This window comes from Osmerus eperlanus, chromosome 12 (assembly GCF_963692335.1).
Source record: "Osmerus eperlanus chromosome 12, fOsmEpe2.1, whole genome shotgun sequence".
NCBI lineage: Eukaryota > Metazoa > Chordata > Actinopteri > Osmeriformes > Osmeridae > Osmerus > Osmerus eperlanus.
In genome coordinates this window covers 2,096,425-2,167,524 of record NC_085029.1, presented here as the reverse complement: position 1 = coordinate 2,167,524, position 71,100 = coordinate 2,096,425, and the positions used below count along the sequence as shown (strand labels likewise).

General features: G+C 42.8%; 6 protein-coding genes and 1 long non-coding RNA gene across 9 annotated transcripts in view; 5 read left to right on the top strand and 2 right to left on the bottom strand.

The window, feature by feature from the left end:
- The window catches only part of LOC134031859 (piggyBac transposable element-derived protein 4-like), a 3,322-nt gene extending 2,903 nt beyond the window's left edge, over positions 1-419 (top strand). The window contains exon 2 of the mRNA XM_062475598.1: positions 1-419. This exon is cut by the window's left edge and continues 2,028 nt beyond it. The gene's annotated coding sequence lies outside the window, so the exon portion shown is untranslated.
- The window catches only part of LOC134031822 (E3 ubiquitin-protein ligase TRIM39-like), an 11,336-nt gene extending 6,079 nt beyond the window's left edge, over positions 1-5,257 (top strand). The window contains exons 1-3 of one of the 2 annotated variants that reach the window (XM_062475548.1): positions 2,339-2,403; positions 3,045-3,178; positions 3,464-5,257. In XM_062475548.1, coding sequence (XP_062331532.1) covers positions 3,510-5,159 — 1,650 coding nt within the window. In that variant the 5' untranslated portion in view covers positions 2,339-2,403; positions 3,045-3,178; positions 3,464-3,509 and the 3' untranslated portion in view covers positions 5,160-5,257. Of the gene's footprint in view, positions 1-2,338; positions 2,404-3,044; positions 3,179-3,463 lie in introns of those variants that run through there. The other variant, XM_062475547.1, reaches the window with a different exon arrangement.
- Positions 1-10,763, bottom strand: part of si:ch73-127m5.1 (neurotrypsin) — a 26,724-nt gene extending 15,961 nt beyond the window's left edge. Inside the window, 2 exon segments of the mRNA XM_062475254.1 lie at positions 7,108-7,150; positions 10,530-10,763. Coding sequence (XP_062331238.1) covers positions 7,108-7,150; positions 10,530-10,601 — 115 coding nt within the window. The 5' untranslated portion in view covers positions 10,602-10,763.
- A 9,301-nt stretch (positions 10,764-20,064) lies between these two features.
- Positions 20,065-23,062, top strand: si:ch73-127m5.2 (uncharacterized protein LOC561202 homolog). Its single transcript, XM_062474492.1, has 5 exons — positions 20,065-20,367; positions 20,887-21,443; positions 21,700-21,900; positions 21,984-22,113; positions 22,191-23,062. The coding sequence occupies exons 2-5, from the start codon at positions 21,092-21,094 to the stop codon at positions 22,642-22,644; spliced, it is 1,137 nt and encodes a 378-aa protein (XP_062330476.1). The 5' UTR covers positions 20,065-20,367; positions 20,887-21,091; the 3' UTR covers positions 22,645-23,062.
- A 2,131-nt stretch (positions 23,063-25,193) lies between these two features.
- si:dkey-21e13.3 (uncharacterized protein LOC100150043 homolog) lies at positions 25,194-29,798 on the top strand. Of its 2 annotated transcripts, none has more exons than XM_062474499.1 (5): positions 25,194-25,543; positions 26,555-26,659; positions 28,581-28,703; positions 28,789-28,908; positions 29,046-29,798. In XM_062474499.1, exons 1-5 carry the CDS (start codon positions 25,498-25,500, stop codon positions 29,516-29,518), a joined length of 867 nt encoding a protein of 288 aa, XP_062330483.1. In that variant the 5' UTR covers positions 25,194-25,497; the 3' UTR covers positions 29,519-29,798. The 2 variants fall into 2 exon arrangements, with proteins under 2 accessions (XP_062330483.1, XP_062330482.1); XM_062474498.1 differs by having other exon boundaries at positions 28,783-28,908.
- A 20,882-nt stretch (positions 29,799-50,680) lies between these two features.
- Positions 50,681-54,022, top strand: LOC134031026 (uncharacterized). Its single transcript, XM_062474497.1, has 8 exons — positions 50,681-50,745; positions 50,985-51,088; positions 51,758-52,432; positions 52,575-52,620; positions 52,975-53,066; positions 53,181-53,291; positions 53,379-53,646; positions 53,779-54,022. Exons 3-8 carry the CDS (start codon positions 52,221-52,223, stop codon positions 53,992-53,994), a joined length of 945 nt encoding a protein of 314 aa, XP_062330481.1. The 5' UTR covers positions 50,681-50,745; positions 50,985-51,088; positions 51,758-52,220; the 3' UTR covers positions 53,995-54,022.
- A 14,669-nt stretch (positions 54,023-68,691) lies between these two features.
- Positions 68,692-69,760, bottom strand: LOC134031029 (uncharacterized). The gene is made up of 3 exons (XR_009931811.1): positions 69,720-69,760; positions 69,205-69,629; positions 68,692-68,945 (listed from the first exon to the last, which is right to left on the bottom strand). It is a non-coding gene; the product is annotated as an uncharacterized LOC134031029 (long non-coding RNA).
- Positions 69,761-71,100: the final 1,340 nt, after the last annotated feature.

The following is a 71,100-nucleotide window of genomic DNA, read 5'->3' as shown; positions in this document are numbered from 1 at the left end:
CCCAAATGTGTGTGCATATTTCCGTGTCTTCCAAAGGCATCACATTTGGTCTGCTATGGCCACCGAGTAAGCCGGTGATGGTCCAATTAGAATTGATGCTTTCAGGCTTCCCCTCTGTTGAAGCCAATCTGGTTAGACCTGTGGGTTCTGTGGGTTCTGTATTTTAGACAATCATCTTTAACTTATTTGAGGCTTTTCTCCCGTGCACTAGGAATGTAGATTTTGTTTACGATACTAGCTCCGGTCAGTTAGGCTCCCAGTTTTATTTACTGTAGCTGCCTTTGCTAATGAATACTCTGAAGGTATGTTTCTGGTATGTTTCATGATTAGTGTTTAGTGATTATCTTACTATTTAGATAATAAACTCTAATTTTGCATACAAAGCTTCTGGTTCTCCTTGTATGTATCTCTCACACTAAAGGCCGAATTATACTACTCCGACTCCGTTACGGACAGACGGACGGAGTCGGACGGATTCGTTGAATTTATAGTACTCCGAAGGCTGTGGGTGCTGAAAACGATTCACCGCCAGAAGAGTAGGTGGCGCTGCACTGCGATGCTAGCTAGGTTATGGAAAAAGTATGAGCAAATTTACAAATTAGCCGTTTCATCAATAAAATAAGCACATTTTCAGCAACTACACTGCCCATTTCTCGTCACATTTTAATTCAGATGCTGATTTACATGTACTGTTTAGCTGAAATATGAATTGTAAAAACTTATAGCAATGGCGGTCAAAGGATTCTGTTCGTCTTGTTGGTCACGGCAACCCCGCCCCTGAAGCAAGCGGTTCTTAATACGGACCAATCACAGCCAAGGGGTATCCGTAAAATGACAGACGGATAGTCAGGAAAATCAGGAGGTGCACGTAGAGCTCTCCGAGGGGCTCGGAGAGGGCAGGACGTTCCACGTCGGAGTGGGCGTTCCCTGTGTCCGTGAAAACGGAGTAGTATAAATTGGCCTTTAGGTGGTGAATACTTTGAGGTAGTTGGATTGACAGGGCTATTAATTGTTCATGTCATGCACGCTTTTGAAGCAGGTCCAACTGAAGGCCTCTGAGTCACTTACAGTAGGGCTGGCCATGCTCTGAAGCTTTACTGTAGCCTCTGGGGGTCAGTTTGCATACTGGGACGGTGGATCAACTCCATATCCATAGTAGAGACGAACAGTTGATGAGTGAATATGCTACATTGAGATCGGTGCCCTGATAAAGCACAGAAACGATTCTCTCCGTCATTAGAGACATATGTTATTGACCGTTTAGTCTTCAATGTTACAGGTAATGGGACCTTTTTAGAGCTGTAGTCAGACGTTAACGTGTACTTCCCTGCCATCAAATCAAACAGGCCTCCATTCAGGGACCAGCCAAGTGTCTCCAGCCTCACAGTGTGTATTTAAAACGGCTTTTCCACCATAGCACTTGTTTTGAGTCTTATATGCACAAAGTTTCAAGAAGGGAAAAAGCACTCTGTGTTTATGATTCAGTTTACTCTGTTTCAATACTCATGGTGGAGCTGAATATGGGATATGATAGCTCAAAGCTGTATTTCAAGGTAATGGCTCCGATTTATAGTCATCCTCAGGCATCTGTATGCAAAACAAAATTCAGGCGGAAAACCAATTTCACTGTGTTCAAACTTCTTTTACTCAAAACCACTAGCACTTACAGGGATTCTGACACTTAAATGTCACCTTTCAAAAGAGACCAAAACCATGCATATACTCCAAATTATTCAAGAACAGCTTTCAATGTACTATTGCCGGCAAAGGTGTGGTTTGAGTGGGCATTTGAGTCTAATTACAAGTTACCTAACAGGTTCACATGCTAAACGGGTGAAACTGTATCAATGAAACATGAGTAAAGGAACATGTATTGATGTGTGGATGAGTGGTCTGTCACAGTATCTTTCAAACCAATATCAGTGGAGGTCCAAATCAACAACTCTAACATACCCTGCCAGTGAGACACGTTTGATAAAGTGAATGATTAATTAATATGTATCCACATCCCAACTTTTAGATTTGTGTTTCCCCCTACTGTGTCCCCTGCTCTAAGTTTGGCTCCCCTATCTGCGGCTGTTCCCACTTCCTCTGGAGATAGGAGCTCACTGGCTGCCTGCTGCTGTTCCCACTTCCTCTTGAGATAGGAGCTCACTGGCTGCCTGCTGCTGTTCCCACTTCCTCTTGAGATAGGAGCTCACTGGCTGCCTGCTGCTGTTCCCACTTCCTCTGGAGATAGGAGCTCACTGGCTGCCTGCTGCTGTTCCCACTTCCTCTGGAGATAGGAGCTCACTGGCTGCCTGCTGCTGTTCCCACTTCCTCTGGAGATAGGAGCTCACTGTTCCCACTTCCTCTGAAGATAGGAGCTCACTGGCTGCCCAAATGTGGCCCTCTGCTGGCTAGGTGTGATGACCTACTTGGCCAGCGTAATCAGAGAACCAGATCTAGGACCTAAAATGTTTGCTGGTTTTTAACCCTCGTGCTGCCTTCGGGTCACATGACCCAAAGGTTCATAACGAACCATCGTTGTGTTTACCCAATTTTACCCAATACAAAAACAAATAAAAATAATTTTCTTTTAACCTTGGCAATGTGGGGGGTCTGAGACAGCCCAACGGTTAAAATAAAATGCTTCACTTTGTTTTTGTATGCGGTAAAGTTGTCGCAATACGACGGTGGGTCACAATGACTGATGGGTCAGAACGACCCGAAGATAACACAAGGGTTAATGAGACTTGATGAAAGTCGTCAGTATCGTGTCATAACCCATGTTTTCTTAACACAGTATTTCCTTTATGTAACCCTTTTTGCTACTAGCAGAATATTCCTCTAAAACATTGCTCCATTCCTAGTGGAGAGGGCAAATGCGTCAACTGTGTATTTACTGCCTGTTTTCCATGGGCCCCAAAAAGGGATCTGAACATGGGAACCACATGAATCAGAATGTTTTCCTCTGCACAGTATCTGTGTTGGACTATGTATCTTCTCTCTATAGGAATTGTCTGACTTAGTCATTTATTAAACTGAATTCTCTTTTCCCTCAGATGATTGTTTCCAGTATATCAAGCATAAACCAGAGCTGATGTCACACCGCTAGTGGAGAGGGACCTTGTTCCTTCTCAACTGTGCCTTGTGTTGTGGGAGGACGCAGAGCCCATGATCGGGACACAAAACAAAGGTAAATGTGCCTTGTTATATTGTCTTTCCATTTCTCCCGAAGATCTTTCCCTCTCTTTCCTAATCTGTCTGTTTCTGTCTGAGGAATCATGACAGTAAAGCAGGATTTATGTAGGATTTAGCTCTCAGGGCCATGACCTCTGTGATACATCCATTTTACACTGCAAAATCAGCAAACACATGTTGGCAAAGGAAAACATGCCGGGCATAAACAGGAGACAATGTATGGTACTGTTATTTCATTTTGTCGGGGAAACTCACCATCACTTCTACATTCTGTTTTCAGATTACACAAGTTGCTTTTATACTCTATTTTCTGAAATCATCCACAAATGGCATCATCCAGCAGTTTCCTGTCTGAGGAGCAGTTCCAGTGCTCTATCTGTCTGGAGGTGTTTACTGAGCCAGTCTCTACTCCGTGTGGACACAACTTCTGCAAGGCGTGTATCGGTAGATACTGGAACAACTCTTGTCACTATAAGTGTCCACTGTGTACAGAGAAATTTGATGCAAAGCCTGAGCTCAAAACCAACACAACACTCAAGGAGATTGCAGATCATTTTCGAGCCATGACGGTAAGAGACAGAGACGCATCCACTGCCAAACCAGGAGAGGTGGTCTGTGATGTCTGCACTGGGAGGAAGCTCAAGGCTGTCAAGTCCTGCCTGGAATGTCTGACCTCCTACTGTGAGACCCACCTGGAGCCTCACCAGATGGCCCCGGCCCTGAGGAGACACAAGCTGCTGGATCCCGTGGAGAGCCTGGAGGACAGGGCATGTGGCCTGCACAACAAGCTCCTGGAGCTGTTCTGTAAGAATGATCAGATCTGGGTGTGTCAGACTTGCATCGCGACAGACCACAAGAATCACCACGTGGTGCCGCTGGAGAAAGAGTGTGGAGAAAGGAATGCTGAGCTGAGGAAGATGATCCAGGAAAGACTCCACAAGGTCCAAGAGATCAAACATTCAGCAGAGCTCAGTCAGAGAAACACAGAGAGAGAGATGGCGGACTGCAACAGGGTCCTGATGGATCTGATGAGTTCCCTTGAAGGTTGCCGGGCTGCACTCACTGAGATGATTGAGATAAAGCAGAAAGCAACGAAGGAACAGGCTGAAGGGTTTATTGAAGAGCTGCAGGAGGAGATCTCTGAGCTGCAAAGACGAGCCAATGAACTGGAGCAGCTCTCACACACCAACCTCCACCTCCTCCAGAGCTCTCCACCCCTCTGCCCCCCCCCACTCAGCAAGGACTGGTCAGATGTCAGCATCCACCTGGGTTTGGGGAAATTCGGGAGAGCTCAAAGGAGCTCTGTTGCTCAACTGGAGGAGGCTGCTAGGAGAGCCTTTTCTGAGCTTGAGGAACTCACCAAGACAAAGGAAGGGATGCCTGACTTGAAGGCATTGCAGCAGCATGCCGTGGATGTGACTCTGGACATTGATACAGCACATCCTATACTCTCCCTGTCCAGGGACAGGAAACAGGTGAAGTATGAAGGCTTGTGGAATTTTATTCCTGACAACCCAAAGCGGTTTCAAAGCTTGTTGGCTGTCCTGGGGCACAAAGGCTTCCACAAAGGGAAGTTCTACTTTGAGGTGAAGGTTACTGACAAGCTTGAATGGTCACTAGGGGTGGCCAGTCGTTCCATCACTAGAAAGAAACCCTCAGCCGGTAGACCTGAGGACGGAGTCTGGGCTCTAACCTTTCAGGTGAACAAGTTTGTAGTGTTGAACCCCCATCCAGAACACATACACCCGAGACAGAAGGTGGAGAAGGTGGGGGTGTTAGTGCATTATGAGGCAGGTCAGGTGTCCTTCTATGATGTGAAAAACAGATGGCTCATCTACTCCTACTCTGGCATGACCTTCACTGACACACTCTACCCATACTTGAATCCATGCGACAATGAGTTTGGCCCCAACACAGAACCCTTGGTCATCTGTCCAGTCGAACACAAACAAATATATTTTAATGATTCTGATTAAGGAGTCAGGTGGCTGAGCGGTTAGAGAATCGGGCTAGTAACCAGAAAGTCGCTGGTTCGATTCCCGGCCGTGCCAAATGCCGTTACATTTACATTTAGTCATTTAGCAGACGCTCTTATCCAGAGCGACTTACAGTAAGTACAGGGACATTCTCCCCGAGGCAAGTAGGGTGAAGTGCCTTGCCCAAGGACACAACGTCATTTTTTTGGCACGGCCGGGGAATCGAACTGGCAACCTTCAGATTACTAGCCCGCTTCCCTCACCGCTCAGCCACCTGACTCCCTGTTGTGTCCTTGGGCAAGGCACTTCACTCTACTTGCCTCGGGGAGAATGTCCCTGTACTTACTGTAAGTCGCTCTGGATAAGAGCGTCTGCTAAATGACTAAATGTAAAATAATTGTTCATAAAACCATATATATTATATATTTACGGTATACAGTTTGATTATAATGTGAGCTTACAGTTTAAGGGAAGTGTAAAAAAGTAATGCAGTGTGGTGAAATACAGTTGAATACAATGTAATTAAATCCAATGTAATGATGTAGAGTTTGGACGATAAGATTCATCAGGTCGATGACTGATGTGTCTGTTTCATATTGTGGCGTTATGACCAAACTGCAGAGGGTCCACTGCAGCTCATATACTTTGACATTTACAGGAAAAAGTTAAATAAACTTAAGCTGATTTGTTGAATAAAATGGTGGACGATTTATTGTAATCTAAAGTAAATCATTGTTTAACTGGTCACCCAGACTTCAGCCACACACATCCAGCACCAGCAGGGTTTGTCTAATCACAAACTAAATCACCAATGAACATACCAATGAATTGTCTCTGATAACAGATATACTGTAATTAAGTGGTTAGAGAAATTGACTGCAGATAAAGAGAGTTCAAATCCCTGCATACTTAATATTTTTTGGGACAAATCTGCTGAATTAATAAAACAAATGATAACATTACTTTTCTTAAACGTTCTCCAGCACAAATCTTTTTTTCCTCGTTTTTTTCATCCAACATTAAAATCTCAGTATTCCAGAAGAAGCGAGTGTTCACGAGTGTTCTCTCAAACGTTTTGACGTCGCCTTTGCTGTCTGTCTCTTAAAGGACAGGAGGGACAGCCCCAGCAGCAGACATTGTATCATCATTAACTTCAAACACCAGCCTAGATTTTCACTCACAAAAATGTAATAGCTGAGACAACCCTCATTGCCACAACAACCTACTCTTCCTATCGCCATGGGAACACAGAGTCTCTCTGCTCCCATAATCCATTTCCCTGCCACAATGAGTATTTGACGCGGTTCACAAGCCATTCTTCATGGGGGGTGGGGGTGTGTGGCAGCTACAGCTAAATACATTCACGAGCACAAACACACACGCACACACACGTTATAGTCATAGTTATCGTTCTTTTATTACATGTTAAATCCAACCAATATTTTATATCTGATCTTTGTCATCCACATTTTAAGTTATACAGCAAATGTGCTATGACAGGCTAGAAATGTGTGTGTGTCTGTATGTATGTATGTATATATGTATGTATGTATGTATGTATGTATGTATGTATTGAGGGGTATTTTTGGCCATACAGGAAGAAAGAAAGATGATGACTTGGCTGGTTCTCAGCAGAGAGAATGATGCGCCCCACCCCCACCAGCACCCCCACCAGACAGGGACAGGGTGGAGAGCAGGGGGAGGCAGTGAGGAGGGGGGATACGAGGAAGACAGCTTGTAGGGGAGAGGAGAAGGGAAGCAGTAGAGGGTGTGAATGGAGAAGGACGACAGATGGATGGAAGGGAGTGACTGAGTGAGGAAAGATTGAGGGATGCAAGGATAGAGAGGAGGGTGTACAGTATGAACAAATGAAAAGATAAATACTGAGAGAGAATGGAAAGACTACTGATTTGGGAAAGAGATTGTACCAGAAATAACGACAGCCTACCTGAGCTCTGCACCTCGTTTACATAGCTGTCATCAGACACCACCTGCAGGATAGGGAGAGAGGTCAGAGACCAGGCCTGAATCACACACACTTTTGGCAAATACACACGTTTCGCAATTATACACCCACATACACACTCAAACAAACAAAGGGCGTGACACCAAACATACACAGCATGCAACTATACACTGCTTCAGATCACTTTTGCTATAAGGAATAATTCTATTTCATTGAACTGAATAGGGAAAAAGATGGCATCGATTGATAGCAGATACAGGCTGAATGGCATACACAGACAGACACTCACACATTGAGAAGTCAACAATTGCACTGAAGACAAGGAACCAGATTATTTCAGATGGCATCTGACAGCACGCTGTGTATTACAGAGTTTCAGTCACATAAATCAGGTCAGGTTACTCCACACTGAACAGTCTGACAAAGGAGAGGACAGGAGAGGACAAGAGACTACAGGAGAGGACAAGAAAGGACAGGAGAGGACAAGAGAAGAGAGGACAAGAGAGGACAAGAGAGGACAAGAAAGGACAGGAGAGGACAAGAGAGGACAGGAGAGGACAAGAGAGGACAGGAGAGGACAAGAGAAGAGAGGACAGGAGAGGACAAGAGAGGACAGGAGAGGACAAGAGAGGACAGGAGAGGACAAGAGAGGACAGGAGAGGACAATAGAGGACAAGAGAGGACAGGAGAGGACAAGAGAGGACAGGAGAGGACAAGAGAGGACAGGAGAGGACAAGAGAGGACAAGAAAGGACAGGAGAGGACCAGAGAGGACAGGAGAGGACAAGAGAAGAGAGGACATGAGAGGACAAGAGAGGACAGGAGAGGACAAGAGAGGACAGGAGAGGACAAGAAAGGACAGGAGAGGACAAGAGAGGACAGGAGAGGACAAGAGAGGACAGGAGAGGACAAGAGAGGACAAGAGAGGACAGGAGAGGACAAGAAAGGACAGGAGAGGACAAGAGAAGAGAGGACATGAGAGGACAAGAGAGGACAGGAGAGGACAAGAGAGGACAGGAGAGGACAAGAGAGGACAAGAAAGGACAGGAGAGGACAAGAGAGGACAGGAGAGGACAAGAGAAGAGAGGACATGAGAGGACAAGAGAGGACAGGAGAGGACAAGAGAGGACAGGAGAGGACAAGAGAGGACAAGAAAGGACAGGAGAGGACAAGAGAGGACAGGAGAGGACAAGAGAGGACATGAGAGGACAAGAGAGGACAGGAGAGGACAAGAGAGGACAAGAAAGGACAGGAGAGGACCAGAGAGGACAGGAGAGGACAAGAGAAGAGAGGACATGAGAGGACAAGAGAGGACAGGAGAGGACAAGAGAGGACAGGAGAGGACAAGAGAGGACAAGAAAGGACAGGAGAGGACAAGAGAGGACAGGAGAGGACAGAGGTTCATAACTAAAACCGGAATTCTTAACCTATGAATTCTTAAGGATTCTTAATTCTTAACATTCTTAATCCTAACCTAAAACAGGTCATTTATTTGCTCTTGCTATGTGAGTGTATGTGCTACACACACCTCTCCCTCATGTCTCACCCAGGCTAATCATATTACCTTGGGAACAGCGATCTCTGATACCTAACATGAGTGCTGATATCTCCACTCATGTCAATCACATGGACTGGTTACAGAACTAATTGAGCGTGACGCTCTGCCAGCTGAGTCCAGCATTGCTGTACCACACAGACACAAACAAAGCTGCACAAAACACACATCTGTGTACTGTTCAGAGTTCACCAGTTCAGTATCGCAAACACAGTCATTTCAACATGGCATCAGCTCTGACACTGGGACCATGGCTCTACCCTGTCTGAGCTCCCTGCTCGGCTCGCTGATGAAGTGATCATTTTCTGACTGCTCCGCTCGGAGTGGTTATTTCTGTTTTTATAGTTCTCTCATCTCACTTCTGTCCTCTCATGCTTCGTCGTTCGTATCCTGTCTCACCTCTCTGGTGTTGTGTTTGAGTGCTATCCTGTCTCACCTCTCTGGTGTTGTGTTTATGAATGCTATGCTGTCTCACCTCTCTGGTGTTGTGTTTGAGTGCTATCCTGTCTCACCTCTCTGGTGTTGTGTTTATGAATGCTATCCTGTCTCACCTCTCTGGTGTTGTGTTTGAGTGCTATCCTGTCTCACCTCTCTGGTGTTGTGTTTGAGTGCTATCCTGTCTCACCTCTCTGGTGTTGTGTTTGAGTGCTATCCTGTCTCACCTCTCTGGTGTTGTGTTTGAGTGCTATCCTGTCTCACCTCTCTGGTGTTGTGTTTGAGTGCTATCCTGTCTCACCTCTCTGGTGTTGTGTTTGAGTGCTATCCTGTCTCACCTCTCTGGTGTTGTGTTTATGAATGCTATCCTGTCTCACCTCTCTGGTGTTGTGTTTGAGTGCTATCCTGTCTCACCTCTCTGGTGTTGTGTTTATGAATGCTATCCTGTCTCACCTCTCTGGTGTTGTGTTTGAGTGCTATCCTGTCTCACCTATCTCCCTCCAGGGCTCCCCTGATCCCATTTATACTGTATCCTCCACAACAGTGGCTGCATCAGTCTACTATACATGCCTTCTGAGACAATTAATGCATGATTATTCCAATCTGCCATGATTACCAAACTTGATTATAATTATTGAAAGTACTGTATTTACAATCATAGGTTATCGTACAATAACTATTGGCCAAAGAACACTAGACGGATGGGAAAACACCCATCTAACATACTGTGTATCTAGCTGTTTTTGTGTTTTAAGTTAATGGAATGTAGGGCAAAATTTTGTAGCCTACACACCCAATCTGCATTCTCATATTCAAGACAATTGATTATTAGTTTAATAATTAAAACACAAACCACATGAGCATATGTTTGAGGGTGCCTGGTTGTTGATGTTAAATTGCTGCGACAAAGGGCAATAGCCCGTGATAGCATTCATTCACGCGCCACCGGGGGCGAACGGGCGAACGACTGGTTCTTCTCATGATAGCCCGCCATAAGGGATACCATGCGCCTGGGTGTGTATGTGCGCGAGTGTTTTAATGCTCAATTAGACAATGGGAGAAATGAAATTGTGCGAAATAAGAAAACCAACAATATAGTAATGGTGATTTACAATATTATTCTTATTCTATACAATGAGTTTACATCAACAATTTAAAGCAAAAAAACGTGTTTTTGAGAGCGTCATGTCAAGACCACGCGCACCCACACTAACGCTCTAACGTAATCCCATCAGAAGGTGGAACATCAAGGTTATGCATTAAGAAAAGGCTGCTTTAGTGGTCCATTAAAGCCCGCCTTATACCCTTGAACTGGACTAACTGACAATCTGCAGCAGACAAGAGCGTGCCCCTTGACAAGGGACGCATTTCTAAAACATGCCAGATATTAAAATAATTGTTCTCCGATAACATACCTCTGCCAACACTGGTAGCCAGAGGCAGCTGACGCAGATAAGAAGCAAGATTTCTCGGCCAGTTACATCCATCCTGCCCGATGTGTCAGTGTCATAGCCTAAAAACCCACCACACCTTTCCCATTTCTGTCACAATTTCCCGGTGAGGTGAACCGTTCTCTGGCCAGCCTGGGAACAGTGGGCGTACAAAGGGGCGTTTAAAGCGCAGAAAATACGCACAGCACACGCGCACAAACTCCTGCCCCCCTCTCTCACACACATACTGTATATAGGCTACACACACACACACACACACACGCACACAGCCATGTGACGGACCCACTTTGGGTGACCAAGCCATATATTCACGCTAAGACTATTAGACTTTGCTAAGGAAAATATACCATGCAGTCTACTTAGCTACTAAAACATCTGGTTGTGAAAACCTCTGTATGCCTGTATGCCAAAATATTGCCTCTCTATGGCGGAGAAAATACCCTTATTTCTGAAATGAAGCCAACTTGCTAGCCAAGCAAAGATTGCGCTCGACTGAGATACCCCAAGCGTGAAACACAGAGGTGGCGCATGTTAGTGAATACATCATTTGTATAGTATTGTACAAAAAAACTTTTAATGATTAAACGGCCACACAGCCGTCCAATGGGTAACGCTCAGGGGATTTGATATTTGCCTCTCCACCTTTGTCTCATAATTGGTAAGTGAATGCCCATATCAATCATTGACAGAAAAGCACGTGTCAAAACATTTATTGACATCGAAAGACAATCTTAAAATGACCGCTGTCGGCCTTCCTCACGGCTGCACGAGAGGAGATTGTTGTGCCACGGTACAGAAGCTCGCCAGTGGCCGTGCACACGGAACACAGACATCCCGCTTCTCGGAGACGGAGGCTGTGACCATTGTGCTTATGGGACATTCATTCATTAATCAGTTTGTTTTTAGTGTACTCCTTATTCAGACTGATCAATTATACAAATCTAACCAGTCGATGACTTTATACACACAAGTAGGCCTAGTGGTGGTAACTTTAAACACACAATCAGGGGCGGACTGGGGGAAAAAAGTGGCCCGGGAGTTACTGTCAGACCGGCCCACTCAATACACGGCGCGTGGCCCATTCAGTACACAGCGAGTTGCCCACTCAATGCATCGCACGTATCGACCAATCAGTGGCCTACTTGGAAAAATACCCATACACTTAACATTATTTTGGATGATTACAAAAAATTACATCATATATATCTTTTCTTACGTTGAACGTCCGAAGTCTATAAGAACATTTCAGAAGACACATTCGAAAAATAGGTACCATGAGTGTCAATACAAATCGCGAGGAGGAGTATAAATCTCAGTCAGGGATTTTAGACGGTCTTAGGGCAAATTATGTGTTCAAGCTGTGTAAAATGGAAAATAGTTCGAGGTGCCGGCGATGTCAGAGGGAGGGCCGGTTGGTGATGGAAGTGGGCCGGTATATTGGACCATCCCAACCCCGTCGGCCCATGGCCAGTCCGCCCCTGCACACAATTAGGACAACTTCATTAAGCTTTATTCCTGGAAGTCCCAGCCGGTACTGGACATAGGATACATCTGCTTTTGTCGAATCTAAAAATACATTTAAGGAGAAGATACCTGACAGTCATGTGTGTCCCAGCAAACAGCAAAGTATGACGGTGTGTTTTCAAGGTTGAGTGATGCAGACATGCTGGTGGTTTCAGTTTGGTGTGTAGGTGGTTGTGTCTCCCCACAGCATGCATTCCTATGTTCGGTTTCAATTTGAGATTTTTAGGCCAGGACATCTCAGAAGTGTATGTACTATATATGCCTGGCTATTCAAGTTTGTTGAAGAATATCACTGCAGCATGGACAAAGACACTGCACTGTGGATAGTCCCTGAAGCCTGTGTGAGCGAGATTGGGAATACTAATCTATAAAAAAAAAAATATATATATATAGTATATTCACAAGCCTCAGGACGAGATATTACTTATAAAATTAGTCATCAAGTTTAATTATTTTCTTCTCCCTTGCCTTTGATGTCAGTGTTCACAGTTAATAGTTTATCTTTAACCTAAATCTATGTACTCCAAACCACTGCCCCCCCCCCCCACCTCCCCTCCCGATAACAGCAGGCCTCCTGGCTCCTCTTTGTGGCTCCAACAGAAGTAAAGGAAAACACATAAAGTGTTAAACCTTGTTCTGTTGCATTGTACAGAAGACAGTCCCACAACTAATCTGCATGCCCCTTGCTCAGCCCCTCCCCCGCCCCCGAACAACCCAACCCCACATGCTTGACTCGTTCTTCCTGCATCCACACTGTATCTTGTCTGGATCAGCAGGCGGCATGACTACATGAGGGCACCATAATGATTTTACAAATGTCCGGTTGTCATGGCAACAGAGGCACTTAAAACGGTGTGAGTGGTTGACAGGGCTTTGTCCAAGCTCTATTGTTCCTTTGAAAACCTACAACAAGACCACAAAAAAATATTCTGTCAAATTTGGATAAATGTGATGAGTGGTATTCAAATACTGAGAATAAATCAGTATTAGCCATTTGGGAGCAAGCCTGGATCACTGAGAAATAGAAAGCTTTGAAGATTAACTCAACTCAGGAGCAGCATGTACATGTGCCAAACATATAAATGCATGCACACACACACACACACACACACACACACACACACACACACACACACACACATACATACATACATACATACATACATACATACATACATACATACATACATACGTACATACATAGACACACACACACACGCACACACACTGTCCCTGTGTGTGTGAACATCCTCATCTGTGTGTCTCAGTTCTACCCAGAAGCAGTCCTTTCAATCCCATTATCCCCCCAGTTCCCCAAACTGTCACATAGAGAGGAGCCAATCACCTCAGCAGAAACCGTTGGTATGGAAACAGATCAGTGGAGCTCCAAATCTCAGCTTTAAGAACCTATTACTGGTTGCAGCCATCCCATGAAATTCCCTTAATAGCAGTAACATGACTACCCTAGAAACATTTACATCATAAAACAAATAAATCATCAAGAGAGTATTTCCCTACATATATCATCCTACTGGGAGCTAAGTGGTTCAAAAATGTCCCTGAAATGGCTTATACAGTATGAATCTAACAATATTGTGTCTTGTAAATCAGAAAAATAAATTAATTCCCTTTTTATGAGTTATCAAATAGAATCATTTTCATTAGAAAAGTTACGTTTGTGCATGCTAGAAAATGTGAATAATATTTTAACATGTATCTACAGTTAGGTCAGGAAATAGTTGGACAGTGACAATTTTCATAATTTGGTCTCTGTACGCCAAACACAATGGATTTAAAATGAAACAACTGAAATGCAACTGAAGTGCAAACTTCAGCTTCAATTCAAGGGGTTGAACAAAAATATTGTTTGAAAAATGTAGGAATTGCAAAACAAATTATACACAGTCCCCTTATTTCAGGGGCTCAAATGTATTTTGATAATCTATATTGTAAATATTTGTTATACTTGTTGAGAATCCTTTGCAGGCAATGACTGAAGTTTGGAACCCATGGACATCACCAAACACTGAGTACATCATTCAGGTTGATCTTAGTTTCATCTGTCCAAAGAATGTTGTCTTTTTTTAGATGATTTAATCTAAAAATCATAAAGCCTAATTAAGTCTAACCTGGCCTTTCTGTTCTTGAGATTTATGAGTAGTTTGCACCTTGTGCTAAACCCTCTGTATTTACTCTTGTGAAGTCTTCTCTTTATGTTCGACTTAGAGATAGTGATATGCCTACCTCCTGGAGAGTGTTCTTCATTTGGCTGGATGTTTTGAAGGGGTTCTTCTTCACAATGGAAAGGATCCTGCGATCATCTACCACTATTGTCTTCCTTGGACGTCCAGGCCTTTTTGTGTTGCCGAGCTCACCAGTGCGTTTTTTTCTTAGAATGTACCAAACTGTTGACTTGGCCACTCCTAATGTTCCTACTATCTCTCTGATGGATTGTTTTTTACAGCCTTATGAGGGCCCGCTTCACTTGCATTGAGAGCTCCTTCGACCGCATGTTGTGGGTTCACAGCAACAGTTTCCAAATGCAAATTCCAAACCTGGAATCAACTCCAGACCTTTTACCTACTTAATTGATGAAGACATTACAAAGAATAGCCCACACCTGTCCATTAAACAACTTTTGAGTCAGTTGTCCAATTACTTTTGGTCCCTTGAAAAAAGGGGGCTACATATTAAAGAGCTTTAATTCTTAAACCCTCGAATTGAAGCTGAGAGACTGCACTTTAAGCTTATTATTTAACTGTAAATTGAATATGTTTTGGTAAACAGCCAAAATAATAAAACTTGTGTCAGTAACTGTGTCATTACTAAACTTACTGTAAAAAATATACATTTAGGAGTACATTTGGGTTGTTGTTGAAGTCTTCAGAAATGTAACTGCTTGCATATTGTTTATGGAAATGTAAACTAAGTGAATATATCGACGAAGGCAATGGTGAAATGCTGAATATCCAGCATTTCAATAATGTGTTTCTTTATGTTGAGAAAATCAGTATACATGTGGAAGTTCTCCTTATGATGATATTGTTGTTGTCGTTGTTTCACTCTTTGGCAAATTACCGACTGTTCCTTGGCACTTACCCCTGTAACACTGGTAGAATTGGTGGCCAAGCAGCGAAGCCACCTTAAGTGTTTCTACCTTTTCTTATTGTTATTACACATCTTCTGCCACTGGAGTCTATGGCAGCCCCTAGAACCAATTGGTCAGAAGTTGTGAAATTTGGCACACTCTTTGGGACCAGTCCCCTCATCAACTTCACCAAGTTTCATGTATCCTATTCCAATCATCTAGCGCCACCAATGGGTCAAAGTTGAAGGTGTGTTTACACACGTTTCTTTTGAACCATATGCCTCATTTTCCAAAATGAGGTATCGTTGCATTTCCTGGATCAAGACGAGTCCAACGCACTCTATGACGTAGGTCATAGACATGCACGAATAGGGCTTATGTGAGTTACAACTTGTTCACCTTTTTGTCTGTTCTACTGAATCACTGTACTGATCATTGAGACCCTTTAAGGAAGCGAGTCTGTGAATTCTATATCTGTAATGTCCAGCCATATATAAAGGCCATCTGATGTTTCTCACTCATGCTAGCCACTCTGCAGGGCTGGACTGGCCATCCGGCATACCGGCATTTGCCCGGTGGGCCGACGCACTTTTGGGCCGAATCGGCAATATAATTTGGTCCGGCCCATAAAGAACTGACAGCGGCCCGGCCCATTGCTTAATTTATTTTTGGTCGGGCCGGCCCATAGAGAACTGACAGCAGCCCTTGGTTAATTTTCTTTATTGGCACTGGCCTGACCCAATCAAATCCAGGAAACCCCTGATTTATAATATCGCCTCCCGCAGGCCCTGATACACGAGCTGTTGACTAATGCTTATGCTGGTTTAGCATTGTTAAAGTTTAGCATCGCTAAAAATGGAGAAATGACCACCAAGCGCAAGGAAGGTGCAGAAAAGTTAAGGGAGAAAAAGATAAAAAATCTACAGGCAAATGCCACAAAATGTGCAAAAATTTCTAACATGTTTGGGGGGGGCTTTAGCTGCTTCAACATCAGCATTACCTGTAGAGGAATGAGGAGAGGTGGCTGGCTCAGAGAGGCAGAAACATACTGACAGGGTCAGCGAAGAAGCCGAGGAGGAGGTGAGTGACCATGACAGGGCCATGGGAGCGAGTGAGGAAAAGATGGAAGAAAGAGTAGTTGACGACGTGGTAAGGAGTAGGCAAATTAACAGGGGACTCTCAGGAAGGGAGGGAGGCTGTGTGTGTGTGTTATGTGCGCCTTAACTTCAACTCCATTATCTCAAGAACTGGGCACTGTTTGAAGTTGCAGGTTGGCAGGCGGCTTCGTCAACACCCCAGGATGTGCAGAGCCACTCGAGACGTTTAGATGAGCGGTTTGCATTTGCAAAAAACAATTATCGACTTAAATATACAGTATAACTAACCTGAACCCAGCTCAATGTGGTTGCTTATCATGCCTGACGTAGACCACCATGTAATTAGCATTTTTATTACATTTACATTTAGTCATTTAGCAGACGCTCTTATCCAGAGCGACTTACAGTAAGTACATTCTCCCCGAGGCAAGTAGGGTGAAGTGCCTTGCCCAAGGACACAACGTCATTTGGCACGGCCGGGAATCAAACTGGCAACCTTCAGATTACTAGCCCGCTTCCCTCACCGCTCAGCCACCTGACTGTCATAATGTTTTGGCACAGTTGATGACTCCTACAATCCCAACAAGGAACTTAAATTGCGAATGTGAGGCATCACTCGTCATCTTTTGAGCAGTCATTTTATATATCATTGGAAGATTTGAATTACATTTGCCTTTTCCTTTCCAAATTAACAGGCATAATGCGCATTTGGTCACAGAAATGATGATGCATTTCATCAATTGTTTTAATTATGGCAGGAAAACATGTCCATAGCAGTGGCTAACTGACAAGGTTATTTAGCCAATTGTTTTTTCATTATAAATATGAAAATGTACAATATAAAGCAAATGTTGTTTGTTAAAAGAACTAGCAACCTGTCACAGTCTGAAATACAGTCAGGTCCATAAAATATTTGGACATTGACACAATTTTCATCATTTTGGCTCTGTATACCACCACAATGGATTTGAAATGAAACAATCAAGATGTGCTTTAAGTGCAGACGTTCAGCTTTAATTTCAGGGTATTTACATCCAAATCAGGTGAACGGTGTAGGAATTACAACACATTTTATATGTGCCCCCCCTTTTTAAGGGACCAAAAATAATTGGACAAACTAACATAATCATAAATCTAATTGTCACTTTTAATACTTGGTTGCAAATCCTTTGCAGTCAATGACAGCCTGAAGTCTGGAACCCATAGACATCACCAGACGCTGGGTTTCGTCCCTGGTGATTCTCTGCCAGGCCTCTACTGCAACTGTCTTCAGTTCCTGCTTGTTCTTTGGGCATTTTCCCTTCATTTTTGTCTTTAGCAAGTGAAATGCATGCTCAATTGGATTTAGGTCAGGTGATTGACTTGGCCATTGCAGAACATTCCACTTCTTTGCCTTAAAAAAACTCTTTGGTTGCTTTCGCAGTATGCTTCGGGTCATTGTCCATCTGCACTGTGAAGCGCCGTCCTATGAGTTCTGAAGCATTTGGTTGAATCTGAGCAGATAATATTGCCCGAAACACTTCAGAATTCATCCTACTGCTTTTGTCAGCAGTCACATCATCGATAAATACAAGGGAACCAGTTCCATTGGCAGCCATACATGCCCACGCCATAACACTACCTCCACCATGCTTCACTGATGAGGTGGTATGCTTTGGATCATGAGCAGTTCCTTCCCTTCTCCATACTCTTCTCTTCCCATCATTCTGGTACAAGTTGATCTTGGTCTCATCTGTCCATAGGATGTTGTTCCAGAACTGTACAGGCTCTTTTAGATGTTTTTTGGCAAACTCTAATCTGGTCTTCCTGTTTTTGAGACTCACCAATGGTTTACATCTTGTGGTGAACCCTCTGTATTTACTCTGGTGAAGTCTTCTCTTAATTGTTGACTTTGACACAGATACGCCTACCTCCTGGAGAGTGTTCTTGATCTGGCCAACTGTTGTGAAGGGGTTTTTCTTCACCAGGGAAAGAATTCTTCTGTCATCCACCACAGTTGTTTTCCGTGGTCTTCCGGGTCTTTTGGTGTTGCTGAGCTCACCAGTGCGTTCTTTCTTTTTAAGAATGTACCAAACAGTTGATTTGGCCACACCTAATGTTTTTGCTATCTCTCTGATAGGTTTGTTTTGATTTTTCAGCCTAATGATGGCTTGCTTCACTGATGGTGACAGCTCTTTGGACTTCATATTGAGAGTTGACAGCAACAGATTCCAAACACAAATACCATACTTGAAATGAACTCTAGACCTTTTATCTGCTCCTTGTCAATGAAATAACGAACTCCCTTTATGAGGGAATAACATACACCTGGCCATGGAACAGCTGAGCAGCCAATTGTCCAATTACTTTTGGTCCCTTAAAAAGGGGGGGGCCACATATCAAATGTGTTGTAATTCCTACACCGTTCACCTGATTTGGATGTAAATACCCTGAAATTAAAGCTGAAAGTCTGCACTTAACCTTTTAAGGAGTGAGTTATTTTTCCAAAACGGAAGCTAGCTAGTTTTAGTTAGCTTCCGTTACCTAGCAACCTAGCATAATACTCGTAGCAATGCTACTACCTGCTAGTGTTACTTGTTAGCCTCCTAATTGTAAATTTTGAAGCCATACTATAGCGTTTGTCATATAGTTTTTGTCTATTGGAAAATAGTCGGTTGGAATGTTCAGAATCACATATGTGTGACGCTACTCCTTAGCACATCTTGATTGTTTCATTTCAAATCCATTGTGGTGGTATACAGAGCCAAAATGATGAAAATTGTGTCAATGTCCAAATATTTATGGACCTGACTGTATATATCATGGGGACGGCTAGTGGTACTAAACCCAGGATCTTATGGTTCTAACCAGGATCTAATGGTACTGACCTAGGATCTTACTGGAACTTCACCCTGTCCAATGTCTTGTAGATGATGTCCTAAACTAAAAAAAATGATCTGATTATCCGTAATGGTCTAAAAATGCCTCAATACATGTAGCTGTAGTAGTTGAGACACATGGAACATCACCTTGTTAGTTTCCTGAATGTTATGTCCTGCTTTGAGGCCATCGCTGTTAGGCTGTCCTCCTCATAATGTGTCACTTTCAGCAAATATACCACTGACATTGGATGAACTCTAGGTAAAATTACTATGGACAAATGTTTAGATCAAACAAGGATCACAGTGCTTACGGAACACCTGTCTCCTGTCTCAGAAGGCTGTGTGAGAAACACAGCTGACGGAAGAGAGGGAAGGAGGGAGGGTCAGGCAGAGAGAGATAGAGATAGAGAAAGTGTAGTGTAGCACTCCCCTGGGCCCACACAGCAGCAGATCGCTCATCATATGTTTCTTGCTGCCGGTTGCGTTCACAGATAACATCCACAGCAGGCAGTGTCTGTGATGTGTGTATGTGTTTGTGATGTGTGTATCTATGATGTGTGTGTGTGTCAGAAGATGCTCAAAACACTACCGGCATCTCCCACCTCCACCACATGAGCTGTGTGTGTGTTGGAATTATTTCACACTCCTTTAGTTAGTGAGGATATTTGAGGAAGTTTGTTTGAATGAGAATCTGTGCAGGTTGATTCCAAATAATAAGTATCTTCTGATATTAAATGACCAGGTACTCACACACACATTTGGTTAGCCTATACTACAACCTTGTGTTCAAACGTTGAAAGTGCAAGAAATTGGATGCGAAGACGTGGTTGGCCCGAACATGATAGTGGCTGAGCTGATATTAATAAGAAAACGTTTCCCTTCTCGTGGTGGGTTTCCAATCTGTCTTTTGGAAACCGAAAGTGTTGGGGGGGGTGGATTTTTATTTTTATATACAGATTATCTGAGCGGAATTTCATTGTTAAGATTCTTAGCGCAGTCGGAAATTCCACCCCTTCAACTCGATCGACGTCATTCAAGGCAAATAATGTGTAGCCCTATTTCTTGAATGACGGATTATTCGACCAATAGGCACAGAGGTAACGTAACTCAGGCGGTAGTACATGTACAGCTGATTTGCAACCCGCTGTAGGAAGAGCGGCGAAGAAGGAAATGTCGGTGGTTCCACCACGGACCGTTCTAGGATCAGTGCCCTTTTAGGCAAAAACAGAGCGGTGAGTAGGAAAGCCGTCACTACTTGCGTTGGTTTGGTTAGTGGAGAAATTCGGAACAACCAGTCCTGGGTCTATATTACTGTTTATTGATTATAATAGTTCGTTCCTTACCAAACATTCAATCTACCCTACCGCGGCCTAGCAGCCATTTTCAGACAAAGTCACGAAATGTGACCTATTTAGCCAGTTTGCACAAAGCACCGAAACAGAAATATAATTTCAAAAGTCCACAAAGAATTATGTTATTATGTTTGATTTGTTACTGACGGAGCATCTTTGAGAAAAAATATTTTTGTTGCGAGTACACAGCGCACTTGGCTCAGCCAAACTAGAAGCGCTGTCGTAGATACTTACTACTTATGGTGATTAGAGTGTGACGTCGTCGTCAACACATCCAGCCTTTTCAGGAGTCCTTTCTCCAGGCAACCAGACAGATCCCTACTGCTTTGTTGTGACGGATTGTTCTTGATAATTCACCTCGAAATAGTTTGTGAAATTGTGCCTTTTTTCTGTCTACAGATTGAAATCCATAAGAACAAACAATAATGGCTTGGTAAAACCATGAAAGACGGCAAAAACCAAAAGTAAACATCCAGCATCTCCGTGAGCCCAGCCGTGACCTTGTTCTAAATATAAAGCATATGTATATTTTGTAGAGCCGAATAAGTAGGAGAAACTTGCCATATAGCAGTAAAGTCACCATTCCTCCAAGCCTCCCTAGTCAATGGAAATGGACGCGTCTCCCAGTGTTGTGGGGCTAGACGCCCAGGGGAACATGGTGTTCACCGTGGTCAAGCCAGTCATGGGGATCTTCCAGGTTTCAGCAGAGCAAACCAACAGTGTCGGCCCGATGGGTGGGGAGTTGCCAGGTTTGTCCGGCACCCCTATGACGCTTGTGGAGGGCCCGGGACAGCAATCTGGAGTAGTAGTCAATCCAGCCCAAATCCAGGCAGCGGACCTGGCCGGGAATGTGGTCCACACACAGGAGCAGGCTCTCAGCCACAGCCTGGTTCCCCACGTGCCTTTTGCTGAGGTGTCATCTCTCCTGGACCCCAACATGAAGGGCTCCAAGGCTCGTAAGTACTCACATCCAGCCAGGGAAAGATCATGGGAAACTGTCTGTCTGAAATGTCCTGTATCTTACTAGTCTATTTAAGACAGATCAAGCAGTACGCTGTACAACAGAGTAGTACAGTAAAAATAGGATCATTGGTTGGACAGGAAAATATGTAAATAAACATATTGAAGACTTTGTGAACTAGATGAGATTGGAATGTGTGCAGTTGAGAGTGTAGTCCAACCACATCACCCCCAGCGTCTCCCTGGTTGTAGGGAAGTACCTGATCTCGTATGAGGAGATCCAGCGGCGCCTGCAACCCCCAGAGAGGATGTCGCTGCGCTCGCTAGCAGCCTACACCAGGGTGAGCCGAGGGCCGGCCAGCAAGAAGACTCTGCTGGAGTCCCTGAACATCCTGGGCCTAAGCCCCAGCACCACCACTGCTGTCTCCTCGTCCTTCTCCAAGCTCACCGAGGGTAGGGCTATGTGTGAGTGTGTGTGACAGTGTGTGTGTGAGTGGGATGCCTTTTCTCCTCTCATGGATGGCTGTGTTTTGCAGGTGACACCAGGGCACTATGTCATGACATGAAGGACTTCTCACATGACTACATCGACTTTGGCAAAATGGCCAAACAGCTCATACCTGAGACCAACACAGTCCAGCACTGGTCCAAGATCATTGAAACCAAGTAAGACTGCTGCCGTTGTTCCAGGTTCTGCTGCTAGCCTGGCCCTGTTCCTCATGTTCTCCCTCTGGTGTTTGTAGGACCCACCTGGAGGACATGAGGAAGTGCTTCCGTGATCCGGTAAACAGCGGTGCGTTCGACAACGTCACCCACGGCCTGGGCCTGGGAATGATTGACATCACCCTGGACATGATCGCCATGGTGATCGACCGTCAGATCCGCATACTGTCGGGCGCTGCGGCCTCCGACCCCGCCGACTCAGGCCCACCAATGAGACGCATCCGCCGCCGTCACCGCAAGCCCCGCTGCGTTGATGACAACAAGCCCCAGAGAGCAGCCCGAGGGGTGAAAGGGCAAGGGAAGGGTCTGGGAAAGGGCAGAGGCAGGAAGAAGGTACGGCCAGAGTGCGAAGCCCCTGTTATCATGGAGAGCCAGCAGCAGCAGAGCGAGGATGTGCAGAGTAGCGTCCTCACCCTGGTTTCCGTTGGGTATGAGACCATCTCCAGCGGCCTCACCACCCCAGGAGCAGTGTGAGAGCATCCTGACCCAGACGAACCATGCTCTCTGTGGAGGTCCAGAACTTTGGGATTTTCGTAGCTGCTCAGGTCTGCCCCATGGACAGGGCTGGAGAGGACATTCACATGGAGTGATCATGATGCTCACTCCTTTAGTTTTTTACTTAGTTAATGATAGCAGAAGCTTGCTTGAGATTGATAAATGTTTCTAACAGTAATCCCCATCAGCACTGGATGGAGGAAGAGACAGACAGAAATACATTTCTCAGATTTGTTCGATCCCAAAAAATAGTTCTCCAAGTAAGGCTTTCAGTTTGTCTTCTTTTCCTGTCTTTTCCCTTTTGAAGCAGATCACAATATGTCAATAATCAGCGAGAGAATGTTTATAATGAAACCTGAATTGCTGAAATGCTTGTATTAAAGGCATACATTTCTTAACTAAACTTCATATTTGTATTTTTGTCTCTCGTAGTTATCATACAGGACAGAAGGTGATCAGGTCCTTGTCAGTTGTGCCTTGTATAGGCTAAACCAATAACATGGTCTGCTAACTTGTTTGACAGATTCAAGTTATGAATTTGGTGCAAAATGGCCAGATATCATTGCATTCTACATTATGGATAACTGGCATTGACAACTTGGTTGTACAGAGAAAACAGACACAGGATAAGTGAAGTATAGGAAGTTTTATGGAAGATGACTGTTGCTTTAGGAGTCAGGGCTCAACATTAACATTTTTGAAACTTACTGGCCCCAAGACAATTTTTACTGCCCCCCCCCTTCCAAAAGTTGTAATTTATCATTGTTACAACAAAACCAAAGACTTATAAGTTATGTTATTCTGTTAACATGTTTAACCATTTATTAAACACATCCTGGATATAAAAAGAAAAGTGATAAAAAATAAAAAGGTAATATTCAGCAAAACAATTGACTTAACCTCAAACATGACATGCTCTCTTCCCTCCTGACAGCCATCTCTGCACAACTCCGGCTGAAACTGAAACCTCTGGTCCCTCAATGCTAATATATAAAAGGTTCCATAGCATTTCATCAGTATGATACTAAGTACCCAAGTCGACACCATTCTTCTGCTGCAGTTCAATAGCCCGGGGGAACGAGGCGAACGGCTGGCTCGTCTTTATTACGTGATATGCCATTGTTACAAGTCGTGCAATAACACGATGGGCATCTGCATTTAAATTCCTGACCAGCATCGTCAACGGCCTGGAAGATGGATTGTCAACCATCCGCTTAGCTGTCACGCAAACCAGGTGCTGTCTGCTATTAGCATGGCTGGTCAGGGATTGTTTTCGAAAATTGTCGGTACCTGTGTAAAAACTTTTTTGTACCTTCCACTTTTGTCTGCTTTAGACGGGAACATACGACAGACGACACAGTGCATCTTACTTACATTTAAAAAGTCGCTTCCGTTTGAGCTTGTAGCTCTCCTTTGCTGCCATCTTCACTTCAGTGTCGCGCGCCAGTTTTTTTTTTATTTGAGAATTACAATTTGACAACCACTCGTCACTCACTACTCAACTCTTGATTGGCCAACGTTGCGCCCCACGAGCTGCAAAGTTAAATGCATTTAGCAGATAGCAAAACATGCAGGATGTTAAGTTTTACAATGCGATTTTTTTTTCAATCAATGCTTTGCACTGGCCCGATCGGGACAGTGAGTTGCTAGTTTAACTGTCCCGACATTACTTTTTACTGGGTCCGGGCCATCGTTATTGTCGAGCCCTGGTCCGAGTGAAGGTGAACAGCATAGGCAGGTTGGGGCAGTGGGCAGTCTGGCAGGCAGGCAAGGAATGAACTTGAGCACAAGAGAAGATACAACTTGGAAGATACTTACTAGACTAAAGCGGTCGGAAACGTGTGACTACCACTGAGCTGAAACGACGATCAGATGAGGAGTGGATGAAGAAGCGAAGGTTGATCGGCTGCAGAGTTGAAGTGATAGAAGGCAGGTGTGTAGGTGGAGCTGGAACCAGAAGGGAGAGGGAGAAAGATAGACATGCCCACGACATAACACTAACATGGAGACATACAGGGACTAGTGGACAGACAGACACAGAGAGACACAGAGACAGACACAGAGAGACACAGAGACAGACACAGAGAGACACACAGACAGACACAGAGAGACACAGAGAGACACAGAGACAGAGAGAGACAGAAGGAGCACTAGGAGACAGGGAGACCCCTGGGACACGTTCTTGACACAACTAGCTCCAGTCTGCGACTTCCCTTAAATGTCTACTTCTCTACAGTGTGTGCACACTCTAGCTAGCACAGAACATCTTCATCATGTCCATCCGAGTCTGGGAAGGCCTCTTAGAAGAGGGTGTGCCCTCAGCTGGTTGGAGTGGCTGGAAGGTGTGCTGTTTCTCTGAGCTTGCTGTTGTTGTGACTGGGGGGGACTAGAGAGGGAACTCTCCACTGGAGAGAAAGCCGAGGGCCTCTTACACATCAACATTGGGGAAGGGAGGGAGGGAGAGCAGCTTTGCAGAGAATTAGGATTTACTCTGAATTAGTGTAAGAGAGAGAGAGCGAGGCAGAGAGGGACAGTGGAACACGGCACGAGGAGTGGGTGAGAAAAAGAAAACATGCAGATATCAGGACAGGAGAGCCTGTGTCAGTGTGTCTACAGAAACATAACCTGCATGAGCGACAGCAGGACTGAGCGGGTTCAGAAGATCAGTTATCCACTCACAAAGATAAAGAACATGCGCCAGCAGCAGAGAGGAGTGTAGGTGAGGCTAAAGATGGACACTGTTGGTTACACAGAAGACTTGACCAAGCACCAACCATGGAACTCAGGGATTGAACCACATTGGACCCTTGTGCGACACAGTTAAGAACACCCATGGCTAAATGCAAACCCAGTCTACCAGTCCAGCGATTTCCTATAGGTGAGTGGAAACAAGACAGCACTCAGACTCCACAGCCTGAGAATCCATGAGACAGCAAGCTCCCTGGAGGCCAGCTACAGAAACACTCACTGGAAGAATGGAATAGTTGTGACAACTTGTGTTGTTTTTGTTTACTGTGATGCTTATTATTAAATTTTCGAATAGTGAAAGCTGTAGTAGTAGAAGAGAAAAAAACAAATGAAAATTAACAGTGTTATCTAAAGCATCACAAATACAGTACTGGTTGAATCGGTTCTTGTTCAATTGAACATGCTGCTGACCAGCTGCTTAGGTACTACAAACCATACACAGCAGTCTACATCACAAGCTATCCATTTTGCTTGTATTTTGGTCATAACAACTTGTCATAACACTTTCCTATTTCAAAGAATTTGTATATATGGCAGATGATGTGCCACATTCTAGTAGACTTAGTAGTGATTATTGTAAATCTCTGGGCCTGGCTGTGAAAAGGAGCCTAGTTGAAAACGATGGGGCAGGCACAAATGCAGGCACAGACAGTGTAAGAAAGAAAAAAGCAGAAAAAAGGGTTTATTGTAAATGTCCAAGCGAGCGAACATGTAAAGCAGAGTGACCAGAATGGTGCTAGGCCGGGTCCAGGGTCTGGTCAGCAGGGGTGGGAGGCAGGCAGGCAGGCAGGGGTGAAGTACAGTGATCCTGGAGGCACAGGAAAATGGTGAGTCGTGAAGTGAACGACCAAGGGTGAGAGACTACCACTGTAGCTGAACCGGGGTAGATATACTGTCCGGGATTAGATGATAGAAGGTAGGTGTGTCTACTGAGCAGGTGGAGTAGAAGATGTGGCCTGGAACCACCGGAGCAGGGCCGGAACATAACAAGTAGCTTGCCTGATAATTTACATATATATTAGAGAAGATGTACTAAATGCTAACAAATGTACAGCCGTTCTATGGTGTGTTCATATCATGTAGGATATGTGTGGTATTTCTTTTCTTGTTCTGTCTACTCAAATTTCTTTTCCACTTGTAGACTCTCTCAACCGTGCTTTAGATGCCATCAGAGTCAGCACAGAACTCATAGAGGAGGAACTCAGACCCCATCTGGATGTGCTGCTCACCATCGTACAAGATAGGAGTGAGCCACACAAACACACACCAGCAGAGCGGTGGTGTTCTGTCATGTCAGTGAACTGAGAAGGGTAGGGGATGGATAGAGGACGGGAGAGAGGAGGGAGGGGAGGTAGGTGAGAGAGGGGAAGGAGGGAGGGCATGTAGGAGATAGAGAGGGGGCTAGTAAGGGATAGAGAGAGAAAGAGACAGATAGCAGGGAGGAGGGCTGGTATGTGGGAGAAAGAGAATGGAAGGGTGTTAGGTGGGAGAGAGAGAGAGAGAGAGAGAGAAAGAGGAGGGAGGGCTGGTAGGTGGGAGAGAGAGAGGAGGGAGGGCTGGTGAGAGAGAGAGAGAGAGAGAGGGAGAGAGAGAGGAGGGAGGGCTGGTAAGTGAGAGAGGGAGAGAGAGGAGGGAGGGCTGGTAGGTGGGAGAGAGAGAGAGAGAGGGCTGACCTCTGAGGATAAACACTGACACACGCTAAGCCGTATTTGTCTCAGAGTAAAGAAGAGAGGGAGGGTGACAGATGGAGGGGCTTGCAAGGCTGTTGATTATGTACTTAAAGGTTTTTTTTCCGATTGCTTACATGCGTTGGTCAAAACTGAAGCCAAAAACATTTTCACACAGGCTGCATTAGCAGGTGGGCCAAACAGTTCATCTCTCCTCCAAAACTCACTCAAACCGCCAACACACTTTATACATGTCTCAAAATAAGCTTGTTTGACCATAACACTGGAAACAATTCTCACTCAGAAGCATACATTGTCACTCATAACACACTGACTTAAAACACCCCAACAACAGGGAGCATTACAAAAATGATGGACTTTTATCTTTGAAGTTCTAATGATTTTTCACATAAATCAGTTTTTCATCATAGAACAAAAAACAACAACTTTTCACTCTGACTACAAAAGTCAATACAACAATGAATCAGAAAAGCAGCAATTTGCTTCAGTATCCTTTATGTTTTACATATGTTTACTCTATAGATAGTACGAATATATATATACATATAGTACGTACTATATATATACATATATAGACGTACACTAGAAATACACAAATATTAACTAAAAACACCAAACCAAATTGTTAATGATAATGCAATTGCAATAATAAGTACAAAAAACAGCATGTATCATGTAATTACTCTGTACAGTACTGTTAGGGTTCTAGTTCTCCCTCTCTCCTGTATTTGACCATAATTGTGGCCCTTATCTCATCAAAGACTGCCGCCCTTGGTCTTCCTCTCCCTTGTCCTCCAGGCATTCTCTCCTTGCCTCTCTTCTTTTCCCACCAGCCTGTCTTCCTTCATCCAAGTTTCTAAACTGTAAATCATTCCAAAGCTGTCCCATTTTGTCTGTTTGGTTATGAGACAAAAAACAGCTGAAATCAGATGTGTTTGAAATTAATACAGTAAATATTCTGCAAAGACTTTCAATCTGGTTACCGCAGAAATACACAACATTTGCCATACCTGGGTTTTGAATGTGTTTTTAACTGTTTTGGAAACAGTGTGTTATTGGAAAAATGTGGTGGAGTATGAATGAGAAAAGAGTTCATGGATTTTGGAGATGAATGGTCATTGAATGCATTTTTTGTGAAAGCATTATAAAAAAAAGATATTATTCACTTCTGTTTTGCTGACTGAAGAGTTGACAATCTGACTTCAGTTTTGACCAATGCATGTAAGCAATATAAAAAAACGAATACAGTGTGCACACATAGCCTACTTCTATTCATAAGTAAACTTTTTGTTTATATATTTTCTGAGAAAAAAATATATTTATATATTTTCTGAGAAAAGTGCAACTTTTGTGTATCAGGAAGCTTTCTCATATATGTAATTATTACATTTTGTCATGTATTTCTGTCTGAAATATGGCAGTCTGAATATATGACAAGTATTTGCATTGTGTGTGACTCGTGATTCCTTGTCTGTCCAGAGAGGGGCACTCCTGAGCAGGTGGTGATAAGTGGGATCCTGCCTGTGCTGGCCCACACCTTTCAGAGCAAAGGTCCTCTCACCCTCATCTCTGCAAGACTCGTGGCTGAACTTGCTCGAGAACGTGAGTCACACAGAGCAAAAAGATGTATGAAGAACATACACTCTCAAGGGAATACAGTTTTGATGAGTGTGAGTTTCAGCTCTAGTGAGGAAGCGGTTTGGGGAGGCAGGGTTGGTGTCAGCGCTGCTGTGTGTGTTGAGCTGTGGGGATGAGGAAGTTCTTCTCTACGCTGGATTGGCCATAGCACGCATGAGCTACGAAAGCCGTGAGTCCAGGTCTCCTCACTGCTAAGACACACGTATACAAACCTTCCTAGCAGTGTGATGGGTACATCATCATGGCATAGCAGCTCTGAAGATTTTTCTCTCTTTTACTCAACTTATTTTCCTGGTATGTTCTCAGACGCTCACCAGGAGCAGCTACTGAGACAGGGGGTGATGCCCCGCCTGGCAGGGGTCCTGCTCCGCTGCCACGGCAACAAGGACCTGGAACAGGTGTGTCTGCTGGCCCTCTGTAACCTTGGCGACGTCGGGGAGGGCGAGGAGGCGGGGCTGGTCTGGGAGAGAGGCGTGTCCCTGCGTCCCGGGGAGTCCCTGTTCCGAGGTGTGTCTCCTCACTCCTGCAGCTTCAGCTCCACCGTTGTCATGGTGAAGTTGTCCCAGTGGGCATCCGACCAGTTTGCGGTCAGCATCGAGGTTCTCCAGCGCTGCTCCTCTTCCTTCTGGAACGTTCACAGAAAGAAGCACTCAGTCCGCCGCTTCCCGCTCACCAACCTGAGCTCCTGCCCCAAGTTATACAAGGTCATCAAGTACTCCGTCCAGAACGTGCCCAAGAACAGGAGCCTGAAGACTCGTGTGTTTCACACTTTTCTCTGACAGAGACTACAAACATGGTTGTCAATGGACTGCAAAAGACTCTGGGATGATAGTTAATGAACTACAAACAGGACAACTGTAGGACACCGTGATCTGGGGGTACTGTGGTCCGAAAAACTTTCTGAAATGACGTCACAATAACTATGAACTTATTCAACATTTGTGACAGACTGCTTTATTTATACCTGTATCACTACGTAAAACTTATATTTGTGCTGTACTTTCTTTTTGGTTTTGCCAATTAAAAATTGCTTATAAAAACAACTGATTAATTCTTGTCTCTGATATTTTAGAGATAGTTTTAGACCTCCCCCTTAAGATTGTGTGTGTGTGTGAAAATGTGTGATATCCATTAAAGACCGCCTTTCCTGGCATCAGTCCAACATATACATTTTCATGAGGAAGAACAGTTATATACAATACTAATACCAGGACTGAAAGATACATTCAGTAAAGTTGCTGTGAACCAAACATATCTCTCCTTCTCTCCACGAGGGGGCTCCATCTCACTGTCCAGAACAGGAAATGGCCTTGTGGGAACTGAGCTTGTCTGTACTAACTGAGCGTTGAGTTACTGCAAATCTATGCCCTGCTGAGCCGTACTCTGTAGGTATGTGTGGATCTGCATTTACACGCAGTGTTTATATATATGTCTATTTATTTATTTGTGTGAATGTATAGTTTATAGACTGATAAAGTGTCCCCCAACCCTTACAAAAAATAAGTATATTAAAGTATACTATAAGTATACTAGAATATGGATAGTACACTTTTAGTTCACTTTTGATATACTTTTAAGAAGTATGCTTTGAAAAGAGTTCACTTTTGATATACTTTTAAGTATACTTAGAAAATAGTTCACTTTTGATATACTTTTAAGAAGTATGCTTTGAAAAGAGTTCACTTTTGATATACTTTTAAGAAGTATGCTTTGAAAGGAGTTCACTTTTGATATACTTTTAAGAAGTATACTTAGAAAATAGTTCACTTTTGATATACTTTTAAGAAGTATGCTTTGAAAATAGTTCACTTTTGATATACTTTTAAGTATGTGTGGCCGACGTGTAATGAGGTGCCGACTACTCCACCTAGTTGTAAGTCTAGGAACTCAATTGGTTCGTTCTGAGAGGGAGGAACCCGTGTGTTTGACCAAAGGAACAGTCGACAACCATGCCATATAAACTATTGTACTTTAATAAGTAAAAGGTATTTCCAAGCTTTCGGAATGTCTATAAGTCTAAAAGAGAGAATGTCTCAGTCCAACAGCGTCACCCATGTGTGCTGACTGGTAGCCTCGTCCGTAGGGCCTCGTCCGTAGGTCTCCCTCCGTAATCCGGATCACTGTCTTTCGGTCCACTGATTACCTCGGTTCCCGTCTCGTTCCCACAGCATCACCCGTGTGTGCTGACTGATAGCCACGTCCTTAGATCTCCCTCCGTCCTTGATTTGTCCCGATCGGGTTCTCCGTGACTTCGTCGGTCGTCTATCCCCGCTGTTTCCCCGTGACTTCCTCGTTTTATAGGCCAGGTAGCCCACCCCAACTGCGCTCCAATTGGTCCCTTCCCTTATTGTCAATTAGGCCCAATTGCACTCCAATTGATCCCTTCCCTTATTGTGGCTTGGTGATTCCGGAGGTACAGCTCCGCTGTCAAAAGAAAAGCAAAACAACCACACAGCAACCAAACAAAGCACACCACTGCAACCCAAATAATAACCCAGTTAACTAAATATACAAATACACCCTGTACCTCACTTTCAAGCCTGTGACATATGCTTTGAAAATAGTATACATTTCTTCTGGAGTAGGATGCAGGTTTTCTATTATTATACAGCAAAAACAGTCAAAATACTTTTAAAGTACATTACAGGTTAAATGTTTTAGATCCATCTTGTATATTCTAATTATTCATGTCTAGGAAAATCTATTATGCATTGCACATTGAATCTTTTTTGGTACTAAAGCTGTAACCTTAATTACTGCCAAAACATTTTGAATCCCTATAGGGCCTACTCTTATACTAATAATTATCCATTTGAAAATTAATGGGAAAAAACAAAAAAGCTACTTGAGAAAGAAGCAGAGAGAAGGGTTGCATTATGCATTTGAAGGTTATACTGTCAAACTGACTGAAGAACGAAATAACGACGTGAAAAAACGAAGATAGCTTGGTTCATTGGCTGGTCAATTCCCATGATGCAAGGCGGTAAATAGTGTTACAATTTGCTGACGAGTTTGCCGTTTGTTCGAAATACAAATGTAACTTCATGAATTTCGTTTTTTAAATGTGTCTGATTAGAATATAGTGTTTTGTTGTGTGGTAATTGTCATTGTTGTGCTGGTTTACCATTGTAACCATGAGTTAAATGACTGTTACGTTTGATCAGAAGAGCTGGATTTTTGCGATGTGAGTGCACACACAGTAATTACCTTCATTCAACTAATAATCTGCAGTGTCACTTGGCGAGGGCCACCGCTCTTGTCAAGTGATACAAGATCAGCAGCGTTAAAGGGGCCCCTAAACAGTTAAAGGCATGTTTACCACGTTGACCTCTACGCCCCCAAAACACCTGGAGAAGGAGCACAGAGCAGGAATTCAAGAAGAAGGGGCTGATGTCGAAACAGCTGGAGAGGATGGCTCAGGACAGACGAGGGTGGAAACAATTCATCAATGGCCTATGTTCCTAGAGGAATACAAAGGCCTAACTAACTAAACTAAACATTTAAATATAGCCTATTAGTAAATCATAATAAATGGACATTTATAAAGTTTACTTCTTGAAGTACTTACATTAATTGAAAGTGCACTTGAAAGTATTCCAAAGTATACTTTGAGGTATTTTAGGAAGTATACTTCATGAACTGAAAGTGCACTACACAGGTTACTTTAGAGTATTCCAAAGTATACTTTGAAGTACTTTAGGAAGTATACTTCATGAACTGAAAGTGCACTACACAGGCTACTTTACAGTATTCAAAAGTAAACCTCAAATACACTATAAGTGTACTTTAAAGTGTGCTAAATGACCTAAAAAGTGGGCCAATTCGGTTTACTTAGTACAAAAATAGTATATAAATAAGTACACTGCTAGTATACTTTAAGTGCCATGATAATAGTATACTTTTTATACTTAAGTATACTTACAACTTAAACTTTAAGTATACTTTTTCGTAAGGGAAGTCTCTGCCATTCTTGGTTTTCCATTGGGCAAATTGGGCACCTAGAACCTGATACTTTTTTTGTACCTCTCTGTTGAGGTTCCAAGCAAGCTGAAACAATACCATGGTGATTTTAAAACACTGCAGACTACTGATAGGTCACAGAAAATCTCAAAATGGGACATACTGCACAAACTCACCATTTTTAAAAAGCCATGCTACTATAATAGTGGCATATAATAATAGCAATACTTTTTATTCACTGGAATTCTTGATTAAATGTTAACCTGCAAAATATTGTTGTCAGTTGAGGTGTAGATGTCCCTGTGGTTGCTGATGAAAAGATCCAGTGCGAGTAGTGTGTGTTGTTCAAGACGACGTCAGGGAAGTTTCTTGCAGACATCGCTATATGACGAGGGGGGTTCCTCAACAGTCTACTATCGTATTTTTAGTAAATAAAGCCACGGTTTATACCGCAATTTTACATTTTTCTTGTGGTGGTGCGGCTTATATTTCGAAGTGGCTTATAGCACGTTTTATAACAAAACAACAGTAGAAACACTTTTTTTGTGAATGCTATTTAAAAACCCGTTAAGGAGTAGCGTCGCACATATGTGATCATTCGAATGCGGGTCTCACAGTGTAACGTCACATATATGCGATTTTGAACTTTCCAATTGAATTTTTTTCGATGGACAAAAACTATTCCACAAACACCTTAGTATGGCTTGAAAATGTACTAATTAGAAGGCTAACAAGTAACACTAGCATGGTGGTAGCATTGCTACGAGTATTATGCTAGCTAACTTAGGCCGGAAGCTAACTAAAGCTAGCTAGCTACCGTTTCGGAAAAATAACTTACACTTTGGGGGCCATCGGAAATATTTAGAACTCAGGCGTCTAAAGGTAAATATTAGTTAATTCCCGGGCAATAGAAAACATACATTACGAACTTACTTTCGTTTTCGCAGTGTGTTACACAACGGCATGCTGTAAGATCGCCTTTACTTGTGCATTGCTTGGTATCATTGTTCCTGTATCAAGTGCGGCATATATTCCAGTGCGGTTTATACTCCGATTTACAAACACAAAGCTCCCATTCTGGTGGGGTACGGTTTATAAAACAGAGGCTTATTTTCCGAAAAATACTATCTACAGTGGAAAACGACCATAGTGAGTCGAGTCAAGCTAAGACAAGCTGAGGTGTTCAGCTCTGGATAAGAACCCTGTGTTGTCTGCCCTGATGGAGAAGCGTAAGAACTCTGGACTCCAGATGGCTCTGAGCCAACAGAAGCTCCAGTAGAGACTCCGGGAGAGAGAGAGTTTACAATATCCGTTCCCTGTACAAAACTATGGCAGCCTAGTCAGGTCCACCCCACAAGTGGCCCCCACCCCCAACTCTCAGGTTATTCCTCCTCCCACCCCAGAACCACCAGAACCCATAGCTCATAATGACCACAGTCCAGAAGAGCCCAAACGCACGACATTGTATTACTAATGGACTCAAATGGGAAGTTCATTCAGGAACAGACACAATTCCCTAGACGGGGAGGTGGCAAAGATCTGGAACCCAAACACCCACAGAGCCCTAGAGCTTTTGACTGGCTGAGCTCGGATCCCCCAGCAGCATTATCATCCACACCCGCACCAATTAACTGAGGGCCCAACATGAAGTATCAGACTCCCTCATGAGAGGGAGAGAGAAGGCCTTCACCACTTTCCCCAACACAAACATGTTGGTTTCCACCCTCCTGCGGAGATTTCCACCCCAACACCATCCACAAATGAACACCACTATCTCCAGAGACTGTGCTGGAGATAGTGGTGGCCTATAGCGGGACAAGTTATCCCTTAACCTACTTCTCAGCGTGAGAAATACAAGGTGTGACGTTAGAGCGTGTGAACTGGTTGAAAAGCGTGTCTCACGTCACGGTGAATGCGTAAGACTTGAGAGGCCTGTAGCAAGCTGTAACCACAGGCCTATATAACTAGATCAAGCTACGGAGGTCTTTAAAGATGGCATCTCCGTTCATTTCTATGGAAAGTGCTCAGTGAGGCAAGCGATAGCGAAACGGACCGCGCCATCTCTCCACTTCCGCCTTGTCCAGTCTTATGCAGAACAGTGGCTCCGATTGCGTGCACACTGATGGCAGTGTTCAGACAGGCATTATGAGTAGATAACAGATGCATGGAATAGCACCACTGTAAGGACTTCAGTATGGGACTATTTATTACATTTACATTTATGCATTTAGCAGACGCTTTTATCCAAAGCGACTTCCAAGAGAGAGCTTTACAAAAGAGCATAGGTCACTGATCATAACAACAAGATAGCCCCAAACATTGCGAGCAGCCAAAACATAAGCATACATTGTGGAAAACCAAATAAGTGCCAAAGGGAAGAACCATAAGAGCATGCAGTTAAACAAGTTACAATTGAACAACATGAAATTCCCCACAAGAGTGCAAGAGTGTACCTGTAGAAAAAACAGTAAAATATTTCACAGCGAGAACAAGAATTTGAAACCGTTACAACTAACCAACAAGAGCAACAAGTCTCTCAATACGAGTCATTGTGATCCTGGAGGAAACTAACATCAGGTCCAGCCAAGCATTGCTAAGTGCCGTTGTACTCCCGGAACAAGTGCCATTGTACTCCCGGAACAAGTCTTGAAGGTGGGGAGACAGTCAGTGTCCCTGATGGAGGTGGGAAGTTGATTCCACCATTGGGGGGCCAGACTGGAGAAGAGCTTGTGTTGGGACCGGGCGCTCTTGAGCGGTGGGACCACCAGACGGTTGTCAGAAGAAGACCGTAGGTGGCGGAGGGGGGGGGGGGGTAAGGCTGGAGGAGATACTTGATTTACATTTACATTTAGTCATTTAGCAGACGCTCTTATCCAGAGCGACTTTCAGTAAGTACAGGGACATTCCCCCGAGGCAAGTAGGGTGAAGTGCCTTGCCCAAGGACACAACGTCAGTTGGATTACTAGCCCGATTCCCTCACCACTCAGCCACCTGACTCCCTAGATGTACACCTACATCCCCTTGATGTAGTCGGGTGCAGTCCCGTTCACCGCTCGGAAGGTCAGTACCAGAGTCTTGAATCTGATACTGGCCGTGATGGGAAGCCAGTGGAGGGAGCTGAGGAGCGGGGTAACATGGGAGCGTCTAGGTAGATTGAAGACCAAACGGGCCGCTGCGTTCTGAATCCTCTGGAGAGAGCGGGTTGCGCATGCTGGGAGACCGGCGAGCAGCGAGTTGCAGTAGTCCAACTTTGAGAGGACAAGTGCTTGGACTAGGAGCTGGGTGGAATGCTCAGACAGGTATCTCCTGATCTTCCGGATGTTGTAGAGGGTGAATCTACACGACCGGGAAACCGCAGCAATGTGGGCTGTGAGGGAGAGCTCGTCATCCATGGTCACCCCGAGGTTCCTGGCAGAGGATGGAGCGGTCACCGTCGCCGATCCCAGGGTGATTGAGAGATCGTGGGAAATGGGGGGTTTGGCCGGGATAATGAGGAGTTCTGTTTTGGCGAGGTTCAGCTGGAGGTGGCACTCGGTCATCCAGGCGGAGATGTCTGTGAGGCAGGCCTCGATCCTAGCTGAGATCCCCGGATCAGTCGGGGGGAACGACAGGTACAGCTGCGTGTCGTCAGCATAGCAGTGGTAGGAGAAGCCATGGGAGGTGATGATTGGTCCAAGCGAGGTGGTGTAGAGGGAGAAGAGGAGGGGTCCAAGGACAGAGCCCTGTGGGACACCAGTGGAGAGCTGGCGGGGGCCTGACACTTTGCCTCCCCAGGAGACCTGGTAGGATCTTCCCGACAGGTAGGATGAGATCCACTGAAGTGCAGTGCCAGTGATGCCCATCTCAGAATGTCTGGCCTGCAGGATTTGATGGTGCATTTAGTGGTACACCACTTACGTTCCAATTTTCTAGTGGACTTTTTGAGAGTACAGGTTTCCTCTGAATACCATGGAGCCAATTTATTATCCTGACTTTTCTTAGGTTTGAGAGGGGCAACAGAGTCTAGTGATAGCTGAAAAACCAAATTCAGATCCTGAGTTTTATCATTTAATGATTTATTTGGAACGTTAAGTGCTTTTAGTGCAGCGGGTAGAATACTATCCAGTTCCATAGCTGTGCTTGGGGATATGTAATGGCTAGTAGACATTTTCTGACTGCCTCTAAGGCTCTGGCAGAGGTCCATTTTGAAGGTAACCAGGCAATGGTCTGATAATATAGGATTGTGGGGGTGGACAATGACGTCAGTAATCTCAATTCTCTCTCTTGCAGGGGAACCAAAAAGAGGAAATTTTTGCCATTATTTGATGCAGAGCGAAGCTGCCGGACAGAGTAAATTTCTGTGTCCATGGGGACTGTGGTGGGATATTGATTATTGGGAAAGGTGGCAACTGGAGAAGTGTAAACGTGGTCAGAGGTTTTGGGCCTAAGATGGCGGACTGAGGCCTGTGCAGTTAGAATTATACTCTGAACAGGATCAAACCAGAATAGAGAGGATATCTGATGGGGAAATAGGTTGGTAAACTTAAGATGGGAAACACGTGTGTTTTGGAGAAGAATGGGCTGTTATTATATAATAAAGGGATCTCTAGACTCATCAACTGGGTGCTCATGGCTTGAAAGAGGAGGGGGTTTGAAGGGATACATCTGGTGTGGTGGAACAATAGTTGTATCTACTCCCAATGGGTCGAAGTCACGCATCCGAAGTAATGCGGTACTCCTTCACATCTCTCCCAGTTCGTCTAATCGGGGCCTTTTTAAAGAAAACATAATCATGGTTTATTCATTACACCTGGTGGCTTAATTGGGTCATTTCGGTGTCCTTGGGCCTACCTCCCAGGAGAGGGTGCCCACGGACCCAGTATTCCACCTGACCCCTCACACAACATATAACATCAAATTAAGACCTCTGTATGTTTGCTGTCCTCTGGCACTGACACCACTCTTTCACCTAGCCCTGTCTGGGCTAACTCGAGCTCCTTAGAAGCCGTAGGGGTCAGATTGGTCTGTCCTGCCAGAACATTTATTATGAAGTCAATGGGCCTCATTCTCGAACATTTTCTGAAGTTTCTTCTGAAATGTTTCTTACGGGCTTCGGAAAAACAACGTAAGAAAAAGACATCCGCCAAATTCATGAACGCTTGAAAATGTGTTCCTACGCAGCAGAAGTTTTCTGAGCTGTGCTCCCCCGAAAGAGTTCTTGTTGAAAGCGCGTCCTCGTGCTCCTTAATTTGCATACATACACGCCCCGACAGCTCCTTATAAGGGCACGCAACAGCAGTGACGTGTGCAGTCAGAATCGACTAAATTAGGAAAGCAACAGGAACGCAAGTTATGTCCAAGCGAAAAGCAATTGTGCCATATTGTATGCCTAGGGTGCACACTCGTCCCTTTAAATAGGTCGAGTGATCAGTGATAATTGGATGGCCTGGTTGAATTTATATGATGTTCAAGTCCAAGTGCAATTTAAAGGTTTTATTTGTCACATACAACATCATACCAGTAAGATGAGCGGTGGAATTGTTCTCCACTGGATCTAACAGTGTGCACACTAAGCAAGGTAAATTATTATAATTATTTTAATCCGAGGATGTCTGTAGAGTTGATGTGAACGCAATCACCAACGATTTCTCACAAATTCATTAACACTTCTAACACAGAGTTTTCTTAAATGCCATTCCCCTTGTGGTTTTTTAAGGAATCGCATTTGAGACAACTCTGGACCATTTACGACTGCTATTTCGAGTTCGGAAAGTCTTCTGAAGTTCAGACAAATCCCAGATGAGAACTTTCATGAATGCCAAATGTTTTCCTAAATCCAATTCAGAAAAATTCTTTCTTAAATTCTTCTTAACTGCGTTTGAGAATGAGGTCCAATGTTCTTGACCGGAACAGACCGGGCAGAGCTACAAAACCGTCCTTTTCCTCTCTTCATTTCTGATTCAGACTGCCTACAAAAGGAGACAAACAAGTTAGCATTTACAAGAATAATGGAACTCTCATTTTTATTCATAACAGAAATTTAATTGTTTCCCACTGGATGGCCATATTGTCTAAAGTTTGCTATCTTCAGTCTTACCTCTTTAAAGACTGGTTAACTCTGGAAGTCATGGTGGGGGTCTGGCAGGTAGTAGTAGAGTTGGGGAGGATGCTGGGTTGTAGTGATGAAGGAAGCCTTGAAGGAGTATTGGCTGCCCTAGTTATAGCAGTCAATAAAGCCTGAGCCATTGTCTCCACCATTTTCTGTTATTTAAAATATGGTACAAATTCCCATTCAAAATGTTGTTATGAAGAGATATGGAATCATTATCTTTTCAGTGTAATCTAACTCTAAAAACGTTAAAGATCCTGTAAAGTGGAATTGAAAACGAATTTTAAGTTCACCACACCACAGAAGAATGTGTTATTAACTACCCATCCAAATTCGAATGAAAAAAACCCACAGACAAGTATGTTAAATTAGGCTTTTAAATCGTGAGAAAATCAGCACTCTTCTTTGCTTGAGACTGGGGGGGGCGTGTCGCCTGAAGGAGCTGAAGCTCCGCCCCTCGCTGCCTACCTACGACCCAGATAATGGAAGCTACGTCAAGCCGAACAAAACAGTATAGAATTAGAATTTATTTGTTCAATGAGTGAAACATACAGATGCATATAAATGATATGTTCCCGTGCTGTAACACAGGAGTAAAAATGGACACCAGAGACAGCAGACAGTGAGCTCTCCAACTACTTCTAGCACATTAGCTACCATTTCACCAAAATGACACCGAGTAGCCTAATATCAAGTTAGCGGTTTGCACTAACTCATAGCAGAGATACCTCTGGAAAAGTTATCTAGTATAATTATAACAAGCACACAGAACTGAGTGATAAACTGCTGACGGGGGTGGATGATCCATGATTTAACATGCATCTACCTATTCAAAATGACTTAACTCACCGTTTCAGCACTTCTAAGTTAACAGATTTGGAAGTCATCCAATCTATACTTCCTAAATTTCTAGTCAGAGGTGTTCACTAGTGATGTGTCGTTCGTGAACGATTCGTTCATTTTGAACGAATACTTACAAGGACTCGGGAGTAACGAGTCCTCTCAAAGAGTGATTAGTTAATTTTCTCGTGGCCGTGCATCGGGACTGTTGCATAGGCTCGTCCAAGTAAACATAAAGGATTAGTTCATTTCCCGACTCGGTCTTCAGGTACGAGTATTTGGATAATTTTTCACGTGACCTGCATAGGCTCTGTAGTGGTAGCTAGAGGAAACGAACGATTCGTTCATTTCCCGACTCGGTCTTTCTACGAGTCTTTGGATCATTTTTCACGTGACCTGCATAGGTTCTGTAGGCCTACTGGAGGAAACGAACGATTCATTCATTTCCCGACTCGATCTTTCTACGAGTCTTTGGATCCTTTTTTCACGTGACCCGCATTGTATCTTTTAGTAGAGGAAACAGTTTCCTCATTCCCTTTCGCGTGGCCGCTGTAAGACGTGAATGATATTCACTCAAGTCATCATACTGACTGGTTTTGTTATTTTCACTTTACATTTACACTTACAGTTTAGTGCAGTGTAATTGTTTGCCGTGATAATTAAATGCTAGTGTGATAATAAATGACCAAATCATACAAACTGTCATGATACATTATTTTAATGCAGGAATTTCTTTTAAAATAGTATCTGCTGGTGCACATGTCATGCACTAACCTACATGAGAATATGATACGTGTTTGCAGTGGACGGATAGCCCCCCCCCCCGTTGAAATGAACGATTGACTCAAAAAAAGATTCGTTCATTTTACTGAATGAGATTCAAAGAACCGAATCAGTAAAATGATCCGAACTTCCCATCACTAGTGTTGACATTTTCAAATTTAGGCAACTTGTAAGGTGCTAAGCAAGTTAAAGGCTCTCTGTCATTTAACTTAATCACATTCCTGTTCATAGAGCGATCTAAACAAGCATGTCTGCAAATGTTACCAAGCTAACAGCCTGACTAAAGCATTAGGATGCATAGGCTACAACTAATGTTAGCCAGGTACCCAGTAAGGCTAAGGAATTGAACTAGGGTGAAAACGCACACAGTAATGGACACAGCAAAAGTTCACCGGTCAAACCTGCACACAGTTAAGGGGACAGCAAAGGCACTCAATAACAGAGCACTGCACACAGATAGCACACCTCACTACAATCCTCACACGTGTACCTAAGGACCTCCAAGCCTTTACCTGTAACGCCCATACAGCCCACCCCCAACACTATCCCCTGTCCAGGCAGGCAGGCTAACACACAGAAAGACAGAACAGAAAAAAACCTCCGTTCGGTCGGGGTCCCTCCCGACCGAATAAAAATAATCAGAACAAACTCTGACCAGATTAGGGACTGTATTGGTAGGGCTGCACTAACAGTCCACCTAAATGTAGGGCCGGTAGAAAGTTCTCTGGTCAAAGTTCTAACTCGACGCCCGGCCAATGCCTTTCAGTTCACTCACGAATGGCTGAGCCAGAAATTTGATGGGGCTTCCCCAGCCTGAATGACATCACCCCTCAGGATCCCCGAAGAACGCCAGGAGTTCGATTCCGTGCCGCCCCGGAACCTGTCGACAGCAAACAAGCAGTGAGCCTTCAATAAGCAACAATTACAGCCACTCATTCAAGCCTCAGTGGATTTGTCGAAGTCACCGTCCTTTCTGATCTATTTGAGAGCGCAGAACTATATCGCTCGTCCAACATCTCGGCTCGGCTCCCTCCCCTCGGGACTCGGATGTTGTAGTCAGCGTTGAGCCCGTAACAGCAGCAATGAGCAGCGAAGATCGTAGCGAAGATCGTAGCACAGAAGATAGCTACTGTGGATCACCAACCCGCCGCCTCAGCTCGGTCGTGGAATCCTCCTCTCTGTTCGGCCTGTCCATCTCACCGCCGTAAGTCTTTTTGTATCCAGCCCAATTGGGGCTCCACCAATCTGAGTTGGCCACTCAATCTCGCTGAAGACCTGCAGCCGTGTCATATTAATTAGTCTTCGCACGGCAATAGCGGAGTGTCTGTTCGTGAGCATATGGAAGAGCAGAGCAGCAGAAAGCACGGACCCGTGCTGGGTATTGTACAGTTCGCAATATGTATTTTTTGTTACAGAGAATCTTGGACATGGATGGAGCTGCCCAGCCGCATGAATGTATTTACATTGACGAGGCTGGATTCAACCTTAGCAAAAACAGACGACGGGGACGTAATATAATTGGCCAAAGGGCAATTTTGCACGTCCCAGGGCAGTGCGGGGGAAATACCAAATTGTGTGCTGCCATAAGTCTTGGAGGGCTACTGCACCATCATGCCAAACTGGGTCCCTATAATGCGCAACACAATCACATTTCTAGATGCACTTCATGATGCATTTGTACAGGATGGACCAGAGCAGCCCAGGTTTGTTGTTGTCTGGGATAATGTTAGTTTCCATCGGGGTGCTCTGGTCCAGAACTGGTTCACCAACCATGATCAATTTGAAGTTCTGTACTTGCCCCCTTACTCGCCATTTCTAAATCCTATAGAGGATTTTGTTTCCGCTTGGAGATGACCGCCAACCACATGCCCGTATGCCTCTTCTGCAGGCAACGGAACAGGCCTGCGGAGACATTCAGGTGAGGTCAATCCAGGGATGGATTCGGCACACAAGGGGATATTTTCCCCGATGCTTATCGAGAGAAGACATTGCTTGTGATGTTGATGAGATCCTGTGGCCAGACCCCAACAGACGGCAGGATCCATAAGCCCACTTGCGCACAATTGTGTTTTTCTGTGTTTACAGTAGTGTATTGTTTGTTTTATTTTTGATTTAGTTTTTTTCAATTGTTTACACGCAATTTTGAAAAATTGGTTATTTTTTTCAAAATATAATCACAACTAGAGAGGGTACAATTTCTGGGGAAATTGTAGGGTGTGCTTGCTTGCGTCGGTTGCACAGGGGTCCGTTTTTGAATTACATTTTTACAACTGATATTTCTGTATATTTTATATAAAAATGCATACTTATTATTTATAAAGATTACATAGATTTAAAAGCATTTTTTTGTGCTGCTCGTTTACAACTGAAAATACGAGTGAAGTGTAGAAATCTGATCAATGTCTTCTCATTTCCCCTGCAAGAGGCAGCCTCATAGCTGAATCAACGAATAAATTTGGCAGACTGGTGTAAAAATTGACCTAATCTCTATGACTTAAACGTCCTTTTAAGTTTTCCCTTCTCGTGATATTTTCAGGCATTTAGCCTACTCATATTGCATTCATTCATTAATAAATAACCCCCTTTGAAGATTATTCTACGACGTTACCGGCAGTAGAAGATGGAATCGTGATTCAAACAGTACCATCTGCTAACTGAAAATATGCCCCCAAAAACGTAAATAAACTTGACATTTATTCAGTGGAAAATCGCTCATTCATTAAAAGCTCACTGGTAGCGATCAGTCAGTAACAACGCAAAATGCAATATAGCCCTGTGTGGAGAAGCTGCCCCGGTAAATTCTACTACTACAGTACAGTACTAGACTACTGCTGTGTTCGTCTTGGTAGCGATTGCGTTGGTTGAATTCGATTCAACGTTCCGTTGTACGGTTTAGGCTGAAATTAATTATTTTTATGAACAGATTGACAACGTTTAGACTGTGGCAATGAAGTTAAGGTTAGTAGTTAGATAGACTTTTGATTTAAGTAAGGAGAGTGCCGAACATGTTCTGTCGCCGTTTGACTTCCTAAACAGCTGTGTCTCGCGTAAGCTACAGCGTTTCAGTGAGCAACACTGGTTTGAAACCACAGGTAATGATAATTTCACCAACAAATCATTTACTTTTAATGCAATGTCATAATAAATCCTACAACGAAAATTTATTGGTGAGGAATGTTTATTTTAACGATTGAAAACAGATGCATCATAGACCACTGTAGTATGTGTTGCCCTGGTAACAGAGGCTAATGTCATGATGCTAATACTTCAGTGAAATAGTAGACTACTGTTTCCCGAAAGTAGATGTACTTCCTTAATAATATCAGCTTATATTGTGCATTACACATCACAATTGTGTGTCATATCACAAAGTAAAATGAGTAAATAGTTATCACCCTGGCATCTTTGCTTGTGGCGTTTCTGCAGCTGCCTTGCAGTAAAGCAGTTAGCCTAGCTATCTCCCAGAAGTTAACGAGCTGCTAAACTAATGTTCTGCTAGAGGTAGTCACGCGAGTTTTCGTGACGTTAGTGACGAGTTAGTTCTGCACAATGCTGAAATAACTCGCAGGTCTTCGTCCACGGGAGATCTGTTGCCATTTTCTCAATGTGCTTCTTAAAGGTTCGGTGGAGCGTTGATGCATAGCCCGAGAAGGTGGATATGATAGGTACTGTCCGTCGTGTTGGATGTGGAGTGGGTGTTTTTGAAGCAGATTGCCAATCTGACTTGACTTTTTGGAGGAAGATCCGGGAATAACCCCTCTTTCTTAATGCTGAGAAGAGGGTGTTTGTTGCTGTATCTCTGTCCTCTGGTCTTGAACAGATCCTGTTGAATCTGATGAGCTGGGATTTGATTATCCCCTTGAAGGTGTGTTGTGGGTGAAAGCCGCTTCTGTGCAGGAGGACATGGGTGTCAGTTGGTTTAAAGAAGACTTTCGTGTCCAACGTTCCGGTCTGTTGGAAGGTGCTTCCCATGAACGTGGTGACATCTAGGAAGTCTACAGACGTGTTGTTCACCGTTTCTTTTAGACGGATGGAAGGGTGGTGAGTATTGAGGATCCCCACCCAGTCCCTAAGGTCCTGCGGGGAATGGGGCCAGACACCCCATATGTCGTCCAGGAATCGGAAGTAGCAGGATGGTAGTTTCAGGCACTTGGGGAAGACCGTTTCTTCCCATTCTGCCATGTAGATTGCGTTGCGTAGATGTACGTTTCCCCATGGCCGTACCCTTGGTTTGAAGGATCCACTTGCCACTAAAAAGGAAATTGTTTCGTGTGAGACCCAGATGTAGTAGGGTCAGGAGGTGGTCATCCGGTTTGTTGGGGTCAGGGAAGTTTTTTTATGGCTGCCATGCCCTTATCGGTGTCGATATTTGTGTAAAGACTCTAAATCCATAGTGAAGAGTAAGTCCCCATCTGACACTCAGAGGTCCCTGATTTTGGCAAGGAAGTCGTACGTGTTCTTGATGTAGCTGGGGTGATGGATGGAGAGGGGATTGAGGTAGAAGTCCGAGAGGGCGGCGGTATGTGAACTCTCACTTTCACAATCTGACACAATCGGTTTGCCTGGAGGCATGTGGTGTGGGACTGTCCAGGAAGCTTGGGGTTTGTGGATTTTCGGCAGGAGGTAAAATTGTCTTGGTCGGGGGTGGGGGTCCTGACTGACGTGATAATCCAGTTGTTTTTTGTAAGGAAGCCCTCCATTACTTTGGTCAAGGTTTCCTTGATCAGGGCGGCCGTTGTGGGGTGAATTGGCTTTCGTAAAGGGCTATAGTAGTCTTGGTTAGAGAGTTGCCTGTTTGCTTCTTCGATGTAGAGGTGTCGGTCCATGATGACCGTGCTGGAGCCCTTTTCAGCTGGCTTAAAGATCCTGTAAAGTAAATTCCATGTTTTGCTTCTAAGTACATTATATACGTGTGAAATGAGTTCCTGAAAGCATGTGCAAAGCGCTAAAACTTTGTCGCACTGAAATGTGGAGTTAGACCGAAGAACAGTTTCTCTTCCGTTTTCAGATCAGGTTTTAATGGGCGGAGCCAAAAATGCCCCATCTACGTCAGATCACTAAATGGCTCCTCCTGCTGTACTGTTATTGTAGCTTACATCAGCTAGCTAGCTAGCTTCAGGATGTTTCCCACCACCCGCAACTGCATCTTCCCTGGATGCAAGAACTCCAGCTGCGCTGCATCGCCATTTAAGTTCCCTATTGATAATGAAAGGAAAAATAGGTGGATAGATTTTGTGAAGAGCCACGCTCATGGAAAGCTTCGGATAAACTCCAACAGCTGCCTCTGCGCCACTGACCTTTTCATGGCGGACAGTTTTAACATGGACCAGAGACAGACGGGGTTCACCAACACACGGCTTCACGCGGCGCCTTCCAGCGAGGGGGCCGAGCTTCAGCTCCTTCAGGCGACCCGGCCCCCCAGTCTCGAACAGAGAAGACTGCTGATTTTCTTACGATTTCAAAGCCTAATTTAACATACTTGTCGGTGTTTTTTTTAAAATTGGAATTTGGATGGGTAATTAATAACACATTATTCTGTGGTGTGGTGAACTTGAAACTCGTTTTTAATTCCACTTTACAGGATCTTTAATAACAATAGAAGTATCGTTTTTGAGGGACTGGAGGGCTTCCCATTCTTCTGTTCCCAGGTTGAACGGGATGCCCTTTGTGGGAGAGGGGGCTTATGGGCAATTGGCCAATCCCCCTGAGTCTGACCTTCGATAGGTGGTTCATCCCATTTGTTACTCGCTATCTCATCTTGATATGGTGGAATTGTGGGGGTCAGTATCCATAGGGTTAGGTCAGGGTTAAAAGGAAAACTGGGTGGTCTTAAAGAGCACGGGCCTATTATTACTGTGTTTTTAAACTAAACAAAAAAAGAAGGAAAAGACAGAAATACAAAAGGATGTGTTGTGAAGTAATGTGTTTGTTCTTTTACAGGTGCTGTGTGGCGATGGATGAGTGGATGGTGCTGAGGATTTGAAGACCAAGGTAAGTGTTGTTGAATTTGTTTTTTGGTGTGTAGGTCTATGTGTCTGTATGTAGGTGTGTGCGTGTGTATGGATAAATAACCAGGTAAGTTGTGTGTGTATTTTATTGGTAGTGTATGTGTGAGCTTATGTATGAGTGTGTACATGTATATGTTTAGGTTTGTGTATGGACCAAATATATGTATGTGTGTGGGTGTTTAAATAGTCAGTACCAGAGGATAGTATACACAAAGAGTTGCAATGAAAAAATGTATACTTTATTTATTGAATGAAACTGGTCCTGTATGAAAAGAAGAATGTCATGTTTTCTCATTTAGTCCCAGGGGTGTAATTGTGTTCAACTGTGTGATCCATTTTCTTTCAGCGTGCTTCCCCTGTCCACTGGACCACCCGGACCCCGACTCCACACCAGATATGATGAGGTGAGTGACGGGGTGCTCCTGGAAGTGTGTGACGAGTGTTGTTTGTAGATGTGCCCGTGAGATGTTGTACAGATGTTGTTTGAGCGTAGTTTCTATTGATGAACCGGTTTCTCATACGTAGTGTTTATGGCAAAGGGTACAGGTGATGATGCATACTGCATTGGAGGTTTGTAAGGTGAGGTTGTCAGGGACCGGAGCTGATGTGTGACTGTGAGGGTTTGTGATGAATTTTCTGTTTTTGTAGTGAAGTGTGTGAGGTTTGGCCACTGGAGAGGGCATTGTGCTAAATTTTGTATGTATGAGTATATCCTTGAGACTTTTGTTTTTCCTATATGCTGCTATGATCCTGTAGGGTTTAAGTGGGGGACATGTATGTTGGGATGTAGTGAAGTTGTGTTTGAGTGCATGTTGTAGTGGGAGAGTTTTGTGTGAAAAGGTAGTGACTAGGGGGATGATTATTTTTGGTGAATCTGTTGTGATGTCTAGGGTGGGCGGTGTGTTGGCGTTGGTTGTGAGTGGAGGGGCCAGGGGGGTGGGACCAGAATCCTGAATATAGTTAGAGTCTGATTCAGGATTGGGAAGAAAGGTGGGGTTAGAGGGAGGGTAAGATCCCAATATGGGAAAAGGAGGGGGGTTAAAGGTAGAGTGGGGATGGAGAGGCAGGATGGGATTAAAGGGAGGGTCAGAGGGAGTGTTAAAGGGATGGTTGGGCATGGGATCGGAGGGGTTGAGGTTAGGGTAACAGTGCGTGTCCACTGCAGCGACGCAAATCGCTTGCCAGCGCTCGCCTTCCCACAGTTTACCACGCTCAAGGGCGTTTCAAACAGATGAATGTAGAATGTAGTTCTCTAAAATCACTGTTGTAGTTCTCATGGCCAAGTGTGCAGACTTGGGGTTACGTAGTTGCAACATTGATCAAAATACAACTTGTATACAAAATACAAAACTGCTTAATAGACATACACGTTGACATGTGTAAATAATGTTTTACTATATTCCTCAGTCTCTGCTAATCTGTCGATACGATAGTGAGTTCCAGCCGGGCTAGCTAGCTAGCTAGTTACTACAGAATGAAGTTACGTAATGTCACTAGACTGAATTAGAAAGTACAAGCACCAACAACTTCGGAAACCTTGCGCCATGCATCGTTTTTTTATTATTAACATCTCTGTACAAATACAGCTATGTATCGTACAGGACTGGGTAAGCAGCCACACAAACGATTAGTTTCTCCTCCACCTTGAAACCTAGAAAGCTAGAAATGTTTACTATGGTTGCTACGTTACGAGAAACAAGAAAACACTCCGATTGGCCATCGCTAGCGAAAATCGCTCCTCATTTGCATAAAGTTGAGAAAATCTCAACCCTGTCGCGTCGCTACCCACAATGCACCACGCAAGCGATTCGCCTGGCTCCATTGAAAATGAATGGAAAACATCGCGTCGCTGCAGTGGACAAGCACTGTTAGAAACCAGGCTGGGGTTAGTTTTGGGATTAGGAGGAGGGGTGGGATTAAAGGGAGGGTTGGGATTAGGCATGGGGTCAGAGGGGTTGCGGTTAGAATGAGGGACCAGGCTGGGTGTTAGGGTTAGGTTTATGAGAAGGTCAGCCCAATATTGGGCTGGAATTGCACTGGCACAAGTCTTTTATGTTTTTATTAGTGGTGGGCATAGATTCATTTTTTAAATCTAGATTAATCTCACTGTAATCTTGGCGTTAATCTAGATTAAAATGGCTCATTTGAATTCCGCCAAAGGCATTCAGAATATGTGTGCTACACAAATAAGGACTAAAAGTAAGTCTTTGAGAACGGGTTTCTCAAGCCAGGTGGCGCATTAGACCAGGAGCTCATCTCCTGTTTCCAAAATGCATCACAAACTGCTTGAGGAAGCTGTTCTACTATGATAATTGGTGATGAAAATAAATTATGTTCAATTAGATTTACTTGTGTTTATTAGATTAGTTAGCTTGGCTGATAGAGCTGTGCTGACAGGCTTGCCTCGGTTGCACTCAAACATCGTAGTTTGACAACGACTCTTCCCCTGCGCTACATCAGTGCTTGGCCCGGCATCTTCCGCATTAGCTAAGGGATGCTTTGCGTTTAGGTGGTATTTGAGACTGGAAGAACTCCTACAGTAAACTAATTCCGCATAGCACAAGGTGCAAACAACCTTAGTCTTGTCGAGGTTTCCATTGGGAAGCTTCTTAAAAATACATTCTCCCTGAAGCAAACCAGGCGGCTTCATAGCTGCATCCATGTTAGCACGTCACGTTTGATGTGATAATTTCATACACAAGGCATACACACAGGTTCGAAGACTCGTTCTCGCCCCCTACAGTGCAATTCGGCTAGGTATACATCCGCGCTAAAATATCAAGGTGAAAGTCATCATAGCTTGCGTAGTATAGACCCAGCTCCCAACCCAATTTTGAGAATAGATGAACTGCGATTTTTTTTATCGCCGATGAGTCGCAGCGCGTTAACGCGCGTTAAGGGCCCACCACTAGTTTTTATTAAATGATTTGTCCCCAGATAAAGGTAGATTAATTTACCATCAAGGTAGGTATCCAGGTAAGTATGAACAACTTAAAATCCTGTACTTTGGATCTGTATTGATCTTTTTCTTTTTTTGCCCCCCACTGGTCATCCCAGGTAAGTAGGTGTGTGTATTTATTGTGATCCCTGGTATTGTTATGTATAACATTTTATAATTTTTTTCTCTTTCTCAAGGAATCCCTCCCTACCCCCGGAAGTCAGCAGGGAGTATGTAACCCTTAGATGTTATAACAATACATGGCTAATACATAATTTCAGCATCTTCTCTGCGGTTTCAGGTGTCCAAAGGACCAGATCCTGTCCTGTCACTCGGAACTGGAGCTTACCCATATTAGGTAATGGATGAAAAGGAGATCTATTTTCAATATAAATATTGATCCAGGTGTTTGGGTTTGTTTTCCCAATTTCCTGTTTCATGTGATACCACTTCCATCATCCCTAATAAAACTGAAACCGCTAAAATCACTCTAAAATGTCTCAATAAAATTGGTCACACAAGAGAATAAAAGTGTATTTAAAAAACTATGGTATTTTCCTATTAGTCCCTTTATTGCACATAGAAATAAATGTTTAGCTTTTTTTTATAAAAGCCTTTCTAAAAAAAGAGTGCTTACTATAAGGATTTGTTTCTTTGTACACCACACTGGCACCTATGTAGGGTGGAGATAGCCCCTTTGTTGGTCAGCCCCTGAAAATATGCACACTGTGCTTTTGAACAAGAGGTTCCAAACCAGGAATAAGTTAAGTGCACCCCACTCACCCCACACAAAGAGGGGATTTGGACCAACAGGGTTATCTCTATGGAGAGAAATATGTCTCAATAGTATTCGTAAATGCAAGTACCATGATCCACAAATGTTTCACGATTTACAAATGTGTTTTGCGATTCACAAAAACAAAATTCTAACTCGTGATTTGTAAGTTGGCATTTACATAAATGTGCTATGATTTGTACACATAGATGTCCATTCGTAAATATATCGTTTGTAATTTCTTAAAATACTTAACATTTTGTGTGTGCATTTCTCATGGTCTGTCATTTGTAAATCTACAATTCGCGTGTGAAGTGTTGAATCTGCATTTGTGGATCGCCCAATACACGCGTGCAAATCCTTCTTCCTATGACGTAATTTTGAGACAATCTTTTCGGTCTTTTGCGATCCACACACAAATGGCTTTCTGATTCACAAATGTAAGCCTCCCCCCCTTTTCGAGAGTGCCATCCTATCCGGTAGGTGGCAGTGTTGTCCTCTGCCTTGATGGTTGTACGCCAGCGCGTTAAAGGATTTTGCCGCCTTTAGGGCGCTATCAGATTCTTAAAGCTATGGCTGGACAAGGATCGACTCATGATGGTGTGCCTTCGACAGTAAGTAAAAATCGCTTGAAAATGCCTTACTCGCTTAACAGCGAGATAGTAAGCCAGCTAGCTAGCTAATAAAATGTGTAACTTTGCTAAGAGAAGTGATTGTAATTGCTGTATTTGTGAGTGATTGTAATTACATTACCTTACTACTTTGGTTCTTGTTAATTAGCTAACTAGCTACTGTTAGCTGTACCAAACATTAACAATGGAGCTAGCTAACTACTGTAATTAGCTTTCGACAGTGAAATGATAGGCGGCAGTGTTGTTCGATCAGCCAGTGAGCAAGTTACACCTGCGCTGCTACGCTGCTGACATGGAAGCTGACAGAAGTCAACAAACGGAATGGGTATGTGCTATGCAATATCAGTAAAAGCGATGTGCAGACTAGTCTCTGTGACTAACAGGTCTGTGTACTTTGCAGCCAACGGATTTTCGTTTAGAATTTCTTAAAGAAGATATGCAGCAGCAACGAAAGAAAGTAACATCGATCTGTACACATCTTGTATTGCTGCACACCAAATTACAGCTTACTTTGATATTTGAGTATGTAAATACGCTCTCAAACCGTATGTGTAGCATCTGCCTTCAGCAACGTCAAACTGACATTTCTCCATTGAAAGTGGTTGGGTGGACGATAATGGGACCCCCTGGCTAACTGCTAAAATCAGGAAAGTAACATTTCTAGGCATATCCTGATTGGATTTCAAAACCGGAATGTTATAATATAGGTGTGTATCTATATATTAAAAGTACAATGCTGTGACAACAACGTTTTTAATTTGTATTATAGAGCCAGTGTCACAATGTCATAAGCACCAGTTTAACTGTAGCTCATGTATCCTGATGGATGAACTGAGTACTTTTCTGCCGTGGACTCTCTTCTATAGAATTTAAATGATTTTTGCACTTTGCATGCTGCTGCCCTTTAGTGAATGTTAATTTTGGTTGAAAAGATTGACCTCGGTTTAAAAGCCTGACTTCTCACCAGACGTTTCCTGTTCTATTCGCTTTTTAGGAAATTTTAAGACAACACGTTCTGGATAGACTGCACAGCAGAGTGACACATGCACTCCAGCAAACACCACTTGATACAGACTATCTGGAATTTGTATGTAGACAGGAAATGGTTTTCCTCAACGTTATGGCACACCATATTCCGGTGTCCCAGGAAGTTACAGAGAGGTTAATGGAGTTATGCAATGCACTTCAAAATCAGAGAGAACATCAGCAACGTCCTCCCACACCAGTCCAACTTGACATGCAAAGTGGATGTGGACGACCAAAGATAACAATATGTGTTGAATATCTAAGGCATCTACTGGAACTTGGACTGCCAGTGGTGACAATTGCAAGTTTAGTTGGGATTTCTCGTGCTACAATGTACAGAAGAATGGCTGACGACAACCTCTCTGTCAGAGGAATGTACAGTGCCTTGGCCGATGCAGAAGTAGATGAACGTGTCTCTGAAATAAGAGAGGATGCCGCATGCAGGGTACAGATTAGTGAAGGGTGCTCTGAAGGCACAAGGACATCGACTCCAGTGGCTTCGTGTGAAAGCATCAATGCATCGTGTAGACAGCGTTGGGATACTGTCAAGAATGACCCAACTGGGATGTGTTATCAGACGAACATACTCCGTGCCATGCCCCAAGTACCTTGTGCATATAGACACCAATCACAAACTCATCAGGTAACCTGTGTTCTTGTGCTTAATAAGGTGGACTAATTTATGCATGTTTGACAGATGTTTGATAACGAACATACAAAACTGAAAATAGCACCCGAGATGTAGTCACCTTTTTTTAAGGATTGTTCTTTTCACTGTCCATCAGGTACAACATAGTTATTTTCGGTGGAATTGATGGCTTTTCACGTAAGGTGAGAGTAACCTTCAATTTCACATAATGAGCAGCTCAATGTTAAGATAATCATTGGACTAACAACATACACTGCTTCAGCTCAGATAAAAGTTTTATTACCACAAGATATTAATATCAACCAAGATTGAGTAAAACATTTCCTCTGCAATTTTGTCTGTTTACATTTGAGAGATCTTGTCAAAATTGGTGTCATTGAAGATTTCAGTTATACTTGTACTATACATGTTCTATTCATCAGTTTCACCATGTAAGGGTATGCAAGAGAGTTGTGACACTCCACCATTATTTGGGTTGAACTAAAAAAATTTGTATTCGCAATGATAGTACGTACAATAATTGTGTATGTCTACAGATTATGTACCTGAGGGCTGCAAACAATAATCGGTCCGACACCACCTTAGCCTTCTTCAGCCAGGCTGTTCAGGATTTTGGATATCCACTCAGGTAAATTTGTAACTCAGGTCAGGTGCTGTGTTAATGATTTGTTACCCAAAAAAAGCCTGTCGTCTTGTTTCAAAGGTCCACTGCCATTATTTGTGTTTTGGTCAATGTCTTTAGAGTGCGAGCAGATCAAGGGGGAGAGAATTTTGGTGTTGCCCGTTTGATGTTTACCGTGCGTGGACCAGACAGTGGCAGCTTTATAGCTGGAAAAAGTGTCCATAACCAAAGGTATACCTTGTCCTAGTTTTTAAATATTTAATGAAGAAGACAGAACTACTTAATGTGGCTAGCAGATATATATTTTGTTTTCAACAGAATCGAGAGACTTTGGCGTGACATTTGGATGGGAGTCACCAATGTGTTTTACCACATTTTCCACATGCTGGAGGAAGAGGGCCTCCTCGAGCTAAGCAATGCCACGCATTTCTTTTGCCTTCACTATGTTTTTCTGCCACGTCTTGAAGTAAACCTAGATGTGTTTCGAGAAGGATGGGACAATCACCCTCTAAGAACGGAGCAGAACCTCACACCAAACCAGTTGTGGGAGGTTGGTCAGATGCAACATCCCATTCCAAATCCAGAGGTATCATTGAACATAAATTATTTTCGCTTATATTCCTTTCTCTTTATATGTAAATAGATACTGCAATACACAATGGTTTACTATAGAAAAAAAACTGTCCCTTTCTACATGTTTTTTCTTCCAACTCTTAAGGAGATGAACATCCCTCAGATTGATTGGGAGGAAAGTGGGGAGATCCCAGACCCACATCTTGGAGTGAATGTTCCTCAGCTGGGGAGCCCACTCACTCCTGAGCAACTGGCTGCATTACAGCACCACATTCATCCTCTGCAGCCTTCAGAATCCAATGGTATTGACATATATATGACAACCGTGCAGTATGTTGAAGGTTTGCAGCAGGAACGTTAAGATGCTACTTTCATGTGAAAAATAGAAATCCTCAAAACAAATTTAATCAAATATTTTCTTTCAAGTTTTCAACACAAAAACAGAACACGTAACCCAAGTTCAGAAATCCTCACAAATGATTTTTTTTTGGTCAGAAATGTAATCCACAGTACCTTGATTTCTTTCTGTATTGAGGTGTGTTGAAAAGTATAACGTAGGGTGGTTGGTCAAAAAATAAATACTCCAAAATAGAACAACTGACCATCACTTACTCATCATTGTGCTGGCTATGTTGTGTTACGCAAGCGCAGCAGAGAAGGCCATTCTTTGCATTCTTTTCAAAGAGTGTCACAAGCAAAATAAAATGTTTTTTGAAGTTGTTCACCTTATTACACCAGGCCAAACCCACTCTCAACAGACTGTAGACATATAATTAGATCCGCTTTTAGAGTGGAGTACCTGGTGTAGTGATTAGAGATACGTAAACGCTCATAGCAGGTGCTGAGGTTGGTAGGTGCTTACGACCACCTGAGTTCACAATTTCTAACTTGAGGGTATTGGATGGCACCTCCCAACCGACCCAGAACTTCAGAAGCTGCCGCAAAATGTCTGGGGATGCTAAAGCAATACAACAAGGATTATTACATATGGTATTTATGTATATTTATGAACATGATTTGATGATTGTCTGCTAGATATTTGTATATTTAGATTTATGTTTTAGAACTTGTACCCTCTTCAACGAAGGTTCGAAGAAATCCAGAGATGAGGCTGACTTTGCCATCTGAGATTTCACTGTCACTGTCGTCACTGTCATCTGTTTGTTTCGATGGGGGCCATGTGATGGACTCTAGGACCATCTGACAAGTGGGGAAAAACATTATTCCATGTAACATTTATAAAGAAGTAATCATATACATTGCTCATAACAATTAAGGGAACACTGAAGTCATCGGGTCTCGATGGACTAAATAGAAGAGAATGGGTGCCAATGGCGGACCTGCCAATCCTGGTGTTGTCTGGCAAATGCCAATCAAGCTGCACGATGCTGGGCTGTGAGCACAGGTCCCACTAGAGAACGTCTGGCTTCATTGATTCAATCGCTTATGCTTCCTAACTGGACATATTGATGTCTCTGAAGTTTAATTAGGTTCCTCCGGTAGGAGGGAACCTATTGTTATTGTTGGTATTCTTATTATTATTTTTCTTCTCCTTGCGCCCCAATATCTCAAAAAGTCCCTCGTCATAAATTTTCTAATTTGGCACATTGATACTACATCCAAGTGGGTACCCCCACACCAAATATGGGCCACATAGGACCATAGGGGGCGCCACAGGCCACGCCCAAAAGTCCGATTTTCAAAGTGATGGCATTTCCACCCCATTGCTCCAATTCTTCTGAAACTTGGTGTGCATGCCTCATTTTTCATGAGGAACTAAAAAGCCTCAAGGACCCATAAGGTCCGCCATGATGGATTTTCCTGTACTGTGATAATTTGGGAAAACCTTCAAAATTCCTCTTATCTTGAACCAAAGGTGAAATTGACTTGAAATTTGGTACAGATATGTATCATTGACGTATTTAAAAACGTTACTTAAGGCAATTGAATCAAGTACAAAATGGCTGAAATGGGTGTATTTATGTAAATGTACACATTGCCTCAATATGTTTGTGTCACTAAATCAAATGTATTTTTGAAGGATGGTTCAAACTTAATAGGCTTTAAGGTGAGATGCCCCTGAAGTACCATGCAAAGTTTCACTTTGATATGTCGAAATATGACTGAATTACAGATGTTTGAACTTCGACCAAATCTGACAATGCTCGCCATTGGAGAAACAGCTTTTTTTGTTATCCAGTTTTGTGTAATCCATGTCTGGGAATGGCTCAACTGGCTGGTAAGCAAATGGTTGTAGGTTCAAAACCAGTCAGAAGCATAGTTTTTAATTTTTTATTCTGGCAAAACGGTTTCTAGTCTTCCGATCAATCCTCCGGTTGTAAAAACATAGCAATGCGTGTTTATTTGAGCCCATCACAACACTCTGATCATCTGTTTAGCGAGACTGTGTAAACCACTGCAAAACAAGCCAGGTTCACCACAGTAGCTAGCTACTTGTAGTCTACGCATGGTAGAGATAACTCTAATGGTTTTCTCTAATGAAGTCAATTGATTGTTCAGGTGGATCCCTTGCCTGTTGCACAAATTCATTTCAGTAACCTAAGCCAGGACACATTCCCACTGATGCTAGGCATGATTTAAAATTCCCTTCCATGACAAGTTATGGCACTCCAAACAACCTGTTAAAAAAAAACGATGAGAAAGTTATTCTTTACAGCAGCAACCCAGTCATCCCGTTTTTATAGGAAATGTACAAGTAGTTTCAACTTAGGCTGAATCTAACAACACTTACCACAGGAGAAACAGCTTACTTTTTTATACAGTAACTGAACATGACAATATTCAACACTGAGAATAGGGCTGGGATGGTGACCTGTAAAGTATAAGGTTGTAGGTTGTAATCCAGCCATAGTCTTTTGGCCTGTCATAATTTTGATTATCTGTTTAGTTCAACAGGATGACATCTTTCTGAAGTACCACAAACAATTTCACCTTGGTATGTCAAAATATGATTGAATTAAAGCTGTTTCAACGTTGGCTGAATCTAACAACGCTTACCACAGGAGAAACAGCTTACTTTTTTATACAGTAACTGAACATGACAATATTCAACACTGAGAATAGCTCAATGGGCTGGCATGGTGACCTGTAAAGTATAAGGTAGTTGGTTGGAATCCAGCCATTATCTTTTGGCCTGTCATAATTTTGATTATATGTTTAGTTAAACAGGATGACATCATTCTGAAATACGATGCACAATTTCATGCAATTTCACCTTGAAATGTCAACCGTTTCTTAACCTTTGTCCAAAAGCTGACCAAAGCTAATACTCTGCCCTTTCTATTCATACAATCTCAACAGTTGGTGTGTAGCAGAGAGGATAGAGAGACTGACTTGTAACCTTATGCTCATGAGTTCAAATCCCCATTCAGCCTGTTGTTGGCCAAACATGAAGTAGTTTTGCTCCCTTGTTGTCCAACTCTCGATCTTCTGCAGTGTACATGTTTATAATATTTTGCCATTTTGCGGAGGAACCCGCATCGCTGCTTGCAGCTATATTTGACTTGGTGTTGTACTGTGATGATTACGTGTTCCCTTAATTTTTTTGAGCAGTGTAGTTACTTGTCAACTTACTTGGGAGGTGAGTTTCACAACAGACTCTGGGGAACAACAGGGGAGCAACATCTGGTCGACAGGCAAGTAGTGGCCAAATTCCAGTGTCCTTCAACCCCTTTCTGATTTGCTTTATTTGAGCATTTGATCTGCCAAGTACCTGTGAAATATTAACTTTTAAATTCAAGTTGGATAATTTTACATTCATTTTGATTAATAAATGATGCAAAGCACAAGGAGTGACTATAATATGGCTTATGGGTTAAGATATTTGAAAAAGGTTTTTCAGAGAAATACAAATTACAGCATGAGAAAGCAGCTGCTGGAAGAGTAGTAGTCTGTTTGTCTCCTTGGTTGGCACCGGGAAATACCACTCCAGACAAAGGTTGGTTACTCGTGAAGACTCTTCTTCACCCAATTCTTCCTTCAGCAACTTCAACAAAATAACATTAATATACACATCTGTTTGTGGACATGAAACATGAATGACGCTGATCTTGTGACAGAAGTTATTCTTTACTCACCAGACCGATGGTTTTCCTGTGGTCTATATCTGAGCAGTCCTCTAGGCAGAGCGATGATGTGGCCGTTTCCTTTGAGCCATATCTCAAGGCATCCACCACTGCCAGACTAAGCCCTGACAGAGTAGGACCGCCATGAATTGCGGAGTGGCCAATCATCCTACCAGCCATAAGGAACAGGTCACTGTCAATGAGGGCTGCGGACAAGGCAGGCACAAGGTGGTCTGTTTGTCCTTCAAACATTGTAGTCACTGCTGCATTTCCTGAACAATTACAGATAAATACACAAGCAAATCAAAGTTTATTGAAGAACATGACAGGTACTATAAGGGCAGTTTGAAGATAACACATTTGAGAAATTTAGCGTCAGGATTGTTTACACTGGTATCCCTATCTCTCTCCAGCCTATTAGTTTATGTTTGAATAGCACTAAATGCCAAATGTTAGTAAAAAGTACAAACCCAAGTTCAGTTTAAACCCATGTTTTAATTTGGAAATGGTTGATGACAGGTTATGTCTAGCAACCCCCACACCAACTGCAGCATCCCCTGCAATAAAAACACTTATGTGAGACAAGTATTTTACTTCCTTCTCTAACAAAATGTTCATATTTTGTCACTCTGCTCTTCAAAATCTTCCACCTACTGGTTAAAACAAAAGTAAATGTAAACACAGATGTGTCATTCTGAAATAGATATAGTTAAAGACCATGGTACTAACTCATCACATACAGTTTGGGAAATGTCCCAATTCATATGTGAAATGATAAGTTGCTGGATTTACTGTACAACTATTATGGGGGCATTACAGAAATTTGATACAACATAGGCATGATTTCCAAGGGCATTGGAGTCCATAAAAAAAAAAGGAATCTGCAGATGAAGGGCCTGGAACCTCCATATCAGGCTCCACAATTGTGTTGTTGCAGAAGGATCTTACAACAAAGGGACATAACACAAAACATTATGGCAATACCACAGTAATTGTGTAGAATAGCTTGGATCCTCTTTCGTTACCATACATTGCTTACCATACTCTTACAATCCTTTCACAACCTTAAACCTTTAAAACACATTTTATTCACCAAGCACAATTGTTTTCTGTGCCATTTCTGTTTGTACACTTCCTATGCTATAGCTGGAAAATAAATGCTTTCACATGTGATACTGCATTTAAATTAACAAGTTGTTTCACCTTTCTGCACAAACACTGCCATGAAGAGGGAGCACTGAAGTAGGAAATACTTCTTGGCATATAGGGCACACCTGTACAGATGACAATATTGACAAATAGGAAACCATATATTCAACATCACTTACAACAGAAAACACTGATGACAACAATTATAAAAAAAATAGATAAAGATTTATAACAAAGTACATTAATCGCCATTTTCCATAGTTTGTTTCAAGTAGGTCAAATTTGGCAACAGTTACCCCTTGCTCCTCTGAAGTGCCAATGGCATCATTCTCCTCCTCATTCTCCTCCTCTATGACCACCACACCACTCTGCTCCTGTTAGCAATGTTGTTGAGCCATGTTACACAATGTAATTGTTTAAATAGTGCACATAATACGTAATACAGTGTAAAGATCAATTAACACTGTTGGATTGTGCCCAATTGACATTGTGATTGCAATTGACATTGAAACATCTTATCAACATGACATCCAATCACAGATCACACAACTCACCTCTGTTGTTGGTTGGCAATTCTCGGCATGAAGTGCCAACATTTGCAGGGGCATGGTTGTATTGCAAGTCAGGCAAGGCACCTGTGGCATCCTTGCAAATTCTGCTGCATTGTAGGGAAGTGGCTCTGTGTCCAACTCCTCTTGCAGAGGAACCAAAAAGAGGACATTTTTCCCATTGTTTGATGCAGTGCGAAGCTGCCGGACAGAGTAGCCTTCTGTGTCCATGGGGACGATAGAGAGCTTCCTTTGGCCACTGCCTCCTAAATCATAACATAAAATTATGTCAGTATGATAACAATAGTGGAAAAAAAATGTCACACTGCTCTCTAACAACCACACCAGCAGTAAGCATAAGGGCTAACCATCAGTGCAAAAAAGATCTTGTTTCTGTGAACAATACCTGTTGCCTTGAAAAACATCCACCTTCCTTCACGGGGGCGGAGTTTCAAAAACTCCTCTTCTATCAGTGACACTATCTAAAAAGACATCAAAATCACAATAAAGCTGTTGAGTTCTAAGTGGCATCCTCTGCAATGGACAAAGGGCAGTGAAATCAATAATATATAAAATGAGGCCTACGTAAATGTCATTATCATTTCATAGCAACATATAAAATCAAATTAAGACCTCTTTATGGCTGCTGTCCTCTGGCATTGACACCATTCGTTTTCCTAGCCCTGTCTGGGCTAGCTGGAGCTCCTTAGAACCTGTGGGGGTCCGATTGGTGGGTCCTGACATTACATTTATTTGGAGGTCAAGGTTTTTAACAGGAACAGACTGGGGAGAGCTGGAAAACCGTCCTTTCCCTCTTTTGTCTGTTTTTGATAAAAACATATTTGGAAACTGCCTACAAAAGGAGACAAACAAGATAGCATTTACAAGAATAATGGAACTCTCATTTTTATTTATAACAGAAATGTAGTTGTTTCCCACTGGATGGCCATATTGTCTATCTTCAGTCTTACCTCTTTACGCTCCTGTTTCGCCCGCGAGACAAAAATGCTGCCTCCCCCTTCCTCAGTTACGACGCACTAAATTCTAAAAAATATATTTTTTAGACGCTACACATGTTATACATCGTTGGAAAGCTACGATTCTTGTGCTTCCATTGAAATAAACCAATTCAAGATCAAGTCGCAATAGCAAGCAAAGTCAACGTCTTTTTCCGGTGAACATTCCTTCAACAATGCCAAAGAAAAAAGTTGTACTCACCCTAAGTTGTTCAAATAGGTCCAGGTGTGCAAATCATGCCATCAAAACTTGATCTGCGTAAGTCCCAAGGGTTCAAAGTATCTAACCATGTAAAGTAATTCGTCCAAATACAATGTTTTACGTTCATGAATAGCCATTATCCTTTGTTTCATTATGCAAGTTAGCCGACGGAAGAAACAACTTGTTCACATAAAAGTGTTATTTTCTCCGATTTATCAACGGAGTATTTACAAAATGAAGGTCTCAAAATGTCCGTTGAACCCTCCCCTTTTGATTGACACCTTGTTCGACCCAATAGGAGCTTCCATGCCCCGTTGACAGCCCTCTAAAGCCAACTAGGTCTGTGCGTCCTGCCCCCCCCCCGCCCCCCCCCCCCACACTCGTTCTAAACAAATTTCTCGAACTGGCTTCGACTGGCTCTGAAATTAGCTCGTTAGCCTTGTAGCTGACAGCTAGCTGAAAATGCCAATACCTCATTTGTATGCGTCTGTGGAGCCTTCAAAATAACAGTCGATTGCGCAATATGGTTGACAGAATCAGTGTTCTTTGTGCGCCAATCCTTGGAATCAGATAAAGCACTCCAATGTGTTCATGCTTCAGTTTTTGTGTTTCAGTATTACTAATTAGGGATTTAGCTATTATATATGATATTTCTAAGTACCAGAGATGGGCCAGAGATAACAATTATGAAAAATAATACCTTTTTATTTGACCTTGACCTTGGTTACAAAGGGTCATTTTGGAGTCTCCAAAAGACCCTTTTAGAAAATTCCTGGATGTACTCTTATAAAAACATGTGTCAAATATGAATATATTGTGGTATTATGTTTGACTTTTGATTTGAATTGGGTAAGGCTTCAACCTGTGGTCCAATTTAGTCTTCCAGATAATACCTACCACCTCTAGGCCTCTTCAGGCCTCTGTTTTCAAAACAAAATCTAGGCGGAAATAGAAATTTTCACTTTCCTTGTGTTCAAGCTTCTATTACTCAACACTAGAAGGACTGACAGGGGTCCTGACAACAGGGGACATAACTTCAGAGTGTCAGCTTTCAAAAGAGATCATTTACATGCATGTACTCCAAATGGTTCAAGAACAGCTTCCAATTTACTTTGGGTATGCTGTTTAGGCGTTTTCAGGCAAATTTAACAGGAACATGAAAAGGTTAATGACTGGTTAACACTTGAAGTCATGGTGGGCGTGGTGGGGGTCTGACAGGTACCGTTAGTTGTAGTTGGGGAGTTGGGGAGGATGCCGGGGTGTAGAGCTGGAGGAAGGCTATGAGAGGTATTGGCTGCCCTAGTCAGAGCAGTCAACAACGCCTGAGCCATGTTCTCCACCATGTTCTGTTATTTAAAATATGGTACAAATTCCCATTCAAAATGTTGTTACGAAGAGATATGGAATCATTATCTTATATCGAACAACACTGCCGCCTATCATTTCACTGTCGAAAGCTAATTACAGTAGTTAGCTAGCTCCATTGTTAATGTTTGGTACAGCTAACAGTAGCTAGTTAGCTAATTAACAAGTACCAAAGTAGTAAGGTAATGTAATTACAATCACTCACAAATACAGCAATTACAATCACTTCTCTTAGCAAAGTTACACATTTTATTAGCTAGCTAGCTGGCTTACTATCTCGCTGTTAAGCGAGTAAGGCATTTTCAAGCGATTTTTACTTACTGTCGAAGGCACACCATCATGAGTCGATCCTTGTCCAGCCATAGCTTTAAGAATCTGATAGCGCCCTAAAGGCGGCAAAATCCTTTAACGCGCTGGGGTACAACCATCAAGGCAGAGGACAACACTGCCACCTACCGGATAGGATGGCACTGTCGAAAAGGGGGGGGAGGCTTACATTTGTGAATCAGAAAGCCATTTGTGTGTGGATCGCAAAAGACCGAAAAGATTGTCTCAAAATTACGTCATAGGAAGAAGGATTTGCACGCGTGTATTGGCCGATCCACAAATGCAGATTCAACACTTCACACGCGAATTGTAGATTTACAAATGACAGACCATGAGAAATGCACACACGAAATGTTAAGTATTTTAAGAAATTACAAACGATATATTTACGAATGGACATCTATGTGTACAAATCATAGCACATTTATGTAAATGCCAACTTACAAATCACGAGTTAGAATTTTGTTTTTGTGGATCGCAAAACACATTTGTAAATCGTGAAACATTTGTGGATCATGGTACTTGCATTTACGAATACTATTGAGACATATCTCTCTCCATACTCGGGTGCCGTCTCCACCCGGTTTCAAGGTTGTTTCTGAAAATGAAGAGATAGAGACACAAAGAAAAGCCTGCTTCCCACACTCAGTGTGAGACCCAATGTTTAAGCCTGGGAACACTTCTAAGTTCATAACTTTAATAAGCACAATGCATAACTTTAATAAGCACAATATATTCTTTAGTCTCTTGGCCACCTGAAATGTACACACAATTTTAAAGCTGGAAAGGCAACTTGCAATGGCAAGCTTAGGAATCAGTGTCATCATGTTTTTTTAATGACTATGGAATATATTTTCTATTAAATGTGCTCACATTTGGCAGTAATGAAAGGATTGGATAATAAAGTCAATTTTAATATTGCCATGCTCAAAATAAGTGGAAGCTTTTTTTCTATTGTTAAGGACACTAAATGAATGCTGTAATACTAAGAAATTAAACATTTTCGTTTCAACATTTATTTAATTGACCAAACACCTTTGAATGGATTAATTAATTCCTCTCGAAGGCCAAACTTGTCTACCTTCAATCGCACATGGTATTTGTTTTGTCAGAAAGAGGCAACCCTAACCTCTTCCCTCACCTCTCTTATTGTTATCAGTTAATACTATATACTGTTTTCTATTTGGATAGTCTTAACACCAGAGGGCGCACTAGGTAGATTGCACTGGTGGCTTCCGCTGCATTGATTGGGCTTCATAAACAGGTGCGTAGCTCCCATTCACAAACAATGCATGAAAGACCACTGAGACGCCACTGGGGGGTATTCGGTGTAGCTCGCTAGCTAATTTTCAGGCTAAGATAAAAAACGCCCCTCTTTTTGGTTCGTGGAAGCAACTTTCGATAAATCACCATAGTAACATATCAATTAGCACTAACCTGCTCCAGAGCGGGCTAACGTAAGTGTAGCTGGATAAGCTTGCCACACCCCCGGAAAATAACATGGCAGCTCCCTTTTTGAGAGACCCAGTTGACCAAGGAGCTATATTTTAGTTAGATTAGCTTTCCATACCGATAGAGTTCTTCGCAATTGCCAAGATCCTTTGTTTCACACGGATGAGTTCTTGTTTGAGCGATATCGATTCAGCCGACAAAGACTCACTTATTTGCAAGACCTTCTCGGGCCGTACATTGCAAATATCACACGCCGCAGCAAGCTTTATGCTTTATTATGAGCTTATGCTGCTGTATGTGAATATGTAACGCTATGTTTTAGGAAATGTCTTATCTGTTGTGCCTGTGCTTTTTATATGTTTCACTGTGGGAGAGTGGGAAACGTCATATCTTCACATGTCTTGACATGTGAAGAAATTGACAATAAAGATACTTGAAACTTTAACTGTGCTTCAGACTCTGCATAGCCTTGAGTTTTTTTGCGTCAGGTATAGGCTAAATTTTTATACAGTATAGGCGATGCAGAAAACATTGGCAAAGCCGCAGCATGCGTTGCTGTAAGAAAAGTGTACTTGGCGCTTAACCAGCTGATGAATCAATTCATCATATTCCCTGGCCATGTCCCAGTCAATGAAATCAAAGAAGGATTTACACATAGGCCTACATGCATATACACATATATAGTACATGATATAAGCGCAGTAGCCTACATATATCCTCATAAGTGTCTATGAATTCGTATCAATTAGATACTCTTTGGCCTTGTTTTTATCTAGCCTACTTATTCTGAAAGAGTTTAGATCATTATTTTCGCTAGCAAGATCTCATTCGATTATTAATTTCCATTAAGCCTACTGCCAGCAGGCACATTTAAAGAAATGTGATCTGATTGATTGGGGTAATGAGGCACTTAAAATGAGCCTATAAATTTCCCCAAAACTTTCGCATTTAGCTTATCGGCAATTTTTTGCCAAGCTGCTTGTCTTGTTCTGGCAGCGGTGGCGGTGTTTGACTTAGCCATGATAATATGCTTATTGTCTTCGTAGAGACTCATTATAATATTTTGCTCGGATGGCGAGAATAGCCTATCACCGCTCTCTCTTTCGTCTTTTCCGCCATTATACCGTTAGAAAATCACGGTTTTGGTGATCGACCTTTCCTGCCTTTTGAAGTAGGATGTGCACGTGCAATTTCCCTGATAAGTTTAGCCTGATTGAAATTAACCACATGATTTGGATGCGGATCATCCGTTGACGAACCGATATTTGCTGTTCTCACTCATCTCGCTAATGTTAACGGGCTCAAGGGACAATTGATTAACTTAGCTTCAACCCTTACGACGAACGGGGCCCTGGTGAGTAGCTTAGCTTGAACCATGTATTCAGTTGCCTGTATTTTAGTTGCAAGCCTGTATTTGTGTTTAGTTGTAATTATTATTTTGAATGATTAGAATCTGTTTCTTTCTTTAAGGTTTTCAACCTGCTTATTCAGCTCGAGTAAAAGTCCAAGCACTAAAGCCGAGTTGAGCCTCGCGTCTCTCTGTGTCTCTTCCTGGGTCTTGCCAAGTGGAGCAGCATTGTATAGATAGAACTTGACAGTATTCAGCTTCCTAGCGAGGATGGACCCGTCTCCTCATGGAATTTATTTCTTGATTAGCCATTATATCTGTGTGATTGCAGTAGCGTTACTGACTACCTACCTCAAATTCTGATCTAAAACACTGGATGTATATAGTACGCACACTTTAAATAACATCTACACAACAGACCAATTGACTGTGCTTTAAGGCGGCTGCATCTGCTAACGTTAGCTGAATAACTATTAGCAGGCTAGCTAAGTAACTAGGTATCTAGCTAGCATGCATGGTTGGGGCATCCATAATTTGCATGTAATAACACTTATTTATACTCTATGTAATCGTGCACAGACGTTATCTAACGTTAGTGCAGTACTTGCAATGCTACATCAAAATGTGGATAGGCCTACAATAGTAGTGAATGCTTAGCACTTAACAAACCAACTTGCAAATTAGGCTGACATTGTATGCCATAAAAATACTTAACTATAGCATGACCTCACTGCCTGACGCATTCCAAAAGAAAGTTAAGCATCGTTTACAGTTACTAACCTTTTCTCCTCCATGGAATAAACGTTTCGCTTTCCTGGGTGAAATATACATTCTGGCGCTCTGACGATGTCTTTACTTATTTTTTAATGCGGATGGCGGGATAAGGAAGGGAATTGACAAACCAACGTTTCAACCTATTTTATGAAATATGGTTCTAGTTTTTTTTAGTAATTTGTGTTTTACACCAATATCATCCCCAATTTTATATCAGATTGATCGCAAATGTAAAATTTACATTTATTATAGATCAATAAAAGTGATATATGATCAAAACTACAAAAGTTAACTTTGGCATGTTTTTTTCGCTACGTTTGCATAATGCACTGTAAAAAGAATTATATTCAAATTTCAAATGTTTTTGTCATACTCTGCATGGAATGTTTCACAATTGAGCAACATACACACATTTTCTGCCCGGTAGCAGCATACATTAGAGAACAAGACACATTTAAAAAAAAAAAAATGAACACTTCAAGGTGGCGCTGTTGAGCCTCTATGTGGCTTAGAGGTAAGGCCATATGAAAAAAAAGTCTTTACTAGTCCAAAATATTCTCCTGGCCAAGCCACGAACATGTACCACCAAGGACAACAAACCCCTAACCTTAATTTGATTGACGGGTCTATTTAGACCATGACTTATGCAGAGCATATAATCATCTTTTAAATTGGCACTATCTAGGGCTGTGACCCCTGGCAAGGGTTCATAGGTCAATATCTCAGATAAGTGTTGACAGAAATGTGTCAACACATAAATGTACCTACAAACTAAGACCTTTGCAAAAATTGGTTTGATTTTGTTGTATGACACTCTCTTTATAATCCAAACCTGCCATTGCAGACCATTCTTGATCTAGACTACATCAGTGGTCAAAATCTAATTATTTTTTGGTGACATATAGGCTCTGTTCAAAATGTCTTAAAATGCCTCCTTCCTTCCTATTAAAAGAGCAGGGACTGTTCGAAACGTCTTAAACCTTCTCTTCCGCTTTAATAAGATACCTTGAAATACGTCACATAACGGTCATTTTTCAAGAGAGCATATGAGCTGCCTTGCTGTCTCAATGGCGGCAGGTATTACCCATAACTCTGTGCGCCAGAACCCAAACCAGAGAAAAAATATTAATAAAATGGCGGAACAAACCACTGAAGTGCTGGCCAAAAGTATTCATAAATGTAAGTTTCTTTGCTTTTTTTTTTTTTTTTAAGTTACCGAGAAATAAACAGTGTACTATGTAATTATGCCATGATTGATTAACAAAAAATAGTCTGAATTCATTAGCGAGGTATCCGTTAGCCAGGTTGCTATCGGTAGCTGAAGATAGTTAAGAAAGTGAACGGTTGTTTATGTTCTAGAAAATGTGCATTGTAACTACATACAAAATGTACTGTAAAAATAATATACTTAAAAATATCAAAGCTAATGTTCGACATCCAACTGTCAGCTGTTACCTGTTAACTGCCAGCAAGATAGTTAAGAAAGTTAACTGTACACAAAATGTTACACCAAAATTTTGTGTGCAAAAAATTGCAGTTGTACAGCGTTATTTAGTGTACTAGACTGCGATTTATTTCTGTGTGTACAAACCCTCATGGAACAAACTGAACAAATTCTATTTTGCGATAAGAATTTGTGAGGGTCATACAGTTTTCCATAGACATATATACAGAAAGGCTGTTAATGGGTACCACCTCCTGTATCAGCTAATTTTGCGTGTCGGTCTACACAACGGAAAAAAACGGTAAACACGTTTCAGTTGAAATCCAAACAAGTTACTGTACCAGTCCTAATCTAGACACCCACCGCTACTGAAATATGTAAAATTGATTGATTAAAGATTTTTCGATCTATAAATGTTTTTTTACTGTTTGTCACTTTTTTAATAGCTGGGGCGTTAATAGGTGCCGTTACGATAGTTGTCTTGTGGTGGTTAAAATGTTTTTCATAATATTTTATATCTATGTAGGGTCCTCAACTGATGTATGCAATTTCATCAAGGCCAGAGGGGAGGCAGAGCACCTTTTACTGGCCATAAGAACAGTGCCATGGAAGGATGGAATAAGTACTCCAAAGGCACTCTTCAGCCACAGTAACCAGTTGAAGAAGTAGTGGCATTTACATATCTTACAATTGGCTGTCTGTTCAGACAGGTTCTCGATTCCGTTGGCCTTGCGGGCATGGTCAGCCCACTTCAGGCCCGCAAGAAATGGGACAACCTCAAGACTAAATATAAGGTATGACCAGATAGTCACACATGACCCACCATTGGAATATTGCATGCACTGTTGTGGTATTTACTGTAGTATTTATCTGTAGGAGCTGAAGTGCCCACCCACAGGCATGGGGACAGACAATGGGGAGGATATGGCTGCCTCGTGGCCATGGTACTCTGCCATGGATGAGCTGCTTGGCCAGAGGCACTCCATCACACTACCCGTGCTTCGTGCCTCTTTGCCCTGCAGCTCATCCATGGCAGAGCCCAACGCTATGGGTGCCGTGTCCTTCCCACCGAGAAGTGTGTCCCCCTCACCACCGAGGAGAGCCAGGAAGGAATGAGGAAGAGGAGGTACAGCATGGCATTCGTGGGCGAGATGATGGAGAGGGCGGAGGCCTTCGAAATCGAAAGGCAGCGGAGAGAGGTGGAGCGGCAGGAGAGGGGCGATGTTAAATTAGACAGGCTTCTGGCTGTCATGGAGCGGTTGGCCGAAAAATAAATAATAAAAAACAATACCAATTAAACATTTACAGCATTGTGTAAGTACATGTAAATGATGAGACAACAACAGAGTTCAGTTAAAATAAGTGTATTTTAATGGAAAGCTCCCCAAGCAAGCACAAGGGCAACAGTGACGAGGGAAAACTCCCATGTAGGAAGAAACCTCGGGAGGGCCCAGGCTCAGGGAGCGACCACCCTCCTTGGTCATTTCTGTGTGAGTGAGTGTAGTGAGTAGGGTGGGTGGAGTGAGTGCGGTGTTTCAGTCTCCTGTGCGTGTTCCTGCAACGACATGAACGGTGTTATAACTTAATTAACCCTTGTGTTATCTTCGGGTCATTCTGACCCATCAGTCATTGTGACCCACCGTCGTATTGCGACAACTTTACCGCCTACAAAAACAAAGTGAAGCATTTTCTTTTAACCGTTGGGCTGTCTCAGACCCCCCACATTGCGAAGGTTAAAAGAAAATTATTTTTATTTGTTTTTGTATTGGGTAAAATTGGGTAAACACAACGATGGTTCGTTATGAACCTTTGGGTCATGTGACCCGAAAGCAGCACAAGGGTTAATGTAATTACTATATACAATCAAAGAACTATATAACAATGTATCAATCAAAGAACTATATAACAATGTATCAATCAAAGAACTATATAACAATTTATTAATCAAAGAACCATACAACAATTTATCAACAATAATCGTGTCCCGTAGAAAGACACTGAAGTGCGGACAGCTGATCTGCAATGCTGTCTCGCAGGGCACCACAACTTGATGTTTCGACATGGTCCTCTCCCCCGACGGGCTCTTCAGGGTCCTCCTCATCCACCGGTAGGACATCATCATTGCCCAGACATACATTGTGAAGCATAGTGCAACACACAATGACATCTGGCACAAATGAGACGTCCACCTCCAAGGCACAGAAAAAGATGGACCTCCACCTCGTCTTCACCATGCCAAAAGCCCGCTCAATGACCGAACAAGCTCTGGCAGGATGCGCGTTAAACCTACAAGTGTTGGGGGAAACAATGAATGACATGTAATTACTCTAATCTCTGTGACATTGCAATTAAAATCACATATTTTAATGTACCAACCTCTGTTGTGCCACTCCCCTGAGTGGATTCTTTTTTATTTTATTTTTTTTATTTAGAAGGATCCCCATTAGCTCTACCCTAAGACAGAGCTACTTTTGGTGGGGTCCACATATAAGACTTACATACTAACAACAAACATGTGGAACATACATTACAATACCAATATCTAACATTTAAAACATACATTACAAGTATCAAAAGTTAAAATACATAAAAATAATGATCATACAATTTTACATTACAAATATAAAAAATGTACCTAGTGGTTATGCAATTTTACCTTTGTCATGATATAAAACACTGACATATCCAATTCCATAGAAGCGTAAACTGCAAACCATGTAAGAGTACTACACATTTCTGTACAGTATATCACCATCTGGTGTCACAAGTATGCTGTACCCAAGTGTTTCATTATTTGCTTTTTGAACATACATGTACGTGTCATGTTTATAATTTCCGTCGGTAGTAGGTTCCATGACTTCATGACCCTGTATCCCACAGTTCGTTTAAGAAAATTGGTATTAGCTCTGGGGAGTGAAAACCTACCTTCTATTACTCGTCTAGTGGCATAGCTATGTGAGGCTACATTTTTATTTAGTTGCCTATACTGATCAGCTGGTGTTTTAGACTGCAAGAGGAGTTGACAAAAGAAGTGCAGCTATCATCCTGTCTTCAACTTTTAGCCAGTGGAGACTGGCATGCATACTTTGTATGCTAGTTCTGTAAGGACACTGTAGAGCAAAGCGTGCAGCCTTGTTTTGTACTGTCATCTATTCAGGTCTTTCTTGGTGGCATTTGCCCATACTATATGGCAATAATCCAGCTGTGACAGAACAAGAGAGCTAACTACCAGTATTCTTAGATCAGGTGTAAGATGATTTCTGCATTGTGTAACTGCAGCTAGTGCTTTGCCCATTTTATTGACAATAGTGTCAATATGCTTTGACCAGGACAGTTTATCATCTAGGGTGACTCCCAATAGCTTAGTTACCTTTACTTGTTTGATGGAAGTTCCATCTATGCACAAGCTCTGGCTCTGCTCTAAGAGAATGGTTAGACCCAAAGATGATGCTTTTTGTTTTAGCTAAATTGAGAACCATCTTGTTATCACAGACCCACTTTCCAATGGAACTTAGCTCCCTGTTTAGGACAACTGTCAATTCTTCTACTGTTTTTGCTGCATAAACAGTAGTGTCATCTGCGTACATACTTAGATTTGCACTTCTTAATACTTGAGGTAGATCATTAGTGAAGATCGAGTACATTAGTGGGCCTAGACAGCTTCCCTGTGGAATTCCACTGTCCACCAACACACTGTCCGAGTGACTTCCATTAAAGAAGACTCTTTGTGATCTATTTAATAGGTAACTTCCCATCC

Bases quoted from the DNA above. Each gene is read 5' to 3' on its own strand.
- si:ch73-127m5.2 (XM_062474492.1), top strand. From the start codon at position 21,092: ATGGAAATGGACGCGTCTCCCAGTGTTGTGGGGCTAGACGCCCAGGGG. The intron at 21,444-21,699 runs GTAAGTACTCAC...CCCTGGTTGTAG, and splicing joins CATGAAGGGCTCCAAGGCTC to GGAAGTACCTGATCTCGTAT. The intron at 21,901-21,983 runs GTAGGGCTATGT...TGTGTTTTGCAG, and splicing joins CTTCTCCAAGCTCACCGAGG to GTGACACCAGGGCACTATGT.
- si:dkey-21e13.3 (XM_062474498.1), top strand. From the start codon at position 25,498: ATGGCTAAATGCAAACCCAGTCTACCAGTCCAGCGATTTCCTATAG. The intron at 26,660-28,580 runs GTGAGCCACACA...TTGTCTGTCCAG, and splicing joins CACCATCGTACAAGATAGGA to AGAGGGGCACTCCTGAGCAG. The intron at 28,909-29,045 runs GTGAGTCCAGGT...GTATGTTCTCAG, and splicing joins ACGCATGAGCTACGAAAGCC to ACGCTCACCAGGAGCAGCTA.
- LOC134031026 (XM_062474497.1), top strand. From the start codon at position 52,221: ATGCCGCATGCAGGGTACAGATTAGTGAAGGGTGCTCTGAAGGCACAA. The intron at 52,433-52,574 runs GTAACCTGTGTT...ACTGTCCATCAG, and splicing joins ACCAATCACAAACTCATCAG to GTACAACATAGTTATTTTCG. The intron at 53,067-53,180 runs GTAAATTTGTAA...CAATGTCTTTAG, and splicing joins GATTTTGGATATCCACTCAG to AGTGCGAGCAGATCAAGGGG.